Below are 72,089 nucleotides of genomic sequence, written 5' to 3'. Positions count from 1 at the left end.
AAAAGAACATATATACAGAATCAAAAATTTATCACAAGACTGTTATTTCCCCGCCGATAACCTTCGTAAGTCTTTCTGCAGAGTCGGTTTTCACTTTTTATAAGCTCGTGTGAGATTCTTCTATGCACACCTTTACATATATTAGCATATCACATGTGGTCATCGCAAAAGCTTATAAAAAGTCTAGTAATTGAACGGCGCATGTCCTCAATTCCTTAAAGGAGAATTTAACAACTAACAAATCAAATACAGATAGTCAGTCAATATATAAGTCAAGTCATTCATGTGAGACTGCAATGATAATCTGCAGGAATTTGTGTTACCCATTTAATACAGTCAAGTATGAAGTATTTTTTCACAAACTTATGTCTTTTGGAATTTGTCACAAACTTTTAAATGGTGTCCAAATGATGTGTCAGCTAGAGAGGTGTGTTGTCCAGAGAAAAAGTATATCTTTTAGTTGTTGTTCAGGGGTCAGTTTTAGGACCATTGTCTTTAGGTATTGTCCAGGGGTCAGTTTTAGGACCATTGTCTTTAGGTGTTGTTCAGGGGTCAATTTTAGGACCATTATCTTTAGGTATTGTTCAGGGGTCAGTTTTAGAACCATTGTCATTAGGTATTGTTCAGAGGTCAGTTTTAGGACCATTAATTTTAGGTGTTGCACAGGGTTCAATTTTAGGACCATTATTTTTAATTCATCTTTTCTGGTCATTTGTTTGCATGTAAAAGTGATGGAAAACAATCATATGCTGTAAAAATAAGTGGGGTGGGGAATGGGGATCCCACCCCCTCCGCTTAGATATATCTTATGTAAACCTGGTGGTACAGCATATATACAGTCATTTACTCTGGCAAAGTTTGGACGTCACTACACTAGTTCATCATGTAAAATCATTTATACATGTAAGGCAAGGAAGCCGGAAATATTACTTCATCGAAGTCTCTTTGGCTATATCATGCATGTAACAAGAGGAGGTGATGCTTCATCCACTCGTTTGTTTGATAATATACTTTTCCCCGATTTCTGGTCCCCCTCACTTTTTTTATTATGGGAATTAGCATCTTCGCAAGCCAAGTGTCCGACTAGGTAAGCAAATCTAACCTTTGCTTGCAAATGTGGTGAAAATGAAAGTTTAACCTCATGATGAATAAAATCCACGCACACACAGGATTTAGAATTTTGAGCTTTGGGTTGAATCAAAGCAATCACGATTCATGAGATGTTTTTCAGAGAGTTGGTTATTTTTTCTCGCCAAAAGTTTGACACCCTCTCTGAAAATAAAACCTGGATTCGCACAAGCTTAATATCATAAAACCGATTACTCATACGTGTACCTATGACACGCATCATACAGCAGGTAGGTGCTGACACTCCCCCCCCCCCCCCCCCTCATGAGATCGACGTAGTACATGTATGTAATTTTGATGCTCACTACAACATTATAAAGAATTATAGGTTTTGTTGGGGAAAACATGAAGTCCTTTATAGAGTGTGTAGATCAGAGAATGCCCTCTCTATACTACACGCTCTTGTAAACCGTGATCTTGTGCACATACATACTTGGTACCTCAAATCTACACACTTGTAAGCCATGATCTTGTGCACGTACATACTTGGTACCTCAAATACTAGTACCACATGCTCTTGTAAATCGTGATCCTGTGCACACACACACTGGGTACCTCAAAAACTACACGCTCTTATAAAATGTAATCTTGTGCACATGTCCACACTTCGGTGTTGCTAAAACGCGAACGGAAAATATTTTATGCTATAATGTTAGGGGAAGGTCAGCATTTTGTAAAGTCTAAAGGCCTAATATGAACAAGGGAAGCAGAAATTACAGAGAGAACAGAATCCACCGTTTCATATCAATACCTCATACTGCATTATTATGTATTTTAAAACGGTGTATTTTGTGGATGAATGTACCAACAGGCGCTTGCTTAATATTTTTCATAGTAAGCTTTGATAAAATAGAGTTCATCAAAACATACTTATAACAAAGACGCTTATAATGAATTTAAACTTATTGCGAAGTGATATTTATTCCCCATTGAGGAAAATAACAAAAATTGTATTGGATATAACGAAGTTTGGTCACAACGAACTGTTTTTCACTGACCCTGGAGGTCACTATAAACGTGTTTTACTGTATATAATCTCTACACATAGAAGCTATAAAGAAAATTCATTTCCACATTTTAATTCTACACTTTTGCATGTTCAGTGTATTGGAATACAGATATAACATATATCGTACATGGTCAACATTCAAGTCACGTCCTTCTGACAAATGAATTCACGTCATCTTCCACTTCTACACAACTTGATGCATTGGATGGTTGGAGATCTAAACAGGGATGGTAGAAGTTCAACGTTTTTATGACTGTATTGCTCTCAGCACTACTTTTAACACAATCCAGCCATATTTATACTGTCCATAGTTATAAGCTAGGTGCTGGCATTACTTCACGATCCCTAATGCTCTAATCCATCTGCAATTAAATTTTATCTTCAGAGAGAATTTTTCAGCTTCTCAAATGTCTTTGTAAATCAGATCGTATTTTGGTACATTAGCCGGGTCAAGTGGGCTAGTCACAATGACCTTGCCCTTCATTGCTCCTCTATAAATAACTTCTACAACATCAATCAAATCCTGCTTGTTACGGAAACTGCCGATAAATTTGGTGTGATCTGGGGTGCTACAACAAATAACAGATTGTACATATTTATTTTAAAAAAAAGTCATTGCATTTAAAAGAGTCACAGAAATTATTTAGAATTAGGAGATTCCATCAACAGAAACCATCCTGAATATTTCAAATTTTCTTTTTTAAATTAGGGAGTTGGAATGGACAGCACTAACCCTTCATTACAGTTGACTATGTGGGTTCAACTCATAACTTTCAAGCTTACCTCCTTATTATTCACCAAGTACAACAACTCTTCAATATCAGGAGATAAACAATTACACCATAGGAGGCTTCATTTGAATGAAAAATTTTATTTTAGGATTTTTAATCCTAGATGGTAAGCAATGCAACATTAATAGTGATAGAGAGTTAGTTTAATAACAAAATCACATAATTATATGAACATCTTCGCAAGCCAAGCGTCTGATTCGCTTACTCTCATTTTGAGAGTATGAATCGGACACTTGGCTTGCAAAGATGATATATGAAGTGAATAGCCATGTCACTTAAGTGCAAATATTGATTACTAGAACTGGCTGAAGTTTAAAATTTCATGTGAATTTTCAATTTCCAAAATGAATTGAATTCAATTTGGTGAAGGCGTCAGTAACAAGGCAAACCTCAAATCTTGCTGGTTCACTTTATACATAAAAATAGATGAATGAACTTACCCCCAGTCGACCTTCATATGCTGAGCATTGAAGAAGAATATGGTGGACGGTATCAAGGTTATGTCAAAATACTTGGTGTAAACTGGGACTTTGTCAACATCCACAGAAAAGATTTTAGCCATATTCCCCAATTCTGGAGCACATTTGGCAAGCTGAAATAAGGAAGTGTTCGACTGTTTATAATGATCTATCACCTACAATATAGTGACTTATAATCTTTGAAAATATGAAGTACTTAATATAGATTCAATATGATTTTATTAAACTGAAAATGTGGTTCTAAATGAAGACTATATAAAAGTAACTCAATTTTGTGTCTCATAACTGAATGATACTCATGGTGTTATAAATACAGAAATTACCGCAGGTACTTGTTTCTGTAAACAAGTTATGACCTCTGTATACTAATAATATAGAGGTCATACGATATTTACAGAAACAAGTGCCTGTGGAAATTATATATAATTTGAAAACTGATTTATCATGAATTTCTTAATGCTATATCCAATATCAACTTTTCAAATAAGCAGGAAAGTTATCTCAATTTAATTGACAGTTAACATCTAGTTATCACTATATAAATGTACAAAATATGTAGGATCGAGGTAATGACAAGTTAAGTGTTTAGTTAAAGTTACCATTGTACAACTGGATTCTTTATGTCACTCATCATTCAGTGAATTCACAAAGTTTTAATTACTAAAAATCTTAATTAAATCTTACATTCTTGCTCGCTTCAAACCACTCAGTTTTGACACAATCTGAGCAAACTGCCCGGTATATTAGTGAATATAATTATATAGCTGCAGATCAGAGTGATCTGTCCCAATCATTTTTCTCAAGAGAGCTACAGTTCTGCAGATAACATATAATATCATACTATATATATCAGTTTGTTCAGATTGTGTCAAAACCATGGTGCAGTTTCAGTTCCCATACACTGGTACTAATGTACATTCTATGAAGACTATATTGTGGTATACAAATGGGTTTATTTTGTACAGAGACTAATTAAACCAGTTACCAAATGATCCTGTTGTAGACAGGTAGAGTCGTCATCTCTCCCGAACCGCAGAATTAAAACTACATCTGTTGTCTCCGTGATAGCCCGATCTACTGCTTCCTTTGTCTCTAACGTCTCCAGAAGGTAACTCATCGCCAAAGTGAAAGTAGAATGATCATAGCACCGTGTTAATTGTGGACTGGCATACAGAGTGGAAAAGTACAAACTTTAAATAATGTGTACACAGTAATTTCAGACGATGTTCGATTAAGAATCTTGAAATAATGTGTGGAAAAAAATTAAATGATGTAAGAGTAGCTAGGCAAAACCACCTGTACACAAACTGTATGCTGCTTTTTCCATGCACATCCTATGATTTTACAATACAATGCAAGTATAACTTATAACAAAGAAAATATTCAAATAAAGCTACCATATACAATGTACCGGTGTTAATCGTATTTACCGCTTGATCAAATAAAGTGAGTAATCCTTAATCAAAACCAGTGTGTAAATATCGGCTTCACAAATACTATATATTGTAGTATAGGAGAGGAGAATAAGATATTTGGTTTATCCGGGAATCGAACCAAGACCCCTGCATTACTAGTCAGGTGATCTATAACCACTTAGCTACCTAGGCTGATATCCACGGTCCGCACAGTCCTAACTACTATACCATCAAACACGTCGGATAGCATCCGACCTAACTATACAGATTGTGTTTGCAGATTAAATCAAAACAACAACCACTGACAGAATTTGCGAAACGAGACTGTTGAAACACCGCCTATAATATCTTATTTGCAAGTAGCTTGTCTCAATTTTAAAGAAATTGACCATATACAGAACATGCTCTCATCAAATCAGTCGAGAAACATAAACACCAAGGCAGTAAATAATTGTATATATTGAATGATCCGATTTCCCGTAATCAGTAATTCTAACAGACGCAGGAAGACCTGGTCACTATAAAGACTACGTATATATTGTCAACAAGTAACTCTAACATCTTTTCAATATCAAATTCATAGTACTTATGTATAGAATCAAAGGAGTGTGTATTTTTTTATTTATTTTTTTTTTGCCCGTTTTTTTATATTTTTTTATTTTAGTTTTTTATTAGTTTTTTTTAATTGATAACTGATCACAAAATATGGATATTTCTGAATTTCATTTTTACTGCTAAAACTCAGTAAGTTTAACACACATACACCTCATTCAGAAATGTCTTTTAAAATCCGCCACTGGTCATTGGTCGAAGTTACTTTATTACCAGTTCATCTCCACACCCCTAACCCATAATTTACATAGAGCCTTGGTGCTTTTGCATGTCGAGTCCGATCGAACCGTTAATAATATTCAGACGCATCAAAGTTGCACACAAGGCAGAACTTTAAAAGTATATCCTACGACCGTGTGATTAGTCTTATTTTATTTCTTCTAATCCGTTGATTAGTCACTTTGGATTCAAACGAAGGAAAGTAGGACATCTGACATTGTAAAGCATGTGTTAATCTCGAATTTCCTCGGAATAGCGCACGTGGTATTTACCATGTTATGATAGCTGATCTATTGGTCTTTCAGCCCCACTCCTCGCAGGGTGTGTATGACAAACACAACAGGGAAACAAAGTTCGCAAGTAAGGGATAAAATAGTTCACTGTTTTACCACAGACTACGTGGACAGGGATTTTTTAAGGTCTTGATTTCAAGGGCCTGGCCTTTCCAATTGGGAAAAATAGTGACATTTGCTTGAAATTAGTGAAAAATGTTTCATACAAAGAAGTAGGGAGAAAACCAATTCAGAGTGCATTAAGGAATAATTGGACTCCTTCTGACTTTCAATTTGGTCAAAGTTTACCTCATTCAAATAAGCAGGTCATAAAATTAGGTTTACTTAACAATTTTGAAGCAAAAATATGTAATCTGTGGGCGTGTGAAAAAGATTTGTGAACAATGCAATTTAGGCTACTCTGCTTCATTTGTTTTCATTGTTTGGAAATTTCAAAGCAAAAATTGGGGAAAATACCTGCCTTTTAGCATTGGGAATGGGGCCTTATTTCGACATACCTTTAAAAAATCCCTGTTGTGAGTATACCAATGTTGTTATATCTTGAAAAAAAAATGAGAATTCCTGCTACATACACATGTATCTATAACAACAACAAAAAATTGATGCAGCACACTTAAAATTCACCACGTATGTCTTAATTCATGGGGAAGGGGTGGGGGGCTTACCCTTCCCCCCTTTCCCCAAAATTTACAAGGCATTAATAGCAACTATGAATGAAAACTCCATATTTGGCACCTAAGATGGCTGAGTAGTTTGGCTAATACTTGACATTCACATTTGCCTCCCCCCTTTGGAAATCCTGGATACGCCACTGATAATTCTCATAACTTGGCATGATTTGAAAACAGAAACCCCATTTTCTGAATTCTTAAGTGACCTAGACAAGGACACTTTCATAATGAAAACAAGACATTGAACATGCATATTATTGTCAAAGGACAAAAATGTACAACAACTTCCTCCTTTCTTGATTGCTTTATTGTATATTGAGTACAAAGTGTTCTGCATTTTAGGTTGGTGAGAAAATTTAATCCACGTAACACAGAAAAGAATGTGGTCCATACAGTTACTACAGAGGTAGGATTCTCTAAAATAGAGTTATTTATAGTCTTTATACAGTTACTACAGAGGTAGGATTCTCTAAAATAGAGTTATTTATAGTCTTTATACAGTTACTACAGAGGTAGGATTCTCTAAAATATAGTTATTTATAGTCTTTATACAGTTACTACAGAGGTAGGATTCTCTAAAATATAGTTATTTATAGTCTTTATACAGTTACTACAGAGGTAGGATTCTCTAAAATAGAGTTATTTATAGTCTTTATACAGTTACTACAGAGGTAGGATTCTCTAAAATAGAGTTATTTATAGTCTTTATACAGTTACTACAGAGGTAGGATTCTCTAAAATATAGTTATTTATAGTCTTTATACAGTTACTACAGAGGTAGGATTCTCTAAAATAGAGTTATTTATAGTCTTTATACAGTTACTACAGAGGTAGGATTCTCTAAAATAGAGTTATTTATAGTCTTTATACAGTTACTACAGAGGTAGGATTCTCTAAAATAGAGTTATTTATAGTCTTTATACAGTTACTACAGAGGTAGGATTCTCTAAAATAGAGTTATTTATAGTCTTTATACAGTTACTACAGAGGTAGGATTCTCTAAAATAGAGTTATTTATAGTCTTTATACAGTTACTACAGAGGTAGGATTCTCTAAAATATAGTTATTTATAGTCTTTATACAGTTACTACAGAGGTAGGATTCTCTAAAATAGAGTTATTTATACACCTATTCTCTGTTAATCGGCCCATTTCATTTTGTCAATTTGGAAAAAATATAATTCTGAGATAAACTTGAAAATCAGGCTTTTTATTTAAGTTTAAACATTCAACAGTACATATCATAAATTGCTGGACTCAAACTTAAGGGGTTACAATAAAATTCTTCGTTGAAAATATAGTACCAAATATATGTGTAATTTACGTGATCAAAAGAGTGAATGAAGTTCGTGATGAAAATGTATTTGAATTAACAACTTTTGATATCAATTATGGCTTCCTAAAATAAGTTAAGATATTAAGACGTATAAAAACGGCAACAATGGCAAATTTCTACAAAGCATATACATTCTTAGGAATGTCTAAGTTATGTATATATCATTTTGTGGGATTAACCACAGTTTCACAGTTTATCATTCTCACGAACAATGTTTCATATGTCATTACAATAAAAAAAAGAAGGATAAGAAATAGAAATTATAATTATTTGATCGTGTTTATGCAAGTTATTTCATCTTGATACTCAAACTAAATGAAAATTTGCATAACATAATATGATAACGTAAATTACACATTTCAGTAAATAATAACGTAATCTTTATTATGAAATTTCATTAAGTTCACCAAAAATCTTCACTCATTCTTTAGAATTATTTTTATTAATGGGCAAATCTGTAATAAAAAATTGTACATAGGCAACGGGATACCACTAGAGTTTGCCTAAATTTTAAAGAACAACTATATTCTATTCCACAAATCATGAGAAAATATAACTAATTCAAATATTTTCAATGCAAACAGAAAATATCATAGTCTTGAACACTTGAAAACATATATGCGCAATATTTTGGCAAACCGTCAATAAAACCTTACAAGTTTTATGAGAAACTTCTAGTTTAACACTGATAACGTAAGTTACAAATCCGGAACGAGAAACATGAAAATGAAGATGATGTCCTGGAACACTACATTCAGTCCTTTGAAAGAGTATTTTGAATAATTTCGATGTCTGCAGCATTCAATTTCAAACTGCGTCCGCTTCTACCGATTCTTTCAGGCTCATTTATTTTGCAGATGACATCAGAGTGGGCTATATCAAGTATGTCTGCGGGTTTTGGCCATTTATATGTACTGTGTTCTGTAGAGCGTCCACCACTCACTCTGAGAAAAGATACTTCATATTCTCCATCTCCTTGGTCGATAGATTTTATTTGACCTACATGCCACTTTTGTTCGTAGGAAACAACTATCCAATCTCCCTTTTCATATCGCAGCGGACTTCTATTCTCGTCGTATTCAGATTCAGTGGAAACAACGGTAGGACTTGTAATTCCCGCATTTGCTGAATTAGATTGCAATTCCTGGTCTTCCGTGGATTGAAATCTTGACGTTACCTCTTGTCTTTGTTTAAGAATGCTTCCATTGGTACCAATATGGTCTACACCATTTAAACAAACCTCGCAGTAGCAAGAGGTAACGGAAGTGCGGATTCTCCCCTTTTCCAGTGCAGAGACATGATGGACTTTCATCGTTCCTTTCAGAGCTATTAGGTTCTTATTCAGTTCTGCTAACTCTTGCCTAGCTGCATCCGCTTGGAACGAAGAAACAAAAGTGTAAGTTGCAGATTTATGGTGGACTCCAACATTTACGTAAAAGTCATTGGCATCTTGGACAACGAATTTTTCTTGTTTAATACCCATGTCCGCTGCCCGCTTTGCTGTTCCGCCGACACCATCGCATGGCCCCTTGCCGTGACCTGTTTCAAAATAATTCCACGAGGCTGGGACACCAAGCAAGTTAGTGTGGTCAGATATTATGTAAAAGGCTGTTTTGTTGCGATACTGAGAGCTGGGGCTATCTGTCCAGTAATGAATGTAGGTGAGATTCGGAACGATCTCCTTCACCTTCTTTACAATATCTTTCAGAATAGCATACACAAGTCCTATGTTATGGCCCAAATCGTCAGATACAACGACGTAGTTCTTGTGTTGTAGGGTGTCGTTCTTCTTGAAATAAATTACAATTGGATGAAGCGTAACAGAAGTGCCGTTCCAGTAGGCACTCTGTACCTCATCTGCTGACGTACACGTGAAGTTTTCGGCGAAGTCCATTTGCAGCAGGCAATGACCATCTGGTAAATGGTCTTTTAAATTCCCCATTGCCTTATACTGGGCCTTCACTCGATTACAATGTTCAATAAACTCTGATGTTTGATTTTCTGCTTTTCTGAACTCTTGTTTTGCCATTTTTTCTTCTACGATTTTTGTTTTCTTCTTTCCATCAGGAAGTTCAACTTTCTTCCACTGTTGCAATATGACCGTTTCTTCTTTAATTTCACGTAGATACTCTTCTATATTATGATTATTTTCTTTCAGTTTTCTTCCAAATTCATCAGGATTGTTAGTGACACTTGCACCTGCGTTCTTCATCGCTTTTAAAAGCAAAGCCATGTTCTGGTGTTTCTGACAAAGACATTTGTTTCTGCTTAGATATTTTGTGAGTGAAACTTCTCTCGGGCGCATTCGGCAAAATGTTGCAAGTGAAATTTTACTTGTGGTCTCTGCATTATATTTCAAATGAAGATATGACATCGTGTCGTTCAGCACCCTTTTTTGGACATATCCATCTTTTTTCTTTATTTTGTCATTTTTCCCTGGCATCATTCTGCTGTTGTCGTCTCTACACAAAAACTCTGCAACTCGATTCTTAATTGCCGCCATGGTTTTTTGATTCCGCGTAGCTTTCTGAAGTCGTATGCTTTTTGAAGTTTTCCGTAAATGTTTCATGGTTACCCCCAATGACTTTCTCATTGCTTCCTTCATTCTGTATTTCTTTATATGGCTTCCATAAATGATATCCTTAACAACGTTTTTCCCAGACTGATCATTTGCTTTGTATGCGTCATTGATTTCTTGAGCAAGTACGTTTGCCACGACAACTTTTTCCTTTAAGATTTTTGGGATCTTACTAGGTGATAATCCTTCATCTCTAATGTCTTGTAGAGCTCTCTTCCTTGGGGTCATGTTCTCCCTTTGGTTCTCTGGATCGTCATGGCTTGTAGAAGCACGTTGTGTTGAATTATCAACTTTTGTTTTCTTTGACAAACGTTCATATCTTTTCGACACTTTTTTGTATTTTCGCTGTAAATTTTTATTTTCCTCTTCTAGTTTCTTGATTACACGCCTGGATTTTGATGTTGAACGACTTATTCTTTTTCTGGTTCTTTTCTTTGATTCCAAAGATGGCAGTTTTACAATTAGTGGTGAATAACATGGTCTGTCTGTCGATGATGAAACGTCTGATACCTGTATATTACTATCCCCTACTTCTCCGTTTTGGGGTTCTTCCAGCAGCGGTGCGGCTGTTTGTTCTTTTTTCTTTTGACGATGTTTCCTTACGTTTTCTCTGATTCTTTGTCTTCTTTCATTTGCTTTTTTCTTGCTCAAATCGGTCACAGGTTAATAATATCCCAGTACTCTTTTTGATTCACTATCAAGATATTTTGTCCCTTCTTTTAACTTCTTCCTCTCCCTGTAAGCCCTCTGTATTTCCGCCTGGGTTTTTCCCATATCTAAAGACATATTAAAACATAACACTGTATGTCAAATTCACAAATAATCATTACAGAACATGGAAGTATTTTATGTAATTTACGTTATGATACATGTAATTTACGTTATGTGAAATGTTAACACTCCAGTAAGAGAAATGAACAATTCAAACGTGAAATATTCTATAGCAAAGACATTGAATCTTTGGTCTTCATTTATGACGAGTCTATTTTTATTTCGTCTTTATACTACGTGAAAAATATGAGAGCAAGTGTTTATTATGTAATTTACGTTAGGGGTTTTGCGGCATTGAAATTCATTAATTCATGCGTTCAGTACACTGTACTTTCCCTATTCTTGATACAAAAGGTCTACATTTGATGAATAGAAAGCATATTGGGTGTTAAAATAGGATTAAGGCATAAGAATTGCAAAATAAAAACAAAGGTATGATGTCGTTTCCTTCACTTTTCAGAACATGTGCATTGCTGCCCCCATATAAATTGTACATTCCCTTTAACTGATATACTTTAATTAGCTTATATGATTTATATGAACTTCTTTTTAATCAATACCAATCAATTTGATATAGAATTACTTGCCAATCGCCTGAATGAAACACTGTAATGTTACTTGTCTATGGTCGTTTTCTGTTGACCTTGAATTCTGTACCTAGAAAATCTTTAGTGAATACCGGAAATAATCAACGCCGATAGTTTTACGGAAGAAAACCTGACCCGGTCATGCAGTTCCGAATATCGCAAACTAAGTTACTAGCGTATGTTGGGCATTTCTTTCAATGGACATATCGTAAATTACAAAACGTAAATTACATTTTGATAATCTTTCAATTTGAAAGCAAGATAATCATTCGAAGAAAAGTTATTTAGTATTTTAATTTTTCGCATATGGTGTCGTCTATAAGAGGATCAATGCTTTTTGTGTTTATCTCACTGCATGTATTACTTATACGCCTAACGTAAATTACATTCTTAAAAAATCTCTATTAAAGAGTCCTAAAGGGTCATGATTCTGTTTAATGCATTGCTGATACACTTACACTCGTTTTATCTAATACAAGTATATTAATTTACGTCTACAAAAACGAGGTTTTTGTATAGACAAATGTATATATTTTCATAGTTGATGGCAATTGATGCTTCCATAATGTAAATTACTGATTTTTAGCGACATGCTTGAAACTCTGTTTAATCGCATCAAATGGAATTATTAATGGAATTTGAATGAATTTCGTATATTTCTGTCTTTTATGTTTCATTTGATAGGAAAACATGCTAGATACATGACATAATTAATATCGAAATCAACATTTGAAGTAAACATACCTGCCAGGCGACATCCAGATAACGCCAATTTCCGTTTCTTCAGACGTCATGTTTGGTTTTATTTTCAAAGACAATCTTCCCTTTCTTGGTTTCAGAGAGAAGATGGACATATAATATTATGAAATTTATAGCAAAACAGTAAGATTATGAGTCATTTGTAGAAAAAAATCATCAACGACCGTCTTAAACAATTTCGGTACGATTAACAGAGAATAAGTGTATAGTCTTTATACAGTTACTACAGAGGTAGGATTCTCTAAAATAGAGTTATTTATAGTCTTTATACAGTTACTACAGAGGTAGGGTTCTCTAAAATAGTTATTTATAGTCTTTATACAGTTACTACAGAGGTAGGATTTTCTAAAATATAGTTATTTATAGTCTTTATACAGTTACTACAGAGGTAGGGTTCTCTAAAATATAGTTATTTATAGTCTTTATACATGTATAGATTTATCATAATACCAATTATTTATTCAGATGCTGATATAAATTGAAGATGATACGTTTGTTTTTTAGCCATAGTATATGTTACAAGTACATGTATGTAAAGAGTTAATTATTTGATCTCGTTTTATAGGACGTTTAGATTAAGCTGTAGAGTTAATTACCAGAGGAGGCAGCAATGGATGCGGACTTTCTCCTCTTCTCCCTGTCTGCTGAATAAAAGTCCTACGCATTATCCCACAGACAAAATCAAAAATATGCAGGACTTCGAGGAATTTGCCAGCCCTGAGGAGAAGAAACACCTAGAGATACTGAAGGCGGAGTTCATGACCTTATGTAGAGAGGGGGTATTAGACGTGAGTAGGCCAAGATCAACATACGCAGCGTAGGGTATAATCCAATATCAACATACACAGCATAGCTACTGTTCTTGTCATCACAACTCCTCAGAAACCGTTGAACAGAATGTCATGAAACTCTGTAGTTAACAGGAACATACTGTGTAAATATGCATATTCGCAGGAAATTCTGATTTGATTTTTTTTTTACTGGGAGTTACGTCTCTTTTGAACATGTATAGAAGTCTGGTTCCTCTATATTTAGAATAAAATGATATTAGAAAAATTGATGCCATTTCCATATTCCCAACATGCTGACATTCGAATAAACATCAAGATGTAAAGGTTATTTGTTGTATTTTTTTTTCTTACATACAGCATCGTCATTCATTGTGAGAGTGTGGAGTATATATACATGTACATGTATGTGAACTTGCTCACCTTTTCATCGGTTTAATATTCTTCTTTGATTTTGGATAAAAGTCTTCAATTTTTAATAGAACATGTGCTGTGGTAATATTGATACTATACTGTAAGCTTGAAAATGCCCCTATTAATGTGTATAGGCATTTAGAATAAGAAAGTCAATTGTGTCTAAACAAGATGAGGTTCATTTGCTGATACATGTGTTTTGTGGAAACAAAGAAAAGGAGCTTATGTATCTACTACAAATATTTTTTGGGGGAAGGTACGTTTTGTTTTGGTGCTGTTATAATGTTATAATTGATCATTGTTTGCGAAAATTACCCTCAAAGACAATGTTTAATGTTTTTGGTTATGAAGCTAGGAAGTTTGGCCTAGGTTCAAATCCTGGTCTGGTCCATTGTATTTTCTCCCATCTTGTTACATTTGCTACCATAATTTAGCCCCTGAAAATGACAAGTGAAAATATCTGCATGGGGATGAAGATTCTGGGTTGGATGTCAGACAAATATGTGTAAGTCTTTAAAATTACCAAGGAAACAGGATCTGAGAGAACTAACATTGTTTTTTCAGATGGCTGAACCTACAGATGAACAATGGCTGCTTCACATGAACCTGGAGTCTTCCAATGCCAGACGCCAACACTTTCGGTAAGTTATTATACATAAACAATGTATCTTACAGGACCAGACACCGACACTCTCTGTAAGTTATATGTAAACAATGTATCGTACAGAAACCAGACACCGACTCTCTCTGTAAGTTATATGTAAACAATGTATTGTACAATGCCAGACATCGACTCTCTCTGTAAGTTATATGTAAACAATGTATCGTACAGGACCAGACACCGACTCTCTCTGTAAGTTATATGTAAACAATGTATCGTACAGGACCAGACACCGACTCTCTCTGTAAGTTATATGTAAACAATGTATTGTACAATGCCATACATCGATACTCTCTGTAAGTTATATGTAAACATTGTATCGTACAGAACCAGACACCGACACTCTCTGTAAGTTAAATGTAAACAATGTATTGTACAATGCCATACATCGATACTCTCTGTAAGTTATATGTAAACAATGTATCGTACAGAACCAGACACCGACACTCTCTGTAAGTTATATGTAAACAATGTATCGTACAGGACCAGACACCGACTCTCTCTGTAAGTTATAGGTAAACAATGTATCGTACAGGACCAGACACCGACTCTCTCTGTAAGTTATATGTAAACAATGTATCGTACAATGTCAGACATCGACTCTCTCTGTAAGTTATATGTAAACAATGTATCGTACAGGACCAGACACCGACACTCTCTGTAAGTTATATGTAAACACTGTATCGTACAGAACCAGACATCGACTCTCTCTGTACTCTTTAAGTTATATGTAAATAATGTATCGTACAGGATCAGACACCGACTCTCTCTGTAAGTTATAGGTAAACAATGTATCGTACAGGACCAGACACCGACTCTCTCTGTAAGTTATATGTAAACAATGTATCGTACAGGACCAGACACCAACTCTCTCTGTAAGTTATATGTGAACAATGTATCGTACAGGACCAGACACCGACTCTCTCTGTAAGTTATATGTAAACAATGTATTGTACAGGACCAGACACCGATTCTCTCTGTAAGTTATATGTAAACAATGTATTGTACAATGCCAGACATCGACTCTCTCTGTAAGTTATATGTAAACAATGTATCGTACAATGCCAGACATCGACTCTCTCTGTAAGTTATATGTAAACAATGTATCGTACAGGACCAGACACCGACTCTCTCTGTAAGTTATATGTAAACAATGTATTGTACAATGCCAGACATCGACTCTCTCTGTAAGTTATATGTAAACAATGCATCGTAGAGAACCAGACACTGACTCTCTCTGTAAGTTATATGTAAACAATGTATCGTACAGAACCAGACACCGACACTCTCTGTAAGTTATATGTAAACAATGTATTGTACAGGACCAGACACCGACTCTCTCTGTAAGTTATATGTAAACAATATATCGTACAGGACCAGACACCGACTCTCTCTGTAAGTTATATGTAAACAATATATCGTACAGAACCAGACACCGACACTCTCTGTAAGTTATATGTAAACAATGTATCTTACAGGACCAGACACCGACTCTCTCTGTAAGTTATATGTAAACAATGTATCGTACAGGACCAGACACCGACTCTCTCTGTAAGTTATATGTAAACAATGTATCTTACAGGACCAGACACCGACTCTCTCTGTAAGTTATATGTAAACAATGTATCGTACAGAACCAGACACCGACACTCTCTGTAAGTTATATGTAAACAATGTATCGTACAGGACCAGACACCGACTCTCTCTGTAAGTTATATGTAAACAGTGCAGGAAGTCATTCACCAGGCTTGTCACTGGGTCCTGGTATGCAGACCTGGGCTTGGAGTTAGAATGAAGTTCTGTAGAAGCTTTAAATGCTGGGTGCCTACCTTTTACAACTTAATTTTGTGGATCTATTTTCCAATACCATTGCTTTGTAAAAACTTTAAAACTGACATAAAAAGCATCTCTTTGACTTGGCCACCTCCTCGCTTTCGATTTCTTTGCACATAACTACACAAACTTCCAATCGGCTTTAAAGTTAAAGAATACTCATCCGTTAACTGAATCCTATTTAGATCCGCCAAATAAAGTTGTAAATGGTAGGCATTTAAGAACCATTCACTTGATAGTATGATATTTCATATGTGGCCACTGGGTTGGTTATGAGTAAAAGAGGGCCCCCATTGTTTTCCAGGTCAAACAGTCAAAAGTCAAGGGTCAATCTACTCTGGACATAGGAAGACATTGTCCGCTCAATATCTTGAGAACGCTCTTCTTGACAGACATCAAACTTGGTACACTGGTACAGCCTAAGGAGTAGATGACCCCTATTGATTATGATGGTCAAGGGTCAAACTGGGCATAGGAATATACTGACCACTCAATATCTAGAGAACCCTTTTCTTGATAGACATCAAACTTGGTACACCGGTACGTCTTCAGGAGAAGATGACCCCTATTGATTTCAAGGTGACATGGTCAAAGGTCAAACTGGACATAGGAATATAAAGTTCACTCAATATTTTGAGAACCCTTTGCTTGACAGACATCAAACTTGGCACACTGATACATCTTCAGGAGAAGATGACCCCTATCGATTTTGAGGTCATATGGTCAAAGGTCAAGGGTTAAACTGGACATAGTAATATATTGTTTCCTATATTTTAAAAAGTAATTCCTTGATTGACACCAAACTTGGTACCCTGGTATGGTATAAGGAGTAGATGACCCCTAATTGATTTTTAGGTCACTTGGTCAATCCACTCTTGACATAGGGAGATATTGTCTGCTTAATATTTTGAATTGGTGATACTACTATTAATTAAATGATGCATGTGTATAACCCTTTTCAATTATGCACCATGGGGGCATATATGTTTTACAAATGTCACTTTTTCTCTATTCATTCCCAAGTCCATTGCCTATCTGAGTAACTCAGTAGGTTAGCATGTCGACTGCAGAACTGTAGATAGAGGGTTCGAGACAAGCAGGGGTTTTAATTTTTTTTCAGATTGCTCTCTACTAAAACTGTATTTTTTGACTAAATAAACTAAATTTGAAAGTTTTCAATTTCGAAATATTGTTGTACATATTCTCCACTTTTCATCCATGATATCAAATTTCTCTGGTGTAGCATACATCCTTAATACATATGCATGTAATTTATAAACCATTGTAAACTGTGTGTGTGGGGGGGGGGGGGGGGGTGCTTCTAAAATTGTAGTATAAAACATTTTATTTCTTTAGAACAGAAAGACCAAGATAATCAAATTGCATCTTAGAAAACCTTTCAATAGATTTAGTGATACCCAATAGGGGACTCTTTTACTATGTTTTACTGCTCACAGCTATTGATGGTAATATGAACATATTTTAACATTTATATATGTTACAAATTATTGTTAGATGATGAAAGGTTATGGGATATATCAATGAGAATTTTTTTCTCAGCAGACAAGTACTACAGATTAGTGAGAAGCATGCTGACGGGACACTGGTACCTTAGATACCCGATCCCACCCCTGTGCTGACGGGACACTGGTACCTTAGATACCCGATCCCACCCCTGTGCTGACGGGACACTGGTACCTTAGATACCCAATCCCACCCCTGTGCTGACAGGACACTGGTACCTTAGATACCCAATCCCACCCCTGTGCTGACAGGACACTGGTACCTTAGATACCCGATCCCACCCCTGTGCTGACGGGACACTGGTACCTTAGATACCTGATCCCACCCCTGGTGTTTTCAGGGGTTCGTTCTTGCCCTGTTCTTTGTATTTGTGCGATTTTTGAGATACATCAATGTTTGTTATTTTCACCTTTTCTCACAATGACCTTTTGCTTTTCAGATTTGTATATTTTCACACAAAGAAATGTTCTAATCCTCAAATTTTATGAATTGTAGGCGCATTCAGAAAAAGCAATATCGAAATATAAAAAAAGAGGAGAAAAAAAATGAGCAAAAGGACCAGGCAGAAGTTGTCAGAACGTATGAAGCAGATATTTTCTTCAAGAAATTATACAATTTTACGAGAAAGTTTCTGATTCAAAGCCGTGTTGCTCAGGCAATGATTCTCGAAGATCCCATTCTGATTGATTTAGGATTCGCAGACGCTTTAACGTACAGTGAAATTAGTCTAGTTGTCAAACAACTGTATGATCTTGCAGGGTACATAAATGCATCAGCTTTGGATCCAACACCTACTCTGAATGTAATTTTTTGTAATGCCAAACCTTCGGTGCAAGAGAACAAGTTCCTGGGACTTCTACAGTCACGATTTGAGAAGAATTTGGAGGAGGGTCTCGATAGCATGCCTGTGTCCTTAATCACAGAGAAAAGCTACCTAGAATTATTTCCACGAGATGATTTGGTTTATCTGACACCAGACGCGCACAAGTACTACCATCCATCAGAAGACGGCATTCCAATCATAGGCGCCATCGTGGATAAGACAACACAAGACAAATTGACGCACACCAGGGCATTTGAAGATCAAGTTAAAATGCGAAAACTCCCCATTGACTTAACAGTTAATAAGTAAGTGTGGAATGGTTTCCTCCTTGTTTATCATTTTCATTCACCCGTTATCAGAGATTCAGGGGCAAATCTGTTTTCAAAAACTTTAACGTTGGCCATAACTTTTGAATGAATGGCAACAGAGCTTTTATTAGCTCTGACACCTGAGCTGAAAACACAAGTGAGCTTTTCTGATCGCCTGTTGTCCGTCGTCTTACCGTCCGTCCGTCTGTCTGTAAACTTTTTAAATTTTTGACTTCTTCTCCAGAACCACTGGGCCAATTTCAACCAAACTTAGCCAAAAGCATCCTTCGGTGAAGGGCTTTCGAGTTTGTTGAAATGAAGGGCCATGTCCCTTCCAAAGGGGAGATAATCACAAAAATGCAAAAATAGGGTGGGGTCATTTAAAAATCTTCTTCTCAAGAACCACTGGGCCAGAAAAGCTGAAATTTACATGAAAGCTTCCTGGCATAGCGCAGTCTATTCAAGTTTGTAAAATCATGGCCCATGGGGGTTGGATGGGGCCACAATAGGGGATCAAAGTTTTACATACAAATATATAGGAAAAATCTTTAAAAATCTTCTCAAGAACTACTGAGCCAGAAAAGCTGAGATTTACATGAAAGCTTCCTGACATGGTGCAGATTTAAGTTTGTTAAAATCATGGCCCCCAGGGGTAGGATGGGGCCACAAGGGGGGGGGGGGCAAAGTTTTACATCCAAATATATAGGGAAAATCTTTAAAAATCTTCTTCTCAAAAACTACTGGGCCAGGAAAGTGGAAATTTCCATGAAAGCTTCCTAACATAGTGCAGATTTAAGTATGTAAAAATAATGGCCCCTGGGGATAGGATGGGGCCACAAGGGGGGATCAAAGTTTTACATAGAAATGTATAGGGAAAATCTTTAAAAATCTTCTTCTCAAAAACTACTGGGCCAAGAAAGTGGAAATTTAATGAAAGCTTCCCTAACATAGTGCAAATTGCAGTTTCTTAAAATCATGGCCCCTGAGGATAGGATGGAGCCACAATAGGGGATCAAAGTTTTACATACAAATATATAGGGAAAATCTTTAACAATCTTCTTCTCAAAAACTACTGGGCCAGGAAAATTGAAAGCTTCCTGACATAATTCAGATTCAAGTTTGTTAAACTCATGCCCCCCAGGGGTAAGATGAGGCGACAATAGGGGATTTAATTTTACATACAAATATATAGGGAAAATCATTAAAAATCTGAAAAATCATTGGGCCAGAAAAGTTTACATTCACATGAAAGCTTCCTGGCATAGTCCAGATTTAATTTTGAAAAAAATCATGGCCCCTGGTTGTAGATTGGGGTCACAATAGGGAGATCCCTACATTTACAAGTTTTGCAAGTGAATACTTTAAATATGAGCCAAAGTGACTGAGATGAGTGATGTGGCCCATGGGCCTCTTCTATTTCATATTTGTATTCCTTGTGACAAGACCTTTCTTTTAGTACCAAAAGTTTTGGCCTCATGACCTCGTAGTTTGACCTACTATTGAAAAACTTAAACTTAGGTCATAACTTTTGAATGGTACATGCAAGTGAAAGGGCTTTCATATTTCACATGTGTATTCCTTGTGGCAAGACGTTTCTTTGGGTACCAGAATTACTTTCCTGCTATACAGGGACATCAATGTTTCACAGACATGTCTTTGATATTTTCAGAGTAGTTTACACAATTTTAAGTTTCAGCTCCTGTTAGACAAGTTAACTTGTAGCGAAATCCAACTGAAACGTAAAATGCAAGGAGGGTCACATCAAGACAAGTCAATTTTAGATACAGTAAAACATGGTTACACAGAACATGCTCAGATAATGAATTTATGCTTACAATGAAGTGATCAGGATTCCCAGCAATTTAAAAACATATTTTGATCTCATTGGATACAACAAATTATGTCTATAACAAATCAAGTGGTTAGAGCATAGCGCTCAAAATCATGCAGCGTCTCACCTCTTATTGGCACGGCTTCGAATCCTGCTCGTGCCGGCAAGTGAGAAAGTCTCCCAGTTTACTTTTGGAAGGTCGGTGGTCTCTTCCCAGGTACATTGTATCTGGGTTCTCTCTTCCACCAATAAAAACTTGGCGCACCAGATAACTGAAAAATTGTTGAGTGTGGCAGAAAAAATCAATCAATCAACAAATCAAAATTGTTCATCCCCGGCACTTTTTTATAAGCATGTTTTACGGTAGTGGTGCAAAGCAGGGACAGCTCACTGTAGTTTAGATAAAAGCATTGTTTGTTGTGTAGTAGTTGTATTCCAATTTTCTCCCTATTATTTTGACTGCCATGGAGATTAAAACATTACTTTATTATAAGCATGAATTCATTACAATCTAATTAAAATTGAATCCTTTGATCCGCTCACATATATCTAATTTGAATTAGATTGTAATTTATTATAGAAGTGCTGGTTATAAACCTGTTTTACTGTAGGATGGTTGTAAAAGTTTCTGAGTCACTATGTGTGTGCCAAGTTTGGCAAATTGAAATTTAAACTATATTCTTTTTGTTATTGTAGATTTTATGGATCCAAGAGGCTTCCAATAACCCATGCTGTGGATTATGTGTCAAAACTGCAATTTACTGGCGATCCACATCAGGCAATAACTGCTTTGGCACCGAGAAATTTTAAAGTCCCCGTGGAGAAAGCAAAAAATGTGAAGAAGTATACACAATATTGACAGATTTGTGAATAAAAACATCACATTGACTTGACATAGATGGGAATTATAACATCACATTGACAGAGATGTGAATTAAAACATCACATTGACAGAGATGTGAATAAAAACATTTATTCATATTGCCAGAGTATGGAAACAGAACATTATATCAGCACAGATATGAATGACAGAGATGTAAATCTGAGATACAAGAAAAATATGTGATATATTGGCAGAGATGTGAAAATGATACATGCCACTATAAAAATTTTGAAAGGTATAGACACTCATACATAAGGATTCTGAATAATTGTCAGTGAATGTAAAATATCTGTGTCTCGACCAAAAGACAAACAGACTTTGGCTAATCACTCTAAGTCTCCATTACGATTTACATGTATTGAAAAATCCTGGCACAAGCAATATTTAATTTTCATATTTAACCAGAGGATTTAATTAGTACATGTAAGTCTGACAACTACAGGTATTTGCAGTATGCATTAAAATTTAGATTTGTCAATTATTACTGCTAGCCAGTTCTATCATTTATGGCAGGTAGACCTAACCAGCCTATTTGCTGTTGTGTTTTGCTCCATGTAAATTTTTCTCTTATTTAGAGTTGGTTTGTTTTACATCCCACGGAGAATGTTAAACTCATATCAAGATGCCACCAGCTGTAGATGAAGTACTACAAATTTAGACCTACATGTATGCTTAGTGCTCAGGGCCATAGCACAGGACCTCCGTTTTTAAGGTCATATCCGATAGACCCATGATTTTTTCTTCTAAATGCTGAGTGTTTTGTGAAAGAGCAATCACTACGGTATGTTTTTTTAGTCTTAAGTTTGACTCGGCCATGGCAAGAGTTGGGATCGAACTCATGACCTCCCGTTTATGCATCAAACACTCCACCACCGAGCTACGGCACCCTGTTATATAGGGACATCAACAGCTGTAGGTGAAGTACCTCAAATTCTGATAAAGTCTTTGTTTATACTTTGCCTATCTTATCTGGCGATCGAGGCATCCGTGCAATCTTTTGATGCTTACCGCAGTTATCAAGATTCTGCCATTTAAACTTGTCACACTTAATGCAGTTATCGAGATTCGTCCAACATTTAAACTTGTCACATTTTATGCAGTTATCGAGATTCGTCCAACATTTAAACTTGTCACATTTTATGCAGTTATCGAGATTCGTCCAACATTTAAATTTGTCACATTTTATGCAGTTATTGAGATTCTGACATTTAAACTTGTCACATTTTATGAAGTTATCGAGATTCTGACATTTAAACTTGTCACATTTTATGCAGTTATCGAGATTCGTCCAACATTTAAATTTGTCACATTTTATGCAGTTATTGAGATTCTGACATTTACACTTGTCACACTTAATGCAGTTATTGAGATTCTGACATTTAAACTTGTCACACTTTATGCAGTTATCGAGATTCTGACATTTAAACTTGTCACACTTAATGCAATTATCGAGATTTGTCCAACAATTAAACTTATCACATTTTATGCAATTATCGAGATTCTGACATTTAAATTCGTCACATTGTATGCAGTTATCGAGATTCTGACATTTAAACTTGTCACATTTTTAGCCGAGTTGCAACGAAGTTGAACTCAGCTATTGGTTTGGTGATGCGGGCGGTTGGGCGTCAACAATTGGTTTCCGGATGATAACTCGAAAAGTTTACAATCTTAAATCAAATGACACTTATATATATTGTTGGGTACCAGGTAAGAAAGACTCCTATTGATTTTGGAGAACAAAGGTCAAGGTCACAGTGACCGAATATAGAATGAAAATTTCAGAAATATTTGGTTTCCGGATGATAACTCAGAAAGTTTGAATCCGAATCAAATGATACTTAAAGATATTGTTATGTACCAGGTAAGGAAGACCCCTATTGATTTTGGAGAAAATAGGTCAAAAGTCAAGGTCACAGTGACCGAAAATAGATTTAAAATTCCAAAAAAATTTGGTTTCTGGAGGACAACTCGAAATTTTTTAATTTGAATCAAATGAAACTTGGATATATATATTGTGGTTTCTGGACAGTAACTCGAAAAGTTTAAAACTGAAATTAGTTCTTCACAATTATAAATATGCCACATCATTCCTGACTTTACAATGTATCCCATGCAACTCGGCTCATGCACCCCTGGGTGCATATATTGATTTTATTCAGTTATTGAGATCCTGCCATTTACATATAACAACCATTATGATGAGTCCAAGCAGCACATTACATGAATGTAACTGTGAGGGGGAAAATGCAACAGACCAGACCGGGATTCAAACCCGGGCCCCCTGAATTTTTAGTTCAGCTGGTAAAGCTCCTCCTGGGATCCATTTCTAACACTTGTTTTATATATCATGTATAACAGACAGACGAATTCTATAATTCACATAGAAAACATAAAATGTTTTGACTTTATCACGAAACAAATGATGAAATGAAATAAAACATTTAAACTTGTCACATTTTATTGCCTGAGGCAAGTGAAAACCCAGTTCGGACAAGTGAAACTCAAAATACACTTGCCCGATGGGGCAAGTGATTATTTAAGTAGGAAATGTGATTATTTTGATAATTATGTTAAGCTTGATGAATATCAAATATTAGAACGTAATGTCCAACTCCATAGATTGCTGTTTTCTTTACCAAATTGTCAGATTACAGCAAAGGCCCATTCTAGTAGACTGTACTGTATCACCAATTGACAGAGAGAGATAATCAGAGTTACTGGTTGACAGGCTTATTATCATTAGAGTCTAAAATATTTCGGACAGCAAAGTTTTTCATTCGGACAAGTAAAACTTTGAGTTCAATTGCCCGAAGGGCAAGTAAGAAGAAAAGTTAATGTCTATACCCCTGTAAAAAGTCATGTGAAATTCTTAAAATGGAAAAGACAACATTGCTGAATTAGCTGGAACTCTATTGAAGCCTGCCATTGTGGACAATCCCCCTCTCATATGCAAATTTATAGTGCAGAAACTTTGCTGGTCAAATTCAATGTCTCCATTTCAAAATGGCGATCAGAATGGAGAACAATATACGTCCCGGGTAATACAGGGCAATCAGAATGGAGAACAATATATGTCCGAGTAATACAGGGCGATCAGAATGGAGAACGATATACGTCCTGTGTTAATACAGGGCGATCGGAATGGAGAACGATATATCCCGAGTGATACAGGGCGATCAGAATGGAGAGCAATATACATCCCGAGTAATGCAGGGCGATCAGAATGGAGAACGATATACGTCCCAAGTAATGCGCAGAGCGATCAGAATGGAGAACGATACATGTATACGTCTGAATAATGCAGGGGGATCAGAATGGAGAACAATATACGTCCCGAGTAATATGTAGCGCCAAATTAAATTGAAGATATCTTCAATTATTTGAAGATATCATTAATTCAATTATTGCTCTCTTTAATTCAATTAATGTGCACATTAAATCAATTATTGCTCTCATCAAATGAATTAATGCACACTTAAATTCAATTATTGCTCTCTTCAATTCATTTGATGAGAGCATCAATTGAATTAATGAGAGCAATAATTGATTTAATGCGCGCATTAATTCAATTATTGCTCTCTTCAATTCAATTGATGCGCACATTAATTCAATTAATGAGAGCAATAATAGATTTGATGCACGCATTAATTCAATTTAAATTAATTATTGCTCTCTTCAATTCATTTGATGAGAGCATCAATTTAGTAGAAATATTGCTCGCAATAATTAATTTAGAGCTCGGTATAAATAATTTGATGATCTCTTTAATTCAGTTGAAGATATCTTTTCATTTACAATGCTTTTGTATAAGGAATTAATGCGCGCATCAATTCTTTTAAAGAGAGCAACAATTCAATGAAAGATATCATTAATTCAATTGTGGATATGTTGAATTGAAGATATCTTTAATTATATATAGTTGCTCTCTCTAAAATAATTATTGCTCTCTTCAAATGAATTAAACATATCATTAATTTAATTGAAGAGAGCAATAATTGAATTAATGCGTGCATTAAATCAATTATTGCTCTCATTAAATGAATTAATGCGAGCATCAATTCAATTATTGCTCTCATCAATTGATTTAATGTGCGCATTATATCAATTATTGCTCTCTTCAATTGAATTAATGACAAAGACTTGGTCTCAAGACAGAGGATACTGGAGGTCTCTTGTGGAAGCCTTATGTGCAAACCAGCACGAAGAGGACTAAGTAAGTAAGTTATATCAATTATTGCTCTCTTCAATTGAATTGTAGCGTGCATCAATTCAATTGTTGATATCATTAATTCATTTGAAGAGATCATTAATTCAATTAAAGCGTGCGCGCACCAATTCAGCTGAAGAATTAATACTATCATGAATTCAATTAATGCGCGCAATAATTCAGAATTGAAGATACATGTATCGTTAATTATTTGAAGAGATCTTTAATTCAATTGTTGCGTGCATCAAATGAAATGATGATATCTTCAAATAATTGAAGATATCTTCAATTATTTGAGTTTATTTTAATTTGGCACTCCATAGAGTAATGCGGGGCAATCAGAATGGAGAACTATATATGTCTGAATAATGCAGGGCGATCAGAATGGAGAACGATATACATCCCGAGTAATACAGAGCGATCAGAATGGAGAACGATATACGTCCCAAGTAATACAGGGCGATCAGAATGGAGAATGATATATGTCCCGAGTAATACAGGGCGATCAGAATGGAGAACGATATACGTCCCGAGTAATACAGGGCGATCAGAATGGAGAACAATATATGTCCAGAGTAATACAGGGCGATCAGAATGGAAAACAATATACGTCCGAGTAATGCAGGGCGATCAGAATGGAGAACGATATACGTCCCGAGTAATACAGAGCGATCAGAATGGAGAACGATATACATCCTGAGTGATACAGCTGTACACATTTGTTTTATGCACTGCTAAAGGAATCACAGAAACCCACATTACATTTCTTAGGGTCCCACACAAAAACTTGTCATTCCATCAAATTGAATATTTTATTACGACCCCACACCAATCAAAACACCTTCATTAGGACCCCACACCAAAACACCTTCATTAGGACCCCACACCAAAACACCTTTATTAGCGCCCCACACCAATCAAAACACCTTCATTAGGACTCCACACCAAAACACCTTCATTAGGACCCCACACCAAAACACCTTCATTAGGACCCCACACCAAAACACCTTTATTAGCACCCCACACCAATCAAAACACCTTCATTAGGACTCCACACCAAAACACTTTCATTAGGACCCCACACCAAAACACCTTCATTAGGACCCCACACCAAAACACCTTCATTAGGACCCCACACCAAAACACCTTCATTAGGACCCCACACCAAAACACCTTTATTAGGACCCCACACCAATCAAAACACCTTTATTAGGGCCCCACACCAATCAAAACACCTTCATTAGGACTCCACACCAAAACACCTTCATTAGGACCCCACACCAAAACACCTTTATTAGGACCCCACACCAATCAAAACACTTTTATTAGGACCCCACATAAAAACAACTTTATTAGGGCCCCACACCAATCAAAACACCTTCATTAGGACCCCACACCAAAACACCTTTATTAGGACCCCACACCAACCAAAACACCTTTATTAGGACCCCACACCAATCAAAACACCTTTATTAGGACCCCATTACTAGACCTTTATTAAGACCCCACACTGATATCAGGCACAGTATGAGTTTCTGTCTACAGTTTTTTGTGTAAGCACAGAATACAAGAAAAATTATGAACATAAAATAACAAGATTTGTTTCTTTTATCACATTTTATTCCTCTTTGTGATGGAAAACTAACCACAAAAATGAGATATGAATACTGTACAAACTTGTAAGTCATTTCTAATGGACTTTATATATAACAACTACCAGCTACATTCTTCTCTGTGAACATATACATTTGGGGTAAAATCTCTAAACTTAATGGATGTAATATTACAGCAACTATAGGAGAGAATGCACCATACATTTTGTAAATCTAAACATATTTATTGCATCAAGTCGAAACCATTCTCTGGCTGCCAAACTTTAATTTCCTTCTCTGAAAAATGTGGACAGTTGACAAAACGAGTCCAGAATTCCAGACGAGGGCGCTGCTGTTGTGCATGACCAGAATACATTAGATTGAATTCACGTTATAGCATTCTAAGACAAAATGTTTTTAATCCAGGGACGCTGGTGAAATAAACATTTGTTAAAGTGCTGGCCTTTTTGTATGCCAATTTTTTTTTTATATAATAGAAAGTCATCAACATTTTCATTACTGTAGCTGGGTCACTTAATTCTTAGTGCGTAGCCGGGTATCCCTGGCTTAGTTCGATTTGGCTGGATTTTATCATAATCAAGTAAGCCATATATTAAACCCATGCATTGACAACTGGTGCAGTGGTGCCACCTAAAATGTTGATGCCACAAAGTTGGAGGATTAATTTTTCCAAGCCATATTGTGAAAAGGAATGTTTCCATTGTGGACAGCTAAAATTTGTAACATGCCCAATTCATCGGGTATAGACTTAGAGAAATGGGAAAATAAACAAAGTACAACGACTTCAACCTATACCAGAGAGAGGCTGAATAATTACACCTCCCCGTATTCTTCCGTTATCTACACAGTGTCTCAACAAAGCCATAATATTTTGAACACTTTCAGAAATAAATCATCAATACATATTATTTTCAAAAAATCATTATAACAGATATGTAAACTGCAGTGAGACAAAATCAGCCTCCAAAATGGATATATACAATGTACAATTTCATCCTAGAAATAACGACGTCATGAATAGATATTATACAATGTACAATTTCATCCTAGAAATAACGACGTCATGAATAGATATTATATAATGTACAATTTCATTATATAGAAAGAATGACATCATAAATAGATATATACAATGTACAGTTTCATCATAGCAATAATCACCTCATGAATGGAATAATGAATATATTGAGAAAGCACCTTTTTATGAAATTCTTATACACACAACAAGTCCTATGCATTCTTAATCCTCACAACCAGTCCGATATGACTATAGTGATTTTGGCAGTTTAAAATTTGATACGTGACAAAAACTGTCCAAAAAATCAAAATGGTTGTAAATTAAAAGATTTGTGTAAAACACTAACCCTGGAGGTTGTCCCTAATTCTCTTGGATCCACCACCAAACTAAATTCCAGATACCTCCACATTATATAAGTACAGTGTAACCTGTCTAACTCTGATGAAGTTGATACAGTCTAACCTATTTCTGATGATACTGATACAGTCTAACCGAATTCTGATGATACTGATACAGTCTAACCTAATTCTGATGATACTGATACAGTCTAACCTAATTCTGATGATACTGATACAGGGTAACCTATCTAAATCAATTCCACGTTGCATCTAAGAAATTGTACAGCGTTTTAGATGAATGTAACCTTTATATAAATAGGTGTAAGTGTTGCAAATAAAGTACAACATTCCAATACACTGTACTAAGTGATGAAATTTGGTCTTGATGGTTTAAAATGAACATCTCTGAATGAGAATGTTATCATGTTGAATATAAAGAATTTGTAAAGAGTTTTGAATTGCATGGAATACATATGTTTTAGCAAACCGGTTCAAAAAATAATATCACAATTAATTACTGAAAACATGTATAATATAATGATACTCTGATACTTTTAGACTTATTATATACTTTCAATTTCATCTCTTCTTTTTTCTTTGAAAGTTTACCGGCATATATCACACGATATATGGCCGGAAACATTCCGGCCCGCAAACATTTCGTCACAATCAATACACAAGCTGGAACTACGCCATTAATTTTCAAATTTTTCGTGTTTTTCATCTTTTACTCAGTTAAACCAATAAAGAAACTGTTAAAAATAAAATTAATGTTAGTGTCTAAATAAAATTTAAAGTATTTAATAAAAAGGTTATAGACTTTGTATGGGAAAATATGACGACCTCGTTTTTTGTCGCGTAGACCTCGCAAGCTCGGTGCCAAAAAAACTCGGCCGTCATATTTTCCCATACACAGTCTGTAACCTACAAGTATAATTCTCCGATATATTTGTATAATTCTCCGATATATTTGTATAATTCTCTGATATATTTTGGGGTTGCTGGGTCTGTCAGTTTTCATCATTACAATTTCAAACTAAAAACAGAAGGAGCTGAATATAAAAGAAAAAGACTCCTTAATTTTGTGCTCATATCTTTTTATCTCTAGCATGCCCCTCGGTATACAAATTTGAAAATTGGATATATCCAGTCAAATCATGATTGTACCAACTGAAAATATGTTATACTGATGGAAGATCTCTTATTTCAGATGTCGTTAAACTGTTAAAAAGTTTGGGTACAGGTGTCTGATTTAGAGAGGTTACACTGTAAATGCCTGTCTCTGGAAAAGTATCGGATCTGGGTGATGCTACCGATGATGAAAAATAATATTAGGGTAAACTGACCACAAGTTAAATGTGCATGACCACAAGTCAAATGTGACCACCAGTCAAATCTGATCGCGATTCAAAATATTTGATATTGAAGACAATTATTTCTACAAATCAATCTGACATCATAAATCACAATGATTTTTAAAATCATATATCACAAAATCATCATTTCTCTGAGGCCAGTATAACGAAAATGAATTGAGATACATAATTTAAAAGTGATATTTACACATTTAAAAAAACATACACAATACTTAATCATGTCAAAACAGTATATATACCTACAACCTTTGTAAATTTTTGGCAATATGAAGAGTTATTTCCCCTAGTACACATTCATATTTATCCTATAATGCATGCATATCAACAATTTGGCATGTGCATGCATAATAAAACCCAGTTTGCTCATAATCCACGCACGCACACACACATGCACATCATAAATCAGCACTTGACCACATAACACCATATGTCCACTTTTATATAACATGTACATGCATTTAATTTCACAAAATACATCTGAACAGACTTAATAACTCACATGTTAGTTGAAACTCAACTTTTCACAATGCTTCATTTTCACTCTTTGTATTCACCATACTGTATGAACAGAATTTTTAGCGAGGATTTAATTTTGGCATTATTAGCGAGAGTGATGAGATCGCTAAAATTGACTATTGCTAACAATTTATTCCATATCAGAGGTAATAGTTATCTTTCCTAGAATTATAGATTTCTAAAATTAGCTCTCGTTAAATATATATACCCATTTTTATGGAAAAATCGCTAAATTTGCGTCTTGCTAAAAATTCCACTGCAAAACACAGTTACTGAAATCAACATGTACTTTGTTTGCATGTTTAGATACACAGTACTTTACATGTTTAATGGAGTTTTAACATTTTTGTGAATCTGGCCCCGAAACAAATTCTACAGAACATCAGAAATTGGTTAAATGTACTTAAAAATGTTTAATCTATGTCTTACGAATATAGATTGAAGTTAAATCATGTAACTAAAGAAAACAATCACAGGTTTAGCTGCCTTTAAATCTAAAGATCATGTAAATATATATATATACTACATATATACGTTTCAACAACCTTTGTTCATTGTGTCGCAGATTTTATATACATATGTATACATATATGTAGCATAATAACGTCAACATATATTTTGAAAACCATAACATGTAGCTATCAAACATTTGAATGATGTTAGCTTCTCCCCTGCTCTGCAGCTTATTATGTTTGCGGATTTGCATGGTTAACATTTCAATAATGACAATCATTTATTGCACCATGAAAAAATCCTCAACTATGAACTGGACAACACATAAGAAAAATGATACAAACAGTTAGGTGCATATGGATCATGATGTTCGTGGGAAAAATTTGCTCTCTGTAACTACTTTTATCCTACTCCTCCAGTTTGTGGTATCAATGAATGAAACATACAGAAGTCGTACACATACAAGGCTGATATGGACATCTCACAAAGTCAAAGGAGATACTCTCCTTTTTATACTTAAACAGAATATAGATAACCATGGTAACTAAACTTTCTGTACCAAAGCTATTATATATATCAATTAACATTTCCAGTGTTTTTACTTCAGATATTGTCACCAATTGAAATGATGGCCATTTTCTCATGAATGTGAACAATGTGCGCATTGATAAATATAGTAAGAATATTTTAACAGCTGGGAATATTCCAACAGAAATGAAAGTAAACTGTAAATATAAAAAATTAATTATTTTTTTATGTTTTAAAAACACACGAGAGTATGAATTTACAGTAACGTTTCACGACAGTGTACTTTTCATGAGGCACTAACACTTCATGAAGTTTGTTGTCATAAACCGTCACAGTTCATGCCCTTATGTATTTTCAAAATTGAAATTTTTTTTCTTAAGTTACAGTACCACGGAAAACAGAATCAACATATAAGTCATAAAAACTGATCGACACCAAAGAATTTTTCCTGAATCACTGAAACAAAATGTTTCCTCATTTTGGCCTTAAAATTCTCGTACCACAATAACACATCTTTTCTGCGTTTGGATTTCTGCTCTAGAGTCATATTGGCCTCTTTATCAAGAATGGAAGGGAGATCCTTCTGCCAGTCTTTTATAAATATCACAGGTGCTTTTTCTGCTTTTAACAATCGATGCGGAGCACTAACGGAAAATCCCGATGAATTCCCACAATTCCCTGGGGTGAGAACATCCTCTATGACTGGAATGGATCCGTAAGACAACGCTTCATATATTCGGTAACATTCTGCATTCATCCCCACAGGGTTAAAAGTTAGGTCACTGTGTGCTAATACTTTAAGGTAATTATCACGGGAATGCTCTGTCTCATCCGGTAACCATCTGAAAAGACAGAATATTGTCAGATATAAAAAGAGATGCTCGACGTTAAAATTGACAGACTTTAATTTCCTTAATGCTTCTAGTTTCCGCGAGTCATATCAAAACTCTAATCACTTGCTCTGGTGAATTTCAATCATCCAAATCCCACAACCAGTCGCACTTCACTAGGCTTACTCGCTGAGCATTGCAAAGCATGATCAGCCACCTACATTGATTCTTCTTAAACAAGAGCCTCACTTGTACTTATTTGTGCCGGACTGCACTTATTCATGCTGGACTGTACTTATTTGTGCCAGACTGCACTTATTCATGCCGGACTGTACTTATTTGTGCTGGACTGCACTTATTCATGCCGGACTGTACTTATTTGTGCTGGACTGCACTTATTCATGCCGGACTGTTGCTTAATTGTGCCAGACTGTACGTACTGGTGCCGGACTGTACTTACTGGTGCTGTTCTGTACTTACTGGTGCTGGACTGTACTTACTGGTGCTGGACTGTACTTACTCGTGCCGGACTGTACTTACTCGTGATGGACTGTACTTACTGGTGCTGGACTGTACTTACTGGTGCTGGACTGTACTTACTGGTGCTGGACTATACTTACTGGTGCTGGACAGTACTTACTCGTGCTGGACTGTACTTACTTGTGCCGGACTTTGACATAACACCTGTCCTTCATCTTTGGGGTGGTTAATAAATCTAGAAGCACCTGACGTGAAGAATTGACGTAAATTGTCCCCATGTAGTTACACATGTGTTTTCTTTGTATGGAGGTTGGAATGAAGGCACTTTTAACTTTAGGAAAATTCCTATATCTAAAATGTACAAAAGTTCTCTAATCTAAAATATCAACATAAAGTTTTTACCTGCGAATGAATTTAAATGTGATGCTTAATTATAAAACGCTGTAAATTTTCGGACATTATAATTGTACATGTAACTTACGTGGCAACACCTAACGGCCACTGATAGAATATTTTGTTGTCGACATCTGGGCTATCATAAACAACAAACACACACTTGACTGGTCCTTTGTTGGTCACTAAGTATGGCTTAATCCATTCGTTGTCGCACTGTTCGTTACCCAGCAATATCACTGCCACATTCTTCAGCTGCGGAAAACCAGCTAGGGCGTCCAGCCAGGCCTTGGCAGGGTCAATCTTGGTGAAGTCTCGGACGTTGAGGGTCAGCACGAGATTCTGGGTGTCTTTTGGCACCTTTGAAGGAGTAACACCTGGTCCCGTCCTCAATCTAAATACGAAATACTTTCAAATCTACGTAGATTCACAGACTGATCTTTAGAAGGTTATACGATATGAAATGAATCAGAGTAATTATATGCTAATACTGTGAACAAACGTGTATTCATGTCCAAGAAATTATCGTGAATTTTGCAAGAACCTCATCATCCCAAATACTTCTTTCTTTGAATTGCCGTGAACCAGTCCTTCAATGTTTCTCTTATTTGTTTAAAATTATCTCTGTCACGAAAATTAATCACCGCAAAGCAGTTGATCCTTGTTAATTTGCAAAATAAAATAATAAAGAGCGATGTAAATAAAAGCTGGTTTACAGCAAGTATTTGCTAAACATCAAATTTTTTTAAGAACACCTAAAGGTCTCTGAGAATACTAGAATTTCTTTTTACTGATCGAATTAATTCAATAGACCACCTGCAGAGAGGTCCATCTAATGTACACACAACACTAGCACCTATTATATAAACAGGATAGTGCAAATATCATTAAGACCATTATGATAATGCAGCCATTAAATACACTTGTACTATACTGTACAATTTTGGGCCTCTGTGTGTGCCCGGGGCTCTGCATATTCCTTGGGATCGGTGTCCCTGGGCTTTGTGTATTCCCCGGGCTCTGTGTATTCCCCGGGCTCTGCATATTCCCCGGGCTCTACATATTCCCCGGGCTCTGCATATTCCCCGGGCTCTACATATTCCCCGGGCTCTATATTTACCTGAACTCTATGTTTTGGAATCTCTTGGTCCCGTAGCTCCAGACTCCTCCCATGCGAGGTCCCAGCTCCGCATCAAAGATGTGCTGCCACAGATAGAGACCTTCAAAGAGTGATTATATACAATATAGATCTGCTTGCAAATACCAAATATCATGCATTTACTAAATAAAATATATTTACAATGTTTATAAATTTATATGGAGCAAACTTGGCAGGAACATTTTTCGTGCCCTAGTGCACAATGTACTAAGCAGAAAAAACTATTGTTTAGCAATTTCAAAGTGATTTTTGGATCTTCAAAATTAATTAAGAGCTAGAAAAAAAAGACACAATCTGTTCTCAGATATCAATTTCAATACATATGTACATGAATTAATAATATGTCAAACAGAAATTCATATTCATTTTTACGCATACATAGATACATATGTCCATGTAATTTTTACACTTTGAACCATTAATATTGATAAGTCACATGAGGATGGAACTACCTTAAGGCAAAACCAAACATTTAGAGACCCACAAGCCTTATCGATCACCTGAGTGTTAGTTAAAAGTATCATTTAAGTCCCAAGGGCTATGAAATCTAGAAGAAAAAAGTCACATGAGGGTGGAACTACCTTAAGGCAAAACCAAACATTTAGAGGCCCACAAGCCTTATCATTCACCGGAGTGTTAGTTAAAAGTATCATTTAAGTCCCAAGGGCTATGAAATCTAGAAGAAAAAAATACTATTCTGCATATCTAGATGGTTTTTCTAATGTTTTACACATAAACACTTTATACCAAGTTTGGTCCTGCCCTGAAGTCAGAACCTCTACCCCAGGGATCATGAAATTTACAAGTTTGTTAGAGATGTTCCTGCTCTTCATCACAATGCATTTAGTTTCATTTTCATACAGCTGTAGTTATAAGGAAAGATTTTTGAAAATTGGTCAAATTTTGGCAGTTTTTCTCCTGCCCCCAAGGCCTGGGGGTGCAGGATTCCCGATATTTTCAAGTTATGTCACCTTTGTCCTAAAAATACTTCATACCAAATTTGAAAAGTATTGGAATAGCATGAGTTATCAAGAAGTTAAAAATGTTCAATTGTTAACGCACAACTGACCAATTGCAATAGGTCACCTGAGTTTACTCACGTAATACCTTAAAAAGTACATTACATTGTATTGTATCGAATTTGAGGTTAGAGTAAATAATTATTATATTCTAATAATGATAAGTTCTTGATCATTTATTTTACGAGGCAGTCTATCAACTATGCATTCTCTGTATCCATCATTAAACATCTCCACAAAAACCATGCAATAAATTATCCTCAATTACAATCCAAAGCTTCAATGTGAACTTTTCACATGCAAAACAGTAATTTTGTTGTAAATTACAGGCCTTATGGAAAAGAAAGTGCCAGTGCCCGCCTCCTGATTTAGGGACCTGCACTCTTACTGCACAATAGACATATTGTACCCATTTCCTAGCTGGCATTCATGCAACTCCCTCTTTATGAATGTAAACTGTCCAACGATTGCTATAATTAATCTTAATTTGTATGTCAAAAGAGAACATTCATATAACTTAAGATCTTTTAGAACACAATACTTCTGTTGGGCCACAAATGTACCCCAATTCACCTTAAGCTTGCTCCCATAGAAAACTCTGACACCTATAGGTTATAAGAAATATCAGATAATATCCATCTTCAGATTTCATTAGCCCAGAATTTTTAGATATGGATCATGATGGTACCCTAGGGAGGTATTTTGTTTTACTAAGCTTAATTAAGCATGAGTTACTTCCCTTGCTTAAGGAGTAGGATTTCCAAATGATGTCTCGATGGAATTTCTTCAGTTAATGTCATCACTCACGGGAATTTTACAGTTCCTCTACTTCATAATCAACAATTATATCAAACTTTGAAATTGTTGATGAAATATTTTACAATACTTAAAAATCTTCTGTAAAGAGTTTCTAATTTATCAGTCATGTGACATCTGGGGAAATCCCCGAAATATCTTGTTTATAGCTCCTGAAGTACTGGGTACATTTTTGTATGTCCAACTACTGCATGGTAAATGATGCAGGCTATAAATATAAAGGCCTATAAATTTTGAGAGCAATGTTAACCTCCTAATGTTAGTTTTCTTGTGATTTAATAATAACGGTAGAAAATGGTTGGGATATGGAGTTATGTGGGGACAAAAAAAATCCATTCTAAACAATATTTATAAAAGGAGGTATCTACCAGAGGAGTTTTTCAATGTGACTGATAGGAACTGTGCCTGCAGTACACATATAGTCTAAGAGTTTAATGGAGTAAGAAGTTGTGTTGCCAGGATATCCTTATAAGGTCATAGGTTACCCAAGATACTGTACACATCAAATAATGCAGAAGTAGGATTTTGCTGTGTTAAAATTACATGGGATTTAGCATTATTTGATTAAATAACACTGTATACCCAGTCATTAATACATAAAATACACCAATAAAAAGACATTTTTGAAAAATTTAAATTTAAATTTTTGGGGTATAATGGTTAGCCATTGATTTTCAAGTAAGAATTTGTGAATAATGCAAAAATAAAGATGGTTTCAAAGGAAAATTTGTTTTATGTTGTTGGTTTATTCAAGGAGATAATTTTTCTTTGAAATATCAATCTTTGTAAAATGCAAGCTAAGTATATCTGAATGAGTTTAAGGTCCTTTAATTTTTCAACTTTTTATTTGGTTTATTGACTTAAATATAATGGCTTGTGATTTCTAAAATTAAGCATGTGCTTATATAGACATACAACCCTTTTATATATGCAACATTCGATATCATAATGGACAATTTTAATGAACTTTTCTTCATACATCTGTATTGGCTATACTTTCTATTCTTGTCAGAAATCGAAAGATTCCTGTTGAAGAGAGTTGAGACTGGAATTACTGTAGCATTTAGATTCAGATTTCCCCAATACTCAATAATTTGCAAGATGAGAATGGATTTGATTAAATATACGTGGCCCCCAGCGAACCCTAACTTTGAGTGGCAGGTGCCCCTTTCCCTAACTATCACAGTAGCTCATTCAATCATGGGGAAACGTCAATAATTTTGACAGAAATCTGAGAATTTACTCTCAAAGAAAACAATCGTGCAGCTTCTGTGTAAATAACAATATTGATATTGCATTTCATAAGATACAGAGGAGCATGATAGTGACATAACACCGGCTATATCAGCAACACACTACGGGGTGTCTGTAATACGGTAATGAAAAACATAGCGTTGCATCACACCGTTCCCTAATTATTTCAAATACAGACACCCAATGAGAGAATGTAATTTGTTTTTGGCGATTTATGGCTTTCTCTGACCTTTTCTTCATGAGCTTGGTATATTTCATCACTTTATACAAAGTTGCTCCAACAAATTAGCAGCGCTGTAATAATAGTCCGGAGTTATTGGAAAAAAACTCCTCCAGTGTGAAGTTTTACATGGAGGAGAAATTATTACATATTGCCAAAGTCCACATCAGAAACAGACACCTTTATTATTCATTGACAGATCGGTAAAAGTTGTATGTTCATCAGTCTGAAATGTATTCCATCTCCTCTAATGACGTCCGCATCCAAGTGAGATATCAGACATTTAACGACATTCTGTTTTATAGCCACGGTAATATTTACAACATTATATTGGTCTGTACAGGCAGTAAAAGATTCATAAACATGTAGGTGACACCATTAATGAGTGAAGCAGTCTAGAGTGTATGCATGATTCGATAACTATAAAAATATGAAACTTAAAACACAATATATCAGCTAAAATCTGGAAAAACAAAAGCATTCTATCATATTGCATTCACATCAGAATTGAATGTTCATAATCGCTAAATCAAATTACTACTAACCATAAGCATTAGCGAATAGTGTAATAAGATGAAACATGGACTCGTGCCTGGACCACGACTCAAATTTCTGATGTGAAAAATGATCATTTGTCATCAGAGACCAATTACCTAGTAAATGATTTTAGTAGATTTTCAATGTGCCAGGAGACGGGATTTTCTGACATCACATGACAGCTAGACAGTATGTGAATAAAACGTGCAAAACTGTATGTTCATTACGATTTAGTTCTGTGGGTGCACGAGATAATGTCATGAAAGAAAATTTAAACAATATTAACATATGGTGTGGAATCATTAGAATTCGTGGTGGCTCAATTTTCATGGAATTCGTGGGTACCCCTCACCCACGAATTTACATCCTCAACGAATAAAGACAACTATTATTTTTTAAATTATCTTTCTTACAAATATATAAATTCACGAAATTACATCCCCATGAACCCGTAAAAATTCAGCAATCCACGAAAATTGGCCCCTACGAATTTAAATGATATTCTACAGTATATATGCACCAAACACTGGAATGAGGAGAACAGAAGACTTAGTTTTTGTAAATACTGTCCACGAAAGAAAATTTCTACACACTGCTTGTACGTGGAATGTCAAGTTCATTTTCAAAATCAGAGACTCCCAAGATATCTCGATCGTTTCCGATATTTTCTTCTTTCAGATGACAAATTGCAACCTTTTTCAAAAAAAAAAAATTCTCAGTTTTATTTTTTAATCATTATATAAGGACCCATGTTACACCGTATTATCACTACTCTGCACGGCATAATTATCTCCCATTACCACTCATCACCGCAGCTCATCCATTTTTCAGGGAAACCTGAAGGATCCAAGCTGATGATTGTATTAAGGGCCCATTATTTCTGCATAGACTTTTCTCTCCTCCTTATTTTGGAGAGTCTTACATCCACTGTCACACTTCAAAATCTAATTTAGCCACTTCATCAAGGAAAAAGACGAAAATCCATCAGGAATTATGAGAGTGCCTTAAACTCGTCAACATGCAAATCTACTGACATATTCCAGGCATTACCTGGCCCTATCTTTCATCCTGATTAATTTCTGCAAGAAGATGGCCCTAATTGGTTCAATAAAAACCCCATTCCCATGGCTATAAATGAATTCTAAATCATTTGGACATTATATCCTTGGATTATTGTATGATCCCAGATGAACATTTATATATAAGCAGTAAGGATGGAAGGTTCACTTTGTGTCCTGAGCACTGTTGTTTGCATGGTTGATGAGAACCAAGAAATTACAAAGTATACTGGTTGATCAACATGGTACACTGTAAAGCTTGTTGTCTGTGAATTTATGTCGATCTCCACTAAACTGCATGTATACATTTTGGATAAACCGTGAAGTATTAAATAGGCTATTAAATAGGCCCGGCCCATGAAAATTATTGAAACTTTAGGATTTGATAATGTCATCCAGAATTAAGAAATCAATCTTCAGTGGGTGAAAGTTATATAATAATTGCTCTCCTATGGGGAAAAAATCCTTTTAGATTCTGCCTGACAATTTTAAATTTCTGAAATTTATTCTTCATAATGATCTATAAAATTTTTGTTTTTACAGTACAATTTAAGTGAACAATTTGGAGTGAGTGTAACATTTGAAATGATATAATTTCTATAAAGATTTATTTCACACAAACACGCCTTTGTCTTTCTCTCAGTGTTGGGTACTTTGATCCAGAATTCACCAGTCTCACCTGAACAGACCAGCACATGAATTAACTTGATCATTCGTAAAAGTTTGATCATCAATGTTACATAGAATAAACAAGCATTAAAGGATTCAGATCCCAGGGACTAACATAACTCTGTACCTAACTAATGGTAATTGTGAATGTCTATGACAGAGGAGCTGGTAGACACACATTTCTACAGGCATGCCAATTACCATGGGAACACCTATGATGGCCAAACGCGACAGGACCGTTAAATTGCTGTGGACTCCATAATTACACAAGGGCCACAATATTATCTAAATTGAACAGAATTACAAAGATTGGTAGTGTTACAGACATTGAACCTGTCCGCCCTGTGATAAGGTTAAAAGGTGGAGATGTCATGTGTCCAGCCGGAGGTTTGTATTAACCAGGAGAGGGCGGAAGGAAGGCCGGGAAAATGGTTTTATTACCTGTAGATAAGTACTTTGTGTTTAAAGGTACACATTTTATTCAAATCCTTGAATAACTGTACAAGCTAACACAGTACAAAGACCCCCCCCCCCCAAAAAAAAAAAACCAACTTGAAGTTATTTCCTAACACTGCAAGATATTAAAAGACTTTCTGAAGGATCATTAAGTCGGCTTTTCCTAAAAATGAAGTTGCTGTCATCAATCGCAGAGTCATTAAAAATCAAGCATCTCGATTTAGACGTATTTTTGAAATAACGAGTTGACAGTCAAAACACTTTTGGTGTGTTTTCTTCAAACATGTCTCTCCCGCACACTACAAAAACTAGGCCACAGGAATAGAGGCTTAAATTCCCAGTGGTCATTCCTGATCAGACCTCTCCAGCTCCTGGGAAATCCTCGATCTTTTTCTCTCCACAATTATACCGTCAGAAGTGTTAATGTCTGTTGTAGAAGAGAAACTTTAGTGTTTGTTTTTTTTTCTTACATCACTTACATATTGGCTTAAACTTGATCAATAGGATTGGCTCTGTAGCTTCACGAGTTGTTTGTCTGAGAAAGCTGTTAATTAATGTATTAATTTGAAATATACTTCATAGAGTGGGAGAATCCGTGCTTATGTACATGAAATATCTGATCTACTTGTAATCTCTGATATATCTAGTAACATTTTACACAGTGGGAAAAAAACCTGACACAGTAGAAAACCTCCCAAAAATGACATTCTGTTTCATAAAGCAAGGCCAGAAAAAAAAAACCCAAAAAACTTCAATTTTGTTTGTAAATCATAATATGAAGGTATAAGGCCAGAAACGTTTTTTGTGGTTTCCGAATCCAAGACAAACTTAGGGTAGGTTGGTAGGATGTATATTTTTTCCTGACACTTTATTTTCAGAGTGTACAATGAAACAGTGATTCGGTCTACCATCTCCTTGTATGAGGGACTCATTTTTCATTCTTAATTAACTTCATGTAGTTAATTATCAATTACCTCAGTATCCATAAGTTTGAGTGTCAACTTCCAAAACAATGTTTATCTAAAGATATCTTCAACTATAGAGAAATTCTAGGGTCGGGGTTTAATTTATCGGGTCCATTGTGATATAAAAAACATGGAAATCTTTATTTATAGGCCTATATACACAGAATGAAAAATGTGACTTGTATATTTCCTTGATTTTAGATATCTCCTTGTTGGCCAACATCAATGAGTTAACATGGCACTTCTGACTTGTTCTTCAATGAAAGCTGTCGTCCTTTGCTGAGTTATGCATTACCCTAACATATTCACTCTCTCTATTTTTTCTTTTATTTTATTCTGTGATCTTTTCTAAAGACCCTTAAGTCAAGAAGTCAAGAATGTATGATATTAAAGCCCCTCGAGTCCTCGAACCTGAATTTCAATTTTGGAACAACTCCGTGCACTGGTACAGTCCAGATACACATGTCAAAGAAAAGAATATGTATATGAAACTCAAGATTTCAATTAGCAAAGGTCAAGAGTTCATACACAACGATTTTAAATTTTTTATTACCACCACTGTGAAAAAAGACGAAATTTTATTGAGATATACAATGTAAAATAAACCTATAGATAGCTGAGTGACCATAATTTCTCACACAAAGATAAACTGATTGGATTGAGCTTAGATTTGATCGGATGATGAAGACTTTAAATCCCATGGATTAATCATAACCACTGAATGTTGCTATATCTAATAGTACCAAAAGTCGATCACTGTGGTCTACAATGTCATAAGTGTCCAATCATTTTCATCACTATGTTTCTGTTTTTATCACAAAAAATTCCTCTTTTTTTAAAGGAGGTACTTTACATTGTCATAATAGCTGACTTCCCTTTAAAACATGGATGAAAATATACAGATCAGCAATATTTATCTATTCATTCAAAAAAATCATCGCCTAACTTAGTTCAGTAAGGTTATACATGTACTAAGCACGTTGACTGCATGCTGAACTGTAGATGGCGGGTTCTATTCCAGCAGGGGTTTTAATTTGTTTTCAGATTGCTTTAATTGTACTAAAATTGCATTTTTTTGACTTAATAATGTAAATGTGAAAGTTTTCAATTTCAAAAAATTGTTGTACACATCCATATCACATTTCTCCGGTGTAGCATACCTCCTTAAACGGATGACTTTTTTCAAAGATGATCTTGATGATACGTCACATACATAAAAGATTATGTCTAACCATGACAAAGTATTCACTGAAGAAATACGCACATCTGAAGATTCAAACAATTTTGAAAAAAAAAATAAAAATCAAGCACAATATTCATATGGGCAGATTATATAACATCCTTTGGTTTAAGATCAGAGCATTGATATTCCCCAGAGGCCACTGAATAAAATGTTTCCCTGTTGGCATATCAAATGAACGCATCCAAATACAAACATTGTCGTCCAATTATACATGTATTAAACGGACAGTTACACATGCACTAGGTGCACAGAACCCATTAAGGGACTTCAAACTTACTTATGGCAGCTTTCCCCCATATCTCAACCACAAACTGTGGCTTGGTCTTGTTTCCCATGGCAACCACACTCTGATCATCCTCGAGGTTCCAGAGGATTCTCTGGAACTGATGTCTGTACTGAGATTGGATGCCGGGGTTCTCTAGGTAGTTTCCATGCTCATCTGAAAACTCTGCAATTCAAAGTGTACACTCATAAGATACAACCATCTCATGACTTTTACAGTGAAGCCAAGCGGACATTGTCTAATTTAACATCAATCTGTTTCACTGTGAAATCCATGTCCAAAATTTCAATACCAATAATGTCCTCAATATACAGTAAAACACACTTATAATGATCACACTTATAATGAATTCAAGTCTATTGCAAAGTGATATTTGTTCTCCTTTGATAGGAAAATGGATATAACGAAGTTTGGTTAAAACAAACTATTTTCTGCTGGCCCTGGGGGGTTAACTATAACCATGTTTTAATGTAAAATGAAGTTTGGTTTCAACTGGGGGTTCACTATTATCGAGTTGTCTCCAAGTACATGTTGGGTAAGATAGCTAGGTTTCACTGTAGTATATAATGTGCACTTGTACTATGAGGAAAAGTAGTATTGTATGGGACAACCTTCAATGTTAGTTATCACGTTGGGATCCGGGTAAAAATAGGTTCTTAGTACCCCTTGCTTGTCGTAAAAGGAGACTAAATCGGGCAGTCCTTCGGATGAGACCCCAAAAACCGAGGTCCCGTGTCACAGCAGGTGTGGCATGATAAAGATCCCTCCCTGCTCAAAGGCCGTCAGTGCCGAGCATAGGCCTGGATTTTGCAGCCCTTCACCAGCAATGGTGATGTCTCAATTTGAGACACAAGCTCGTGCATTTTTACAACCAACTCGTGCCAATATTCACCAATATATAAGTTCAATAACCCTATAGTACGCATACCTTTCTTCTCATTTATCTCTCTGTGAATCTGACAGCTAAGTGTAAATATTTACATAAATAACGGACATCATAAATTGAAATTAAATTGCTAAATTAAATCCTCAGTTTTAATTTTAATTTTGAAATCGTGCTTACTTTGTATTTAGATAGCTGCAAAAAAGTTTGAGCTGTGATTTAAGCATGACATTTACATAAAGAATATAATTTCTTATTCCAAATTTGGGCCTCATGGGGCATGACATACAACACATAATGATTCCACAAATATCATATGCACAAAAATAGTATGACAACAGACAGAATAAACCTTGCACCAAAACAAATTATGTAGCGTCTCTATAACAGAAGAGGAACCTGCTGGATGATTCATTACAGCAAAATGACATGGAGTGCACGTTACATAATTTGGAAATAATTATATGTCTATAAACTTTTCAATTGTGTAATTTAAATTGCATGCTGCTACAAGATCTGGCTCAGCTGCAACAATTAATGGCCCAATAACAATATCCCTGCATCATGGCAGTGTCTGTAATCTGACTGCTCTGATTATTTATCAGTTGTGTGTGGGTGTGTCTGTCAGTGCTAAATGCTTTATCTGAGATAATTGTATCTTTTAAAATGACCAGAACTCTTCCAAAGGTATTATAAAATGCTCATGTTCATCATCACCAATCACAGGGTATTGTATTCATTCCATTTGTGAAACAATAACTTGTCATGGTTCATGTTGCTTATTTTAGACTTTGAACTGTTGGACCTGGTTCAGTGTGAAGTTCCAGTGTGGAGCTGTGTCCAATGTGCCTTCAGCCTCTCATAATAAACCTGTCACACTAGAAACAGAAATAAATAAATCTATCCTCAGTTTCAATGGCAAATACCAGGAAAACCAATGAAAGCCTGAGACCTAAATTGGGGTCCTTATTCTCAATTTGCACAGGATTTTGCACATGATGATGGGGTTATTAACTTGAGGTGGGGGGGGGGGGGGGGGGTGACCAGCCCAGAGAGAACCCAATGTGTCTGAAGGGGTGACCACCATAACATATATGTCTCCTCTTGTGTACATGCAAATCTCGAGGATCGAACATAAGGCAGTGGACTACCGCTGCACTAACCCCACCCACCCCCAGATTTGAGTGAAATATCAGTAAGTATTAAACACTGTTTTAACTAATCTTGCTTGATGACAGCAGTAATTAAGTTTAAAGCTCATAATATTCCAAACAGATTATTACTGATTCACATATCACAACAATAAATTATTTACTTTAATTTCATTTGGCTTTACTTCAGATGACCAATTTGATCAATCCCTATTCTCTTTGCACAATTACATGCAAGTCGAAAAAATCTTTAGTTTGATTAAAATAAAACATGTTTAGATTGTAACATCATCACAGCATGCTGCCATGAAATCATCCATGCATGAAAATATCTGTGACTGCTTTCTTGAACAATTTGATTAGGGGGTTATATTGCTCATTGTGATGTCAGTTTGATGGTTATCACAGAGTAACAGTTGATAACTTGTTTCCTGCATAGTAACAATGGCCTCAAAAGATGTTATCAATTAATGTTTACAAAACCAAAAAAAAACTTCATTAAACAGGAACAACTTTACTATGTACAGCATTTATGAAAAGAGAATATACTTAATCTACCCAGATGATCAAGATATTTACTAATTCATATTTTTTTTTTTAGGTGTATAGACTTTAATTAGCTGCAATTATAGACATGCAGTTCAATTTATATTCATTGAAGATGTCATATTGACTTAAAATTAATAATCTTGTTAATTCTGACTTAAAATTAATTTTAATCCTTGCAATCTGGAGACTCGACCAATGTGATTGATAAATGAAATCGCATATATATATATATATATATATATACACACCATAAGGCAATCTGCTATGCTCCCTATAAATATGTATAAATTGGGAGGTAGAAAACCTGAATATTAAGTTTTGTAAACATCTACTGGGTGCCGGTAAAAGAAGTACTAATATTGCAATAATCTCTGAATTGGGTAGATATCCTATGTTCTGCTCTATAATCCAAAGTATTTTACTATATTGGCATAGACTTGAGAATTGCCCAGAATCATCCCTGTTATACAGTGCTTATACAGAGAATATCAATCTGAATTCATATAATATAAATTGTTGGTACAAAAACGTTAATTATTTTAAGGAAAAAATGGGCATTTTGGTACCCAATTGTAAAAATCTCAAATTCTCATTTTTCAAAAAACAAATGAAGAATCAGGTACGGAAACAATTTTTACTTTACTGGTCAAAACGACGTGAAGAGGGTCAGAAATCAGGAAAACTCACAACATATTTTTCGTATAAAGAAAACTTTACTATGGAAAGTTATATATTTTTAGAATCCCTAGAATTAAGAAAAACTCTATGTAGATTTCGAATTAGTGAACATGACCTTCGAATTGAAAGAGGAAGATACGAATTTACAAAAACCAATTCTGGCCATAAGATTTCTTTAGAAAGAAACAAAAGAATATGTGAATTATGTAACCTTAATTGTGTTGAAGATGAATTTCATTTCCTTACTGATTGTCCATTCTATGTTGAAGAGAGAAATATGTTTTTTAATGGTATATACAAGCTCAACAAAAATTTTATCTATCTAACAAATAAGGACAAATTTACTTGGTTGATGATTAATGAAGACAAACCAGTAATTGTCAAATTGAGCGAATATTTAGTGCAAACTTTCAGAAAAAGAAGTGATGCTTTAAAACTGCAAAAATCATTATAGTTTATAATTCATATATTGGTATAATACTGATACTGTCCATCCACTTGTATATATACATGATTAGTAATTCATATATGTTTGTACTTGTTTCCCCAACATGCTGCATCCACACGCAGTTTGCAGTCTATATGTAACCTGTAGTTAATGTTGTAAACTTTCTTTCTTTTTTGAATTTCCTTCTTTATAAAATGTCTTACTGTTATGCCCTCTGGGCCCAAAATTGGAATAAATTTATCTTATCTATACACACTGCAGATCCCTTGTTTCAACCCTTAACCCCACCCCCTCCCTAAAAACTTTAGCCACATACTGATCAATTGCTTGCTGCACACTTGTCTCAATTGGTTTATATTTCATTAAGATTTCAGAATTTCTAAACAGTTCCACTTAAACATCAAATTGCCCTCGTTTCTCATGCTGTTTACTGTGATGAATTTAAAAACTATATATGTATTCATGAATACAGCTCAGACACTCTCGGGGCCCTGAAGTCCATCACTGTATATGCGTAAATTGTAACTGAACATTCACTAAAATTCAACATTTTGTCATTAAAGGACAGTGTGATATTAAACAGCCATTTTGGCCCCCCATAAAACTAAAAATTCTAAAAGCCTTTAAAGAGAGACAAAATCGTCTTTTTTATGAATGAGACATTGTCCACCCAGTGTGAATGTTTCACATCATTTGTCTCTGGTTATTTACAGTAAATAGCATAAAAAGTGATACAATTTCTCAAATTTACTCAAATCTAATTATAATTTATATACTATATTTTGTTGTTTTTTTGTTTTTGTTTCAGGAAACACTGCAGAGTGCAGGATTTTATCAATCAAAGAAACATAATATTAACTGAAGGGGAGCTGCAGAGGTCGATATTATGTTTCTTCTATTGACAAAGCCTTATATCAATTGAAATAGAAACTCCATAATAAATGAAATCATTTGTGTATAGTGCATATCAGATTGAACTTTACGAAGTCACTGAAAATAGTGTCAGCCATTATTTTGATCTTTCTTCTTCAAATTTTAAAAGGTTAACATTCTTTTAAAAATCCCCTTTTCAATATGTTTAATGTAGTATATTGGAAACACTTTCGTAATCTTGCACTGAACAACTAAATAATCTCTTTAAATACCTCTGACTTGGACAAAGAGGATGTGTGACATAACCTTTAACTAAGCCCTGAGGTATTATTTATAGGTCAATCAGCTTTTATCTCTACCCCTACACCCAGAGCAAAACGCCAAGTCCATAAAGTTACATATAACAATGCACCCTGACCAATGCTTAATCTGATGATGACCATCGTATATAGGGTCTACACGTAACTGACCTTAAAATCTAGACTACAGCTATACAAACCCACCGAGGTTGATTAAATTCAATAAAATTGTTATTTTGTATTAGAATTTTAAGAGTAAAAGAGTCAGGGGTTTTGTTTTTTTTGGTTTTTTTTTTTTTCTTCTCTTTTTTTTTTTTTTTTTTTAAGATGACCAACTTAAGTTTTCACCTGTGAAAATACCCCCCCCCCCCCCCTTATTTTTTTAGATAACAAGACTTAGTGATGGCGAGAGTGATATATTTACCTGTGAGTCCTTGTATACGTTGATATTCGTAAGCTGCTCGTGCCCTGCGTCGTTGGATCAAAAGAAATCCTGTGTAGCACGAGATAACGAAATATGCCACCAAAATCAGAAAAGCCACTCTGCGACAATTCACTCTCATTTCTCGCAGAGTCTCAACTTCCACGTGACATTATGCCCTATACGTCTTTTTCCCAATGTAAAATCATATCTTGTGGGCAGGACAACAAGAAGTCACAAGTTTTCCCTCGATCTGAGTTGTTTATATACCTGAAAGACATTTATCGACCACTCTCCACCTCGCACTGCACCGTGTCATTCGCGACTAGCGGGATTCCCCCGGAAGTAAACGAACCAAAACATAGTCATGTGACCTCATGTGTATATGTTCAAAAATGTCTGCGCCCATGGAGGACACGCCGCACGATGATGTTTGTGAAATAGAGGCAACGGTGATAACGGGTTTTGAAAATGTAGCGAAGGAAGAAGCAGAAGAAAAGCTTAAAGTTCCAGTGGATGTAAAACGCGGGCGAATCGCATTCAAGATTCCAACTGCAGATGTCAAGAAGGTTAGTACAGCATAAATTTCTGTGGAAACAAAGGGGGGGGGGGGGGATTTATATTCGGTTTTTCGCCCAGTGTTAATTTTCTCCTTTCCTATATATACACTGGCGTGACGGTGAGGCATTACAGTACATGCCATCATGTATTTTCAAAAATGAAATATATTTCTTAAAAATATTAGTTAAATGTGACATGTACGTAGGCCAATTGTTTAATTCTGTATTAAATGTGATGTGTATTTTAAGAAATATTCATTTAGCAGTCTATGCGAAAGTTTTTTGGACCACACAGGACATTCGGTCCTGTGTAATCAATGAACACACCGGACCGAACCAAATTTTGTCAGACCGAAAAACCTAATGTAAAAAAGTGAAACACATGAAAATGCAAAACCAAAGGAATCTTATTTATTATACTAGTAATACTAAACCAGGGATCCCGTATAATACTTTAGACAGTCCATGCGGTTTTAATCACATTCATTTACGTATAATTTGATTTGTGTGCTATTTTTTACTTATAACAAACATTTAAATGACTCCGCATCAAAATAGTAAAGCTCAAAACCGAACACTGAGACATCGGACATTCCGGTCCGGTGTAAAAAAAGATGCGTCAGACCTGAGGCACTGCACATCGGTCAGGTCCGAAGGTCCGATGTCTTTCGCATAGACTGATATAGTAATGAAAATGTTGTGTGTGTCAGACTTGTGCTGCTCGGTTTTCTCTATAGCATCAGAGAGATGGATCCAGAAAATTTCCAAAGGGGAGTTTTGTAACTTTTCCACCTAAAAAGGTTGGGGGGAGGGGGTAGGCCAGAATGGCAAAAGGTGACCATTTGTGTCAAGAAAAAAAGTTTGACAAAAGGAGGGGATATTGCAACCCCTGTAACCATGGTAACCCCGTCCCCCTTACAGATCGCCCACTGATCGAATCACATGAGGATGTTTATTGTTTACCATGGAGGCTGCAAAGAAACCCAATGAATATCAACTATGCATCTTGGGCTCAAAGACATATGCTAAGTGATTGGAAACAAAATTGGTATCAGAATATTCAGTAATCGTATTTTTTTAAAATTGAAATGATTCATAACTCTATTTCACCTGTTGAATGCTGGGGGAAATGCATAGACTGGAGCCATTTATCCAAACTACCAATCCAACAATTAAGGCATGCAAATTAGAAAATTCATTAAGCTTCTCTGTGTTTAGTTTCTTCTCTGTGTTTAGTTTCCTCCTACTTTGATTTGGGGTGTGTAAGTTTAGTGAGAGCTAGATGTATCCTGACTCCTTGTCTTCCTATGATTCCTCTCTATATCTGACTGTCCTCTCCGTCAGCAGTGTCCATCCTTACCTCATCTCGAAAAATCTGACACTGCTGGTAAAAATTGCTCTTCATCTCATCCTCAGCATCATTTGTAAGTCATACAGTATATCACTGGATAATATTTAGTGTAGTGTTCCTTTTGATGGTAAACTACAGTGGTGGTCCCCCCCCCTCCCCATTTTGGTACATGGGCCTGGGGTCCTCCATCTTCACTAGCCACTGGGTTTAGGGTCCACTCTGGGGTGCATCGTAAACTCTTGGTTAGCAGATTGGGGGTCCTCAGTATTGGGGAAAACAGCAATAAGGAGACTTTGGGAAAATTCAGGAAATTTTTTAATTGTAGCACCATCACCTAAAAACGTACTAAGTACAGGTATGTAAACAAATGTAGATGATACATTGCATCTCACATTGAAGCTTTCTAAGCACATATCATACATGTAAGTAATTAATGCTCTTCATTATTGTAAGAATATATATTAGATAGATATATCTTTCAGGTGCTGGAGCTGGGAGGCATTGATAACTGCTTTGTCGTGATGTCCCGATTTCCTGATGTCAACTTCACAAATGATGAGGTATTTATTCGTAGTCTGGAAATTGAAAGTGTTTATGTGAAAATTGTTGATTCCATGGATGTATACTATAGAACATGTAGAACAAAAGCACAGTTCCCAAGATATGTGGTCAAAGATTATGTTTAATTTTTTATCGTTGATAAACTAGGAATACATAAGTATGTAATATGTACCTCTTGATGGAAATTGATAGTATTGTTTCCTCACTAGCACACCATGTACATGTATCATGATCCTGTAAACATTGATATTTACAAGTAACGTGTATTGTTAGATCCTGTAAACATTGAAATTTATAAGTGTTGTTAGATCCTGTAAACATTGAAATTTATAAGTATTGTTCGATCCTGTAAACAATGAAATTTATAAGTATTGTTAGATCCTGTAAACAATGAAATTTATAAGTATTGTTAGATCCTGTAAACATTGAAATTTACAAATAACATGTGTATTGTTAGATATTTTAAACATTGAAATTTATAAGTAGTGTTAGGTCCTGTAAAGATTGTAAACATGAAGATTTATGCATGGTATTAGATCTTATAAACATGGAAATTTACATGTAACATGTTTTTTATTAGATCCTGTAGACATGGAAATTTCTTTCTCTCACCTTTTACTGTAAAATACCACATTTGTAAATTTGTTCTTCTTTCTCCTTCCCTCTTTAGTTGGAATGTATGGCAGCACTAAGAAAGATTGTATACACTGTAAACTGGAAGCTGGGGCTGGCTGCATGGAGCAATGTCTATTCATTTCCTCGTCCCATTTCTACTACTCCAGAGGTTATACCAAAGGATCTAGGGGAGCCGACTCTGTCCTCCAGGTTTCATCGTCCAAACGACCCCTCTCAACAGCGGGGCCCCAAATTATCCAAATCCGAGAAGAGAAAGCTTCGAAAGAAGCAAGCTTGGGAGAGATCTACTGGACAGAATGTTCAACAGCAGAAAGAAAGGAAGAAAGTGGAAAAAGCTGAAGATCCGAATAATGGTGGCTCAGTAGATGAGAGCAGTAGTGTTTCAAGTGATAATAAATCTCCAATGAAGAGTGGCGACATGTCTGAAAATCTGTCAGAAAATGTCCAAACACAATTACGTCAGGCAGAAAGTGATCCAAACAAGACTGTTGAAAGTGACCCAGCCGAGGCTGTTGAAAGTGACTTTTCCCCAGTCAGTAAGAAACAAAAGACAACTGAACATGATCCCAACAAACCTGCGTTTAGAGTGACGTGCAATCGTAACGGTGGCAGTCATCCATTCGACTCTATGGGGGCCGCCTCCAATTTCGGAGGAGCAGTGTACAATTATTTCCACTGGAATGTGTCGATGAAGGAGTTTGACATCGAGGTGATATTGAACATTGATGATCGAGATGTCACGGTGTGTCTGGGTTTAACGAAGCAGAGTCTTCATCACAGATTTATCAAAGCATTCGGACCGACAGCTCTCAGAGCGACCATTGCGTTTAACATGCTCAGGTAAGGAAATAGCAATGATATCATTTTGTTTATTGTAAATGCTTGTTATTTTTAGTGCAAGCTGCATGATGAAGTAACGGACAGCCCAAATTATTTACAGAACCAACATACTATTTACATAAGCTGTTCCACATTATTCAGTTTAAGCTGTTCCAAACTTAAATAATACCCTGTTTTGGGTATTCTGTCTAATCCACATAAAGCCAAGATGAAATATATGTGTATTTCCGGTTTTCTGACCCTGTCTAAATTTTTGCTGCCACCTTAAATATTTCATTGAATGTATATTATATGAATAAAATAAAAATCCGAAATTTTCAAACTATTTTTATCTTTCATTTTCGTGTTCGAGGTCCAATTTACTTAAGTCAATCCACATTATGCATATTCTCTCTAATTTACATAAGTCACTCCACATCATGCATATTCTGCCTAATTTACACAGGCCGCTCCACATTATGCATATTCTGTCTAATCTACATAAGTCACTCCACATTATGCATATTCTCTCTAATTTATATAATTTTTTAAGCCACTCCACACTATGCATATTCTGTTTAATTTACATAAGTCACTCCACATTATGGGTATTCTGCCTAATTTACATAAGCCACTCCACATTATGGGTATTCTGTCTAATTTACATAAGCCACTCCACATTATGGGCATTCTGCCTAATTTACATAAGCCACTCCACATTATGGGTATTCTGTCTAACTGAATCTGAGAAGTGTAGATGTGTGTTTTGTAGACTTTGTAAGATTGAGCCAGGAGAAGTGATATGCGACCCAATGTGTGGGGGAGGAACCATCCCAATCCAGGTAAGTGGACATCGTTCACCTGGACAAGTAACCGTACACATGCACGTCACAAGTTGTGACTGGTAAAGTGCCACAAATTTTATTTGCATGGCTCTCTGAAATGAGGAATCTTTATCATGTCAACATCTTTAATGGGAGCTCAGATTAAATGTCTCATTGAAAATATTGAGTGTTTGGGAAGGCAGTCAATTCCTGTCTTTAGGCCCAAAAAATATATGTTGGTTTCCACTTTCCCTATCTACCTTAAAAATTTCTGCCAACCCTTACACATTTTTTCCTGTTCTCACAGATTTTGCTATTGTCATCACTACAACAAGAGAATATTTATTGACTTATTTATCAAATTATTTCTTATGCACTAATACTAGACAGATTCCAAAACACAGAAACAGTTTTTGTTTACAGTAAAGTGAAGAAATGTATTGATTCATAATATAACTTTTATTTGATTACTAAATAATCACTTTATTTTATGCATAGTAGAATACTAAATCATTAGAAAATTGTTCAACCTATAAAATCCAAAAAAAAACACAACAAAACTACATACCTACTGACCCTTAAAAATTTTGAGGTGAAAGTGGAAACCAACATATTTTTGTTGTTGACCTTATGTATTAGCCTTGATATGGTCAAGGAGTGAGCGGGAATTGAACCTGTCATCTTCCTGGTATAAAATGAACTCTTTAACCACAGAACCTTCACAATCAATAAATGTATGTATGTGAGACTTCAACTGGACAGGTAACCATACATAGGTACACGAGACTGGTCACCTGAACAGGTAACCATACACAGGTACACGAGACTGTTCACCTGGACAGGTAACCATACACAGGTACATGAGACTGTTCACCTGGACAGGTAACCATACATAGGTACACGAGACTGTTCACCTGGACAGGTAACCATACACACAGATGGTTTAAATTTACTCGTGATTAGATTTCAAGGTGTGTGGACGTGTTTTTGGGGGCTCCTGATTTTGGGGGATTTTATAAGTGTAAGGTCAAATTATCTTGCGACATACGTTTTGTGTATGTTAGCTCTTTATAATTGAAGCGATTATAGATACAAATGGGGAAATCTCGTCGTGAGAATCAGGATAAAAAACGCAAAAAAGAAAGTCAAAGTCTTAGCAGTTCGGACAATAGTGACAGTAGTACCTTGGCTGTGAGTAGTGTTCTCAGTGAAGTGAACGATGTGCTCTATGGAAGTTCAATGTTGGCAGCTACACCAATTATCGATACAAACAATCGAGAAAATATTACTTCTACACCGTTACCAACCGCAGCATCGCAGAATCAACAAAATGTCTCTCTGGTGCAATCGCAAACAAATGATACATGTCCACCATGGGCTAAGGAACTTGTCAACGCTTTCCGTACGTTGGAGTCCAAAGTAAACGGTGTGTACACAAAACTCGAAAAACTTGAAAGTGTTGAAACTAAAGTAGCGAGCATCGGCACAACTATCTCAAATTTTGAATCGGAACTATCCAACATAAAATCCAGTATAAACTCAAGTCTTCAACAAACAAAGGACATGATTACAACGCTCGGTGAAAGGACAGATGGAGTAGAGTACCAATGCAACGAAATGGACGACCGAATAGCACACCTAGAGTCAGAAAATCAAGCACTGAAATGGGAAATCATTGACGTAAAAGCGCGCTCTATGAGGGACAATTTAATCTTCTCAAATATTCCTGAGAGAGTCGACGAAACCCCTAATGTGACTGAGAACATTTTACGAGAATTTCTAGAAAAAGAACTGAAAATGGATACGGCTGATGTGAGCAACATTAAGTTTGACAGAGTACATAGAATGACGGGACGTAACAAACCCCGAGCAATAGTGGCGAAGTTTAACAACTTTAAACAAAGGCAAGACGTCAAATTCAGATCCAGAGAACTGAAAGGTACAAACTTTTATATAAATGAACAATTTCCACCAGAAATCAACGAACAAAGACGACAACTAATTCACATTGCGAAGGAGAAACAACGACAAGGACACAGGACACGTTTAGTGTACAATAAACTGTACATTGATGGCGTTCCATACAAACCACCTACCAACCCACGGATCCAGGAACCGATGAGATAGGAAATTGCGGGGGTCGGACATTCATTGCGTATAGTCGCATGGAATGTAAACAGAAATTTAGAGCAAAAGATATGTGACAGTGATTTTTGCACAGTCATATTTGACTACGATGTAATATTTTTATCAGAATGCTGGATTCAACCTGGAACAGCTCTAAAGTGCGATTGGTTAAACGACGAATTTGAATACAAATGTTTTCCTAGACTGAAGGGTAAAGGCGGTGGCCTTGTGCTGTTATACAGAAAAACACTTCGTAAGTTTGTATCAATTACAAGTTAAATGTGTTGAAGACACACTCATATGGTTAAGAGTAGAACAAAGAGATCATCCCGATATTTATATCTGTTTTGCGTATATACCTCATGATCATAATGTTTACTACACAAAGTATAATTGCGATTTATTTGATTGCATCTTAAATGATATGTAAATTTTTACACAGAACGGCACTGTTGTTGTTGCCGGTGACTTAAACAGTAGAGTTGGTAATTTACCTGATTATATTGTAGAAGACTCTCTTGCTATACCTATTCATGATATGCTGTCAAATGTTTTTGATTATAACACCGATTCGGTCATGCCACATCGAGTATCAGAAGATATGATGGTTAATAGGTTTGGCAGAAAGCTTTTAGAATTATGTAAATCTACTGGTTTAAGACTTTGTAATGGTAGAACACCAGGTGATGAAAATGGTCAGTTAACTTTTTACAATCACTTGGGTACAAGTGTTATAGATTACATTTTAGTAGAAGATGCGTACTTTAACAATGTCACTAAGCTTAACGTCTGTGAGTTTAACGAATGGTCAGATCACACACCAGTAGAATTTACTTTGAAATGTATGAATGCTAGCTTTTCCAATAATAGTGATGTAATCACGAGTGGTCCAAATACGACACGGAAGTTCAGATGGGACGACGAGCACGTGGAACAAATGGAACGTGACCTCAATGACAAAGTCAGTGATCTGTATAATATTATCGACTTAATACAATCATCTACCCTAACACTGGATCGTGGTATTGAGCAGTTTAATTCTATATTAAATGATGTTTTTCAACCTTGTTCTAGAAATGTAAAATGTTGTAAAAAAAATTCACCAAATAAGAAAAGTTCTACCAGCAAGGATAAACCTTGGTTTGACGAAAAATGTAAGCACTTGTACAACACTTATCGTCATTTTATGTACATCTTTAATTCTGAGCGTAGCCCGGAAAACAGATGTAATCTGGTTGAAGCTAAAGGTGAATATAAACGTTATGAACGACAGGTCAGACGTAAGTATTTAAGATCAGAGGGGAACCGACTTAGTCTGTTACGTAGGAATAATCCTAGACAATTTTACAAAGCGTTTAAGAAGAATTCACGGTCTCCACCTACAGAGTTGTCTTTGAATAATTTTTTTGAGCATTTCAAGTCTGTCTGTAACAATGATGGAGATAACAATAATACAGATGTGGACCGAGCTCAAAGTTGCATTTTCGAGGAGCTAGATTTCCAATATCATGTGATGAAGTTTGTAATGTATTAAAGAAAACGAAAGCTGCTAAATCACCGGGCATTGATAACTTGTTAAATGAATACTTTCGTAAATTTCGAGTTATTTTTACTCCATTGTTGTCACATCTATTCAATATTATCTTTAATCGTGGCACATTTCCAACATGTTGGTCTGAGGGAATTATTTTCCCATCTTTTAAGAAAGGAAATGCTAACGACACTAATAGCTATAGAGGCATAACTCTGGTGAGTTGTTTGGCAAAAATATTTACTTCTGTTTTAAATGATAGGTTGTTAAAATGGTCTTACGGGAATAATTCTGTGTCAGATGCTCAGTTTGGTTTCAAACCAGGTTTTGGCACTACAGACGCTATATTTGCATTACAAAGTGTCATTAGTAGAACGTTATCACGCAAAAATAAGTTATTTTGCTGTTTTGTTGATTATGAAAAGGTTTTCGATAATGTCAACCGAAACAAGTTATTTTTTAAATTATCACGCTGTGGCATCACTGGTAAATTACTTACAATCATCAAATCACTATATAGTAACTTGAAATCCTGTGTTAGATTTCAATCCGAATTATCGAACTTCTTCTCATGTACAAACGGATTAATGCAAGGTGAGGGGTTGTCCCCCTTTTTGTTCTCTCTCTATGTGAATGATTTTGAGAATGCATTTATTAATAGCTTATGTGATGGAATTGACTTTAAAGATATATCACTGTTTTTGCTAATGTACGCTGATGATACTGTACTTTTTTCTGAATCAGCCACAGGATTACAAAACATGTTAAATACTTTATCAGTTTATTGTAACGAATGGGACCTAAAAGTTAACATTCAAAAAACAAAAGTTCTTGTCTTTCGTAACGGAGGGAAAATAAATGCCGCTAGCAAATGGTTTTACAATGGTAGCGAACTAGAAGTTGTTGGCAGTTTTAATTATCTTGGTCTTACTTTAAATTTTAATGGTAAATTTTTAAAGTCTCAGTGTATTATCGCCGAGCAGGGTAGAAAATGTAAGTACCATATTCTTCGAATTTGTGATAATCTGTCACTGAATATTGTAACAAAACTTCATGTATTTGATACTTATGTTTCAAGTGTTTTGAATTATGGTAGTGAAATTTGGGGTTTTAACCCAGGTAACGATGTTGAAAAGGTACATGTGGACTTTTGTAAGCGAATTTTACATGTAAAGAAGTGCACTCCAAATTATATGGTTTACGGGGAACTTGGTCGTGTGCCAATGTATAATTTACGTATGATAAAAATTATCAAATATTGGTTGAAAGTTATCAAAACCGACAATTGTATCCTTCAATCTATATATGATGACATGTTGATTTGCAATCACAAGAACTGTAATTGGCGCTGCCAAGTTAAGCATTTATTATTATCGAAAGGATTTGGTGATGTATGGTTTAACCACTATGTTAATAATGAAGTTTTATTTCTAGAATGTCTCAAACAGCGTTTAACTGACAACTTCATGCAGTCACGAGATGAATTTTTTGTTAATTCACCCAAATGTATTCTGTATAGACACCTTATTGATAATGTTACCATTCAATTTTACTTGACAAAATCTATTCCGGAAAATCTTATTAATCTTTTAGCAAAATTTAGATTGTCTGCTCACCAGCTTAGAATTGAACAAGGTAGATATAATGGCACAGCAAGACAAGATCGATTGTGTGAATTTTGTAATTTGAACGAAGTTGAGGACGAATATCATTTTATTTTAATATGTCTTTTGTACAAAAACCTCAGATCTGCATATATAAAAAAATATTATTGGTCGCATGCTTCTATGTTTAAACTGGTACAATTGATGTCAATTCATAATAGAAAACAAATCTGTAATCTGGGTAAATTTTTAAAAGGTGCTTTACTCTTACGATCTAGCCAAACTATCGTCTAATGTATATGCTGGTTTTTGTTGGTTTCTTTTTTATGTAAACTTGTCTTATAACTCTCTTCATGTATGTCCATCCTCTAATATTCACTCCACTTTTCATACTGTATACAACTTTATTTGTTTATACTCTGTAATTGAATATGTATTATGCTGATGAGCCGTAAAGCTTAAAGCCAATAAACAATACAATACATAGGTACATGAGACTGTTCACCTGGACAGGTAACCATACATAGGTACACGAGACTGGTCACCTGGACAGGTAACTATACACAGGTACATGAGACTGGTCACCTGGACAGGTAACTATACACAGGTACATGAGACTGGTCACCTGGACAGGTAACTATACACAGGTACATGAGACTGTTCACCTGGACAGGTAACTATACACAGGTACATGAGACTGGTCACCTGGACAGGTAACTACACACAGGTACATGGGACTGTTCACCCGGACAGGTATTCATACACAGGTACATGAGACTGTTCACCTGGACAGGTAACTGTACACAAGTACATTGGCCAAGAACAGGTAACTGAAAACAGGTACATAATTAATTCAGTATAACATTAGGACCAGACTTTTATAGATTTTATTTGTCTATAGATATTTCCCATATCCCACTAAGAATTCCTTTAAACCTGTAAACGTTAACCATCAGTCTGATTAAAATCAGATCCTTTGATCTGCTCACATAGATCACTACCAGTCTACATGAGTGGATCAAAGGATTGATTTTAATCAGATTGGTTGACCATTAACGTCATATTGCAATTCAATGGCCTAGACATATATACAACATATATCTGTTGGAATAAATTATTTTTAAAAAATTGTCAATGTGTAGAACATGTACATGTAGTTTTGGTACAGTGGATATGTGGACATTTTGGTAGATTACAAAAAATTGTTACATGTGATCCGTGATTGCATATTAAAGAGGGAAATCCACCTAGAGAATAAAGCATCAAGATTTCTATGGAAATATGAGAAGAATTTACTGAATATTCGTAATTCCAATTTTCTGAATTTTTGTTTCATTTTAGTCAGCAGTGTCCTGGGAAGATTGTACCACTCTGTGTGGTGACATCATACATAAGGCGGTGAAGAGGACCACGGAAAATGTCAATTACGTCTCCCAGACACAGTAAGCATTCAGTAAATTGTACCACTCTTTGTGGTGACATCATACATAAGGCTGTGAAGAAGACCACGGAAAATGTCAATTATGTCTCCCAGACACAGTAAGCATTCAGTAAATTCAAACCGAAGAAATGTAAAAAGATGATTGACAGAGACAGTTAGCCTGTCATTGTGTCTTGTCAAAAAGTCAAGATGACTCACCCCACTCAGAGGAAAAGTAGGTTTTTTTATTGAGTTTTTTTTTTTTTTTTTTGGATAGATGGCAGTAGTTGTGTAAATGACAGTCATATATAATCTAGCTGTGATAAACATCTGCTATGTTGTGACACGTCAGCCAAAACAGTTGAGGGAAATGGTGCACCATGGAATTGTCATCTGTTTAAGGAATGAACATGATGCATCTAATATTTTGCTCACCAGGACGAATATTTGCAGAGTTATTGCCATGACCTCGATGTAGGCGGTGTCACACTTTAAGGGATTCAGTGTCATCTCATTTTAAGGAAAACACTAAAGTAAACCTTGACCCTATCTTTTCAACCAATGGGAATAGAGCTTTGATAAGTAAGTCTCCCTTATAAAGTTTGGAGACTTATTGATTTTGTTTGTTTATGTACGGAGGCCTCATGACCAGGCATTTCTTTTGGCACCAAGACCTTTAACTTGGAAATTTGACCTATTTTTTAAAAATATTAACCTTGACTATATCTATTGAACCAAGGTCTATGATATTTTTATATACAGTGATCCCCCGCTATAATGCCTACTCCCCCCCCCCCCCCCCCCCCCCCCCCGTTATAATGCCACCCCCGCATATCACCAAAAAAGTTCAAAGTCCCATTTTCCTCGCTATATAAAACCCCATTGTAACGCCATCTCCTGCATACTGCCATCTGCCAACCTATTTACAGGTACGATTGGGTCAATTTCCATTATAATCATCCCCGCTAATTATCGTCAATCAATGGCAGGAAAATTTCAGTGAGTATGCTTAAGCAATTATCTGCCATTAGTCATCAAGGTATCAAATTATAATCAACTGAGTTCAGATATGCAGTATTGTTTTTGAAATCTAAGTATGGCGGACACACCTAAGTCTAAACGTGTTGGACATAAAACAAAAACTAGAAATCATTAAATACCCCTACCATTTACGACCACTGGATGCTGGGATTATCCAGGGATTCAAAGCATGATGTAGTAGATGAAATTTGTTTGATTTCTTATGACAGCTGTACACATACCCCCCTCCCCCGATATAATGCCACCCCCGTTATAATGCCATAAATTGCCGAGGTACAAATGTTGGCGTTATAACGGGGGATCACTGTACTTGCCTCAAGACCAGGTATTTCCTATGGTGCCAAAACATGTGACCTTGGCCTTAAACTTTGACCTACTTTTCAAAAACTTTAACCTCTTGAACCAAAGGGGATGGGTTACGTAGAGTCATGCTTTCTGGCGAGCCATGTTGTCTTTTGACAACTCTTGTTATTTATGTTATGTAACCTAATTTGGGGCAGTTTTTTTTTTTATAAACTGACGTCCAGTTCCACTAGATGATAGGAACCTGTGAGTCCTAATTAGCAGATTTAGATACATTGCAACAGGTGCTGTTTGATTAACTCATTGTAAAAGAACCAATGAGAAATGTAAATGTAGCAGACGGATTCGATCCGCAGTGGTCAGATAGCTCAGCTAGTAGATCACCTGACTGGAGATTCAAGGAGGCTGGGTTCAATATGCGGTCAGGCCTGGAGGTTATAAAACTTTTACCGTACTCATATTCAAACTCAGCCATGTTTATTTTGAGTACAACTCTGAGCAAGCTCCAAAGTATACTCGAAAAATCTTGAGCACATACTCCATTCGAATATATTAATGATTTATAAAAGTTTTATAACCTTCACTTTTGATTATGAGTACGATTTAGAGCACGGAGTTTGAGTTCAAGTTTGAGTATGAAAACGTGCTCAAAAAGCTTTATAACCTCCAGGCCTGGTCTGTTACATTTGCTCCCTTCCTGTTACTTTTGGTGTCGTAGACCAGCCCCTGGAACCAACAGATGAAAATGCCTGTCAGGGGATAGATTCTCGGTAGATGTCTTCAAGGTGTGAAGACATTTAAGGAGGGAAGAATCAAGAATGTGGCGGTCAGATGGGTTCGATGGCCAGATGCCTTGGTAGAGGAACTGACCGAAGATTCGGGGGGTGGGGGGGGCAGGTTCGAATCTTGGTCTGGTCCATTGCATTTTCTCCCTTCCTGAAACACAGAGTATTCATACAGAGAAAGAAATAATGATTGGTAGTTACATATTTCATTTCACAATAACACCCACACTCGTCGATAAAGATATGTGTCCTGTTGCAATAAATAAATTAATAAAATAGATTAATAATGGTTGTTTTTTTGCTGAATTTCCAGGCCATTGTCAGTGGAGGTTGTGAGATGGGATGTCACCAAGTTACCGCTGAGGACAGAGAGTATGGATGTCTGCGTTACAGATCTGGTAATGGAGTCTGCTGATTAAAATGACACATGTTTCCTTAATGCAATTTCATTTACTATTTGAATGCGTAAAGAGTTGTTCCCCATTATAACATGGTTTCATTTTTTCCTCCTCATTTCATTGCAGCCATTTGGAATAAGGTAAATATTGATTTTATTTACTACCTTTATTTCTTTTAATCTCAGAGGAATACAAGTTCAGTTTGCATTTTAGCTGGATTGGTGCACCGTGACCTACGTTAGGATTAAAAGTAGATCACACAGTTTTCCATATTTTATTTTTTCATTATGGATACAAGTATTACCCAGAAATGTAGCCACAACCTCCCTCCCAGAGAAATACATAATCAGTTCACATTTCAGCTTAATTGGTATGCTGTGACATACTTTAGGGCTAAAAGTAGGTCAAATAGTTTCCTGGACTTTTTCTCATTGTGGATACAGATATTGCACTTTAATTTTGTCCTCACTGTCCGAGGCATATGATGTACCGTTTTGCAGTTAACAATACTTTTGATACTCCTCCTCTGTTTGATATGTGCCCTTTATTTATTCACCTTCCATTATGATCATGTAATGTTTTAACGAAATTAAACTTGTTGATTCATTTTCAGGAGTGGATCGAAGATGAATAATTGGCGGTTGTACCCGGGAGCCCTAATGGAGATGGCTCGAGTATGTCGAGTGGAAAAAGGTCGAGCGTGCTTATTGACCCAAGACAAAAAGTGTATCAATAAAGTAAGTTATAGCAGATAGTTGTTATGTTCTGTGAGGATAACCAAGATAGAAATAATGTGCATATATCTATGAGGGTGCTTGAAAAGTTCTTGATAAAGTCATGTAAAATTCAAGGGATTAATAGAATCCTTCATTAGTACGAGTGTTGGATCAGGAAATTCCACTGATGGGATAAGATTCGCAGTCTAGAGTGAGGCTTTACCGAGTCCTAGACAGCGAATCTTGTTCCAGAGAATCCCACACAAATAAATAATGTTTTGCCGAGTCCTAGATAGCGAATCTTGTTCCAGAGGTGGAATTTCCCCACACAAGTAAATGATGAGGGATTATTTTTCTCACATTTTACCCACAGTTTAGTGCATAAATTCATGAGCTTCAAGAAAATTCAAAATTATCAAATCCTCATTAATTGAACTTCAATGCAAAAACTAATTACATGTAGACAGCCAGAAAGAGCATACCCAAAAATTGTTTACACTTACAAAAAAACCCAAGGTTGTCCACCAGAAAGCTATATCAAATTGAAATTTGAAGAAAACAATACAAAATATTTTACTTCACCGCATAACGTAGATCATAGAAAATATATGATGTCACAATCAAATGACGTCACAGCAGTATGAGACAGAAAAATCCCACATGGCTGTCTCACATGGGTAAAGTCGATCTCACACTGGTGATAATGTGAGAAAACCAGGTCTGCTGCTGTAAAATTAAAGGGATATTAGGGATTGGTGCATTTAGAATGAAAGGGTGAAAGTTGCTGGTGCTGTAAAATTACAGGGTGTAAGTTACTGGTGCTGTAACATTACATGGTGTAAGTTGCTGGTGCTGTAACATTACATGGTGTAAGTTGCTGGTGCTGTAACACTACAGAATGTAAGTTACTGGTGCTGTAACCTGTAACATTACAGGGTATAAGTTGCTGGTGCTGTAACATTACATGGTGTAAATTACTGGTGCTGTAAAATTACAGGGTCAAGTTACTGGTGTTGTAAAATTACAGGATGTAAGTTACTGGTGCTGTAACCTGTAACATTACAGGGTATAAGTTGCTGGTGCTGTAAAATTACAGGGTGTAAATTATTGGTGCTGTAACACTACAGGGTGTAAGTTACTGGTGCTGTAAAATTAAGAATGAAATATTTTCTGTTTGCACACTGCATTACTTTCACTTTCAGGCTTTGTCAGTAACAGCCAAATACTGGAAGTGTCGGAATATGGTTGGATTTAACATGGGAGGATTAGCTGCGTGCGTTTACATACTTCACAGATCGGTGGAAAAGTATAATGCTGCGGATGCTGCAGAAATGCTGTCGACAGCATTGTTACAGGCGAAGAACAAAGAGGCAGGATCTCCCATTAAAACGGAGTAATTGTCACAGACAGGGCTTCATAATCAGAAGACTGATGGCTTAGAGTCTATTCCTAAAAATGGCCGAGTTTTTACTGATCAATTTCTTCAGATTGGGATTTGTGATTTACAAAATCAAAGGAAGCTAGGTTAAGCAAACTCAGCCAATAATACTGAATCAATTTCGATATGTAGACTCGTGTTATTATAACATGTAAATCTTTAGATTTTGTGGGAGGTCAATTTTCGTAGATTCCTCGTATTCAAACCACAATGAGATATTACACAATTTATATGTTGTTTCGATGTACAGAAACTGCATCCTATTGAAATCTTAAAATTTTGTCAATCTGCGGAAATAGGCCTCCCGTAAATTTAAATAATTTTGCAGTATATGTCAAATCTGCCATACTAGTTGTATTTATGTTAGACCAGTTGACATAAGCAGCCTATCATGTAATTAGCATGTAGCAGTTAGATTGGTTCCATTGTTGAGGACTAGAGAGTTCAGTTTGTAGAGCACTGTAACAGAGTCACAGGAGTTCTGAGTTTGTAATGTAACGTAATAAATGGATATGTGCTGTAATTTTCGGAAATAAGGTTGATGTGTTGTACAGGGTGAAAAGCTTTTATTTAGCCATTTTATGAGAAAATTCCTTAGGTTGGTCGATTCCACAGATAGGGCAAAGTCTCACCAAGCTATTTCTAGTGCTATTATGAGGTCAATAGGGCACGGGTATCGTAAATCATACCAGTACAAATCTTATACATGTATGGGAAAGCATTCATTTTGAAAATACAGTAAATGAAATTACCACTTTGCCAATGGCAGTCTAACTTTCAGCATTGCTGTTCAGATTGTTTACTGTTTATTATCTGCCATGTTGGATTTTTACGTATCGACTTTTCAGCAAACCCAGTGAAATTTCCTTTTTCCATTTCAGAAGTAGAACTACATGTACTTTGTTAACATTAATTTCTGATACAATGTTTTTTTTTTTTTTTTGGTGAGGTTTGAGATTTTACACTGATTATATACTTGTAATTAAAAACTTTGGGAAAGTTACGGACATCATGTTTTCCTGTTCTTATTTGTGTGTGGTGGTTATGATTAATGTACTGAATTGTAATTCTAGAAGAGAAATGGCTTTAAAGAATATGTCACAATATATTCTGGTCCAAATCCTGGCCAAAGTTTATACTATATAGATAACAGAAGTGTCTATATTCAGTAAATTAAATGTTTCCTCACCTGAGACGAAGGCTCAAGTAAATAGCTTTTGTAGTCATCCGCCCTTGTTGTAACCATTGTAAACTTTTCTAATTTTTTTAACTTCTCCATAACCACCCAACCAATTTCAACCAGACTTGTCACAATTCTGTCTTGTGTAAAGAGGATTAAAGTTTGTAAAAATGAGGGGCCATGACTCTTTCTAAGGGAAGATATTCAAGAAATAGTAACAACACCTGGTGAAGTGTTTTTAAAAAAAAAAAATTCTCGCCAGAACTATAAAACCATCATGTGATGATGAGTCAAGTCTTTTCATATGACAAGCTATTGCGTACGAGAACGAAGGTACAAGATATCAAATTAATATGCAAGCATCATCATATAGTGTAGATTCAATTTGGAATGGATCATGAACCCTGGGCAAGGGCAGGGCCTCGTAACGGTCACACAGCTATATAGCTGGCTAACCAAGTACTAGAGCATCGTGAGGGACAGCTAGGGCCCTGGGCAAGGCAGGTCTCCAATGGGAGTTCAATATTTTACTACTTTATTTTATTTTACATTACTTACTGTGATAGGAACATGGCCATGCATATGTAAGGGAAGTAACTGATTTATTTGAAGAAGCAGTAACACAGAGCTTGATCTGATTGGTAGGGATTTATCCTCCTGTACTGTAGATTTACTTCCCTACAGTGTGTGTCCCTGCGGTCCAATACATGCAGTGGTGGATCTAGAGGGGTGCACTCCCTCCCCCTTCAGCGTGTGTCCCTGCGGTCCGATACATGCAGTGGTGCACTCCCTCCCCCTACAGTGTGTGTCACTGCGGTCCGATACATGCAGTGGTGGATCTAGAGGGATGTACTCCCTCCCCCTTCAGTGTGTGTCCCTGCGGTCCGATACATGCCGTGGTGGATCTAGAGGGGTGTACTCCCTCCTCCTTTGGTTGAACAATGGTTGTTTTGGGGTCAGCAGTCTTCCTTTTATGGACGGAAAAGGTATCGATTTGGGCCACAATCCCACCTTTTGAAAAATTTCTGGATTTAAGTGTGCATGATGAATAAATATTTTTTGATAATTTATCATAAACTGAGTTATGGTACCTGGGCTGTAGTTTGTGTACAGTAGAGATCTAAAGATTGCTTTGGAAATCTTTCCAATAGCAAAATGATAATTACAGTTTGTAATGTACAAAATGTACTCCTGGGAGCAGAACTTTTCTAAAATTTAAAGAAAAAAGTTACATCAAATTTTTATATTCAATATTGATTTATTTTCACTAAAAATTGTGCAGATAACATTGATTTGATAAATATATATATTCATTTATTTGCTGTATGTAGAGATTCGGGTGTGTTATGTAGTATGTCTCAACATTCAACCCCTCTAGTTAAGAAATAAATTTCATATTTAGAAATACACAAGTGTATGAACTGCGACACTTCACCCCGGTATACTTCAATGATGAAGCGTGATGACACTTCACGCCGGTATACTTCAATGATGAAGCGTGATGACATTTAAAGAAAACTCTGCCAGCATGAAGCGTTGCAGTTCAAACCCTCATGCATTTTCAAAAAGAAAGTTTATTTTTCATATTAATTTTCATTCTTTTATTTCTGTTGGAATCCCCAGCTATTCAAATAGATGTACTATATTTATTGGTTTTTATGCATGCATTGTTTTAAATTTGAACTGCAACACATTCATGAGGAAATGGCCATTGTTATAATTTGTAGAGATATCAAAGGCAAAAACATTGGAAATAATCAGTGATATCAATAAATTCCTTCATATAGTGCCTATCATGCAAGTTGGAATAATGATGGGTATTCCGTAGTGCTCATGAAAATTAAAGCTGAAGTTAATCTCAGTTATAAATTTAAATACACAATAAATTAAAGAAGAAAAAAATCCTTAACTCTGCTTCATTTGATGCTGCTTACATATACCAAAACCAATTTTTTCTGTATTAGAATAGAGTTTTGAATACATACATTAAATGTACTACATTATGATTGTGTGATTGTATCAAAGGAAGGTGAAGGTGTGATGCGGCTCTCAAAAAAAGTCCCTTGCAATATATCCTTGCGCACTGTGCCTGATGACTTGGGGAAAGTTGAACCAATATCATGTAAAAGTTATTCCCCTTGATGCTGTGCTTTGTGTCTAATGAGAATATAAATTAACGAACTTGAAATAGTATGACTAGTTTATTGATAAAGGCACACAAACAAGAAATTAAGGAAAAGAATCTCTTGGAATAATATAACATATAAATACAACTCCGCAATCAAACAATGCTATATAATACAAAAATTTAGCACCAGACTGTAATGAAATATACACACACAAGCTTTCAAAATAAAGTACATAATGGTATAACTCATTTACATCACTGAAACTTAATTACACAAACAAAAATACTTGATATGTTGTCTTTAAATCAACATCACAAGTTCACATCTAATTGTATACAGATTGTAAAAAAAAAAAAAAAAAATGCCATTGATAAATGAACAAGTTCTCAACTTAAAAAAAAAACAAAAACCCATTATTATGAGACCTGAATGAGATTCATATTCCACAGTTACCATGGTAGCAAATACATACAGTGTTTCTCATTTCACTCATCATGCACCAAAACTGAACAACATTCTTCCCCATTGATTAAGAAATTCTGTGCCCCCCCCCCCCCCCTTTATACATGTAATTCATTCTCAGTTCTACATATAACCTAACCATCCTATAGATATTCCCTACAGCAGTTTCACGTGGGATAAATTACATATACATGTAAAACTCGTTCACACATGTAGTTGCCAAGGTGATAAATTATGTGGAGGAATATGTGAGAAAAACAAAAGGGCAGATTGTTACTCTGTAGTGGGCATGGTGCCTAATATAATCATTTCACATGATTCAAGAAATTAGAAGTAGATAGATGGAAAATTAACTGCTAAGGATTTTTTGTAAAAATTGTTTGTTACCATATTCAACTTTCAAAATAACTTTTGATAATAGCCTCCTAAGTTATTCTATTGATGTCAAAAAAGAGGGAAAAAATGTACCCAACACCTGATGTAAAATTATCTCTATATTTACCGTAAAGTAATCTGACCCTCCCGAATTTAAATCTTGCAGTTCTCCCTCTGACAATAGACCTGTAGATGGGGTCGTGAGAGTTATGTACTTAAGTTACACTGGTACACATTGCGTAAAGTTCGAAAAAGTGTCGTCAGTTAAACACATTTTTGGAGAGATTTAAAAAAAGGTTTCAATTTAGGACATCACATCGATACAGAAATTTGATAAATAATGCTGAAAAATAACACATTTTTCACAATGCTCAGGGGGCATTTAATACATTGTGGATGTTGTATGGCCAGTAAAACTAATATTGACTTGATCTAGATTCAGAGCTACTATACTTTAAACCTTCGAAATAAGTTCAGGTCAAATACAACAATACACACCTTTGATACACTGGGTGTGTGGGTACAATTCAATCTGGCAGGATACATTCATTTATATACAACAAGATGATGATCGAGGTACTGAAATCTCCATATTAAACATTGTAATCAGCTGTCATACAATGGAAAATAACGTAACTTTTTTCTTCTAACCAAAGTTTGAATATTATATAAAAATGTATCTTCACAAAAAATAATTTGAATTGGCTAGAGCTAAAAGGCATACATTTTTGTGAAATCTAAATGCAAAACAAATTGATGAATTATACATGTACATTATGAAGAATTTGGGTGAATCAAATTCAAGACTGCAAATAAATATTTGCTCATGTGAATAATTGTTTGGCACAAACCGCAGATATATGGGATGTATAGGTATTCATGAAGTAGAAATGGCTCCGCTTTTCTTCTCCGTTTCATCTCCATGAAAAGTGATGCTATCTGTTAAAAATAATAATAAAAAAAACCTTAAAGTTATGTTCCCTGCAGGCAGAAGACGGCAACCATTAACACAATCGTTAGAATGTAACGAACCTTTATAAATGAGAGAAAGAGGAGGGGTATATGGAGCGAAAGATTCCGGAATCTCTTTTGTAACTCATTACCGAATGATAGACAGATGGAAAAAAAGTGTTATATATTTACAATATTGAACATTTCCCGGACTTTTTACAATGACATCTTTCTTCAACAGGTACATCTTCTAAAACCAGCTCAATATGACGCCCGCACCCTGTAAAATTGCATTCAAATTGTTCATTACTGAAATCCGCTCAATCTGTTCATTACATCCGCTCCTCAATTAGTTCATTAGATCCACCCATATTCAACATTGCAGATCAAAGAGTATAAAGACAGGAAAACGAGCGAGTAATGATATATATATGACAATTCTCTCGATCGGTCACACAAGTAAAAGGTTCTGTACATCCCACAAAGTAATGTTTTATATATGTTAGACTTTGACTGATTTACAAAATCTTACCTGTCCAGGTGAATCGCTGACATTTCTTACATTTCACTTTGTAGCACATGGCCTGCCTCACCAATATCCCCGCTAATAATGGCTGATCGGTGTTGACGTGAAATTAAATATCAACAGGTGCGCGTGCACTTACCTGGATTTCCCCGATCGCAAGTGTTGCGGATTAGTTTTCACGAAAATCAATTGATTTCTGATAGGTTTATTAATAATTAAAGGTTCTACAACAAAAGTTGATGCTGTCGGACAATGCCTTTTTTTCGTTGAAAATTATTTAACAATGCCCGCCCCAACTTCTATCAGCATATATATTATATACACATGGACAATATTGTGTTTGTCTTCGTTCTATCAACATTATATTCACACCTGTACAGTATATTGTGCTTGTCTTTGTTCTATCGTTTGTGGAGTAAAACATTAAAGTTGTACGTGTACTTGATTTCTACATGTCCATCATATGTTAAGAAAATGGTTATATTAAACGCCGTATATTGTACCAGATTAATGTTCAGCTTTCGCAACATTGATGATTGTATGGAAATCCTAAAGAAGAAGAAAATAACGCGATAGTTTATTATTTTCGTGATTACAAGTTAATCACCGTTGCGAGAGAGAGAGAGAGAAAATTAAATCGTGATTACGTGTTCACATGTACTTTTCGTGGCCAATAGATTATTTCGTAATTACGAAAACATCTTCATACTAATCGACATTAGAAAATGTCCGTTATGTATAGAATTTCATATGCCAGGCACGTGACAGCTAACAGCCTCTGCTAACTGTCTACAACCACTGTCAACAGCCTCTGCTCACTGTCTACAACCACTGTCAACAGCCTCTGCTCACTGTATACAACCACTGTCAACAGCCTCTGTCACTGTATACAACCACTGTCAACAGCCTCTGCTCACTGTATACAACCACTGTCAACAGCCTCTGCTCATTGTATACAACCACTGTCAACAGCCTCTGTCACTGTATACAACCACTGTCAACAACCTCTACTCACTGTCTACAACCACTGTCAACAGCCTCTGTCACTGTCTACAACCACTGTCAACAGCCTCTGCTCACTGTATACAACCACTGTCAACAGCCTCTGCTCATTGTATACAACCACTGTCAACAGCCTCTGTCACTGTATACAACCACTGTCAACAACCTCTACTCACTGTCTACAACCACTGTCAACAGCCTCTGTCACTGTATACAACCACTGTCAACAGCCTCTGTCACTGTATACAACCACTGTCAACAGCCTCTGCTCACTGTATACAACCACTGTCAACAGCCTCTGCTCATTGTATACAACCACTGTCAACAGCCTCTGTCACTGTATACAACCACTGTCAACAACCTCTGCTCACTGTCTACAACCACTGTCAACAGCCTCTGTCACTGTATACAACCACTGTCAACAGCCTCTGCTCATTGTATACAACCACTGTCAACAGCCTCTGCTCACTGTATACAACCACTGTCAACAGCCTCTGTCACTGTCTACAACCACTGTCAACAGCCTCTGCTCACTGTATACAACCACTGTCAACAGCCTCTGCTCATTGTATACAACCACTGTCAACAGCCTCTGTCACTGTATACAACCACTGTCAACAACCTCTACTCACTGTCTACAACCACTGTCAACAGCCTCTGTCACTGTATACAACCACTGTCAACAGCCTCTGCTCATTGTATACAACCACTGTCAACAGCCTCTGCTCACTGTATACAACCACTGTCAACAGCCTCTGTCACTGTCTACAACCACTGTCAACAGCCTCTGCTCACTGTATACAACCACTGTCAACAGCCTCTGCTCACTGTATACAACCACTGTCAACAACCTCTGCTCACTGTATACAACCACTGTCAACAGCCTCTATCACTGTATACAA

The 72,089-nt window shown here is 35.8% G+C and overlaps 4 protein-coding genes and 1 long non-coding RNA gene across 7 annotated transcripts; 2 read left to right on the top strand and 3 right to left on the bottom strand.

Annotated features, from left to right (window-relative positions):
- Positions 1–2,191: 2,191 nt before the first annotated feature.
- On the bottom strand, positions 2,192–4,550 carry LOC125654949 (thioredoxin-like protein 4B). Its single transcript, XM_048885063.2, has 3 exons — positions 4,393–4,550; positions 3,369–3,520; positions 2,192–2,706 (listed from the first exon to the last, which is right to left on the bottom strand). The coding sequence occupies exons 1-3, from the start codon at positions 4,522–4,524 to the stop codon at positions 2,541–2,543; spliced, it is 450 nt and encodes a 149-aa protein (XP_048741020.1). The 5' UTR covers positions 4,525–4,550; the 3' UTR covers positions 2,192–2,540.
- A 919-nt stretch (positions 4,551–5,469) lies between these two features.
- On the top strand, positions 5,470–22,282 carry LOC125655926 (tRNA methyltransferase 10 homolog B-like). 2 transcript variants are annotated; one of them, XM_056144289.1, is made up of 7 exons: positions 5,470–5,855; positions 5,959–6,013; positions 6,960–7,023; positions 13,213–13,435; positions 14,414–14,490; positions 18,363–18,995; positions 21,526–22,282. In XM_056144289.1, exons 3-7 carry the CDS (start codon positions 6,998–7,000, stop codon positions 21,686–21,688), a joined length of 1,122 nt encoding a protein of 373 aa, XP_056000264.1. In that variant the 5' UTR covers positions 5,470–5,855; positions 5,959–6,013; positions 6,960–6,997; the 3' UTR covers positions 21,689–22,282. The 2 variants fall into 2 exon arrangements, with proteins under 2 accessions (XP_056000264.1, XP_056000265.1); XM_056144290.1 differs by lacking the exon at positions 5,959–6,013 and having other exon boundaries at positions 5,470–5,872.
- A 5,238-nt stretch (positions 22,283–27,520) lies between these two features.
- Positions 27,521–48,799, bottom strand: LOC125654020 (ribitol-5-phosphate xylosyltransferase 1-like). 2 transcript variants are annotated; one of them, XR_008796942.1, is made up of 7 exons: positions 48,452–48,799; positions 43,141–43,311; positions 34,588–34,687; positions 33,556–33,861; positions 33,255–33,425; positions 29,106–32,606; positions 27,521–29,075 (listed from the first exon to the last, which is right to left on the bottom strand). XR_008796942.1 is itself a non-coding variant. In XM_048883763.2 (6 exons), exons 1-6 carry the CDS (start codon positions 48,588–48,590, stop codon positions 32,180–32,182), a joined length of 1,314 nt encoding a protein of 437 aa, XP_048739720.2. In that variant the 5' UTR covers positions 48,591–48,799; the 3' UTR covers positions 27,521–32,179. The 2 variants fall into 2 exon arrangements, 1 of the variants encoding a protein (XP_048739720.2); XM_048883763.2 differs by having other exon boundaries at positions 27,521–32,606.
- A 26-nt stretch (positions 48,800–48,825) lies between these two features.
- LOC125654019 (tRNA (guanine(6)-N2)-methyltransferase THUMP3-like) lies at positions 48,826–65,571 on the top strand. The gene is made up of 9 exons (XM_048883762.2): positions 48,826–49,017; positions 50,842–50,919; positions 51,591–52,396; positions 53,148–53,217; positions 59,803–59,903; positions 62,324–62,408; positions 62,535–62,548; positions 63,022–63,145; positions 64,327–65,571. The coding sequence occupies exons 1-9, from the start codon at positions 48,826–48,828 to the stop codon at positions 64,519–64,521; spliced, it is 1,665 nt and encodes a 554-aa protein (XP_048739719.2). The 3' UTR covers positions 64,522–65,571.
- A 2,357-nt stretch (positions 65,572–67,928) lies between these two features.
- On the bottom strand, positions 67,929–70,980 carry LOC125654021 (uncharacterized). The gene is made up of 3 exons (XR_007362153.2): positions 70,192–70,980; positions 69,852–69,939; positions 67,929–69,647 (listed from the first exon to the last, which is right to left on the bottom strand). It is a non-coding gene; the product is annotated as an uncharacterized LOC125654021 (long non-coding RNA).
- Positions 70,981–72,089: the final 1,109 nt, after the last annotated feature.

This window comes from Ostrea edulis, chromosome 7 (assembly GCF_947568905.1).
Source record: "Ostrea edulis chromosome 7, xbOstEdul1.1, whole genome shotgun sequence".
NCBI lineage: Eukaryota > Metazoa > Mollusca > Bivalvia > Ostreida > Ostreidae > Ostrea > Ostrea edulis.
This window is presented reverse-complemented; position numbering and strand designations above follow the sequence as displayed.

What these genes read in the sequence shown, in the direction of transcription:
- LOC125654949 (XM_048885063.2), bottom strand. Translation starts at nt 4,524, where the DNA reads ATGAGTTACCTTCTGGAGACGTTAGAGACAAAGGAAGCAGTAGATCGG. An exon ending in GTCTACAACAGGATCATTTG is followed by an intron (nt 3,521 to 4,392) that starts GTAACTGGTTTA and finishes TCCTTATTTCAG; the next exon opens with CTTGCCAAATGTGCTCCAGA. An exon ending in CATATGAAGGTCGACTGGGG is followed by an intron (nt 2,707 to 3,368) that starts GTAAGTTCATTC and finishes TATTTGTTGTAG; the next exon opens with CACCCCAGATCACACCAAAT.
- LOC125655926 (XM_056144289.1), top strand. Translation starts at nt 6,998, where the DNA reads ATGTGGTCCATACAGTTACTACAGAG. An exon ending in GTAGAGAGGGGGTATTAGAC is followed by an intron (nt 13,436 to 14,413) that starts GTGAGTAGGCCA and finishes TTGTTTTTTCAG; the next exon opens with ATGGCTGAACCTACAGATGA. An exon ending in ATTGACTTAACAGTTAATAA is followed by an intron (nt 18,996 to 21,525) that starts GTAAGTGTGGAA and finishes TTGTTATTGTAG; the next exon opens with ATTTTATGGATCCAAGAGGC.
- LOC125654020 (XM_048883763.2), bottom strand. Translation starts at nt 48,590, where the DNA reads ATGAGAGTGAATTGTCGCAGAGTGGCTTTTCTGATTTTGGTGGCATAT. An exon ending in TTCCAAAACATAGAGTTCAG is followed by an intron (nt 33,862 to 34,587) that starts GTAAATATAGAG and finishes TTTCGTATTTAG; the next exon opens with ATTGAGGACGGGACCAGGTG. An exon ending in TGGCCGTTAGGTGTTGCCAC is followed by an intron (nt 33,426 to 33,555) that starts GTAAGTTACATG and finishes TGTACATTTTAG; the next exon opens with ATATAGGAATTTTCCTAAAG.
- LOC125654019 (XM_048883762.2), top strand. Translation starts at nt 48,826, where the DNA reads ATGTGTATATGTTCAAAAATGTCTGCGCCCATGGAGGACACGCCGCAC. An exon ending in CAACTGCAGATGTCAAGAAG is followed by an intron (nt 49,018 to 50,841) that starts GTTAGTACAGCA and finishes TATATCTTTCAG; the next exon opens with GTGCTGGAGCTGGGAGGCAT. An exon ending in ATTGCGTTTAACATGCTCAG is followed by an intron (nt 52,397 to 53,147) that starts GTAAGGAAATAG and finishes TGTGTTTTGTAG; the next exon opens with ACTTTGTAAGATTGAGCCAG.